At 40.8% G+C, this 72,089-nt stretch overlaps 2 protein-coding genes across 6 annotated transcripts; both read left to right on the forward strand.

Annotated features, from left to right (window-relative positions):
* The first annotated feature begins 2,452 nt into the window (after positions 1–2,452).
* LOC134857964 (serine/threonine-protein kinase H1-like) lies at positions 2,453–12,869 on the forward strand. The gene is made up of 3 exons (XM_063873760.1): positions 2,453–2,718; positions 3,503–4,202; positions 11,349–12,869. Exons 1-3 carry the CDS (start codon positions 2,453–2,455, stop codon positions 11,688–11,690), a joined length of 1,308 nt encoding a protein of 435 aa, XP_063729830.1. The 3' UTR covers positions 11,691–12,869.
* Positions 12,870–26,553: 13,684 nt separating this feature from the next.
* Positions 26,554–50,742, forward strand: LOC134884150 (enhancer of polycomb homolog 1-like). 5 transcript variants are annotated; one of them, XM_063912832.1, is made up of 15 exons: positions 26,554–26,835; positions 27,515–27,635; positions 36,987–37,146; positions 38,687–38,832; positions 39,278–39,484; positions 39,587–39,735; positions 40,871–41,024; positions 42,286–42,444; positions 42,834–42,923; positions 43,261–43,409; positions 44,703–45,106; positions 47,014–47,138; positions 47,626–47,767; positions 47,868–48,255; positions 49,253–50,742. In XM_063912832.1, the coding sequence occupies exons 3-15, from the start codon at positions 37,047–37,049 to the stop codon at positions 49,323–49,325; spliced, it is 2,286 nt and encodes a 761-aa protein (XP_063768902.1). In that variant the 5' UTR covers positions 26,554–26,835; positions 27,515–27,635; positions 36,987–37,046; the 3' UTR covers positions 49,326–50,742. The 5 variants fall into 5 exon arrangements, with proteins under 5 accessions (XP_063768902.1, XP_063768898.1, XP_063768899.1 ...); XM_063912828.1 differs by having other exon boundaries at positions 27,515–27,613; XM_063912829.1 differs by lacking the exons at positions 26,554–26,835; positions 27,515–27,635 and adding an exon at positions 29,112–29,605 and having other exon boundaries at positions 47,868–48,270.
* The last annotated feature ends 21,347 nt before the right edge of the window (positions 50,743–72,089 follow it).

A 72,089-nucleotide genomic window follows, 5' to 3' on the forward strand; every position in this document is an offset into this window, starting at 1 on the left:
TAATGGCTTTTACTCCCAAGACCCCGGCTTTTTCAACACCACACACATGTTGTGGGTTCATTTATAACCGAGGACAGCCTTTTAGTAATCAGATAGTGGTTCGATAAACGCTGAACTGCTGACTCCCTTGAGGAAGGCTTCTGAAGGGCGATTTACCACCTCAGTGCTGATGTGATGTCTATCCTCTGTTGGCTCTTTGTGTCTGTGTATGGAGGGGGCGTTGGGGCTTTATGTCTCTCTCTCTCCCTCTCTCTCTTTCACAGGCTATAAGTGTGTGTGCAGTCCTTTGAGAAGAGGTACGCATTGTGTGACAGCATAACAGACTGATAGGCCCAGTATCCCCTTTGGATAAAGCAAAAAATGCAGGAAGTCATGATGCAGCCTGTCTTTCTGTCCAATGACAACCCAATTTACACCTTTTAAAAAGACACAGCAGAGAATAATGGCATCTATGACATTTTTTCAATATAAATAAATATTTCCCTGCTCTTAACTGCCAATGAATAACACACAATAGCGATTAAACCTCCACTCATTTTGTGAAAGCTTTTCCATTTGCTGCCTCTAAACACTCGGCTTCTGGTAGGCCTTTAGTGGGAATAATCCTCCAGGCACACGGCAGCAAATGGAGCTTGTCTCTCATGCGGCAACAGCAGCATATATCTCTTAATGAGTACAAAGGAAGTGAAGACGAACGGCAATAGCTACAACGTAAAAGGCACCAGCAACAGGAAGTTAACTTAAACGACAGAACATTTGAACATAAATCAAGTGTTTTGCATGTCTCTCATGTAGCAACAGCAACAATTATCTCTTCATAAGTATAGAAGAAGAGACGATGTTCGCAAAAGTAGCAAAAGCTAGCACTTAAAACACAGAAAATGCAGAAAGAGGAAAAGCGACAAAACTTTAAATTAAAGGATGTGACTAAACTGAAATGTTGTCCAACCCATTAAAGTTTCAAAAAGTATATATGTATCAATGTTTTCAATATAAAATGCTTTGTTTTGGTAGAATGGCGTGCAAACATACAAACATGCTGCGAAATGTATTCATAAGCATGAACTCATTATACAAACCTCATATCACCACATTATTTCTGCCCTGCTCATGTGAAAGAGGATCATTCTAACTCGGAGCACAGCACACTACCGGTGGTAGAAGAAAAAGGTACTTCTTCCCACTTAGTGATCCCTTCCTTCCTCTGTGCAGTCATATGAATAAATATGTGCATGTATTCTTCAGTTTCTGTTCTAAACAATGTAGGCAGGCAGGCAGAGGAGGCTGTGTGTTATTTACATTTTCCCTTTCTGCTCCTCTATGCTCTGAAAATTATGGACTCATGATGACAGCAGCACAACAAAATTCAAGAAGCTTAGCACTAGTAACAGGCTTGAGAGGAATGCTGTGTGGCTTTCAGTGCTCAACAATACAAGGAACATATATACCAGATGCATTAGTTTCAAACACAATAGCACATACAGTTATCTGTGTGTCATATAGTGTGTTATGTTTTCCTTTTATAGGTAAATATATCCGCAGGGATGTCTAAAATAGTCCAAATGTGGTTGTGAGAATGAGTTTTTTATGCTGCCACTGACAGATTGACAGGAAGAGTTGTATGTTGGTTCTTTACCACTAGGTATAAAAGCAAAAACAAGGAATGCCACAGTTCCAAGGTGTTGCTCCAGGGAGTACATCACCTCAAATTTAACAGTAGCTGATTTGACTCGAAGATAAGTTGATTTATCTGAGCGTTACATGCTGCTATGTTGACAGTGCCAGAAGAATAATTTACCTAGTAGCGATATGCACACAATTTAAAAATACATCTGCAGCACTCCACACACCTTCCACACGAGGATAAGGGGCACAAATCTGCCTGAGAAACCAGATGGAGACATTATTCCATGGTTATGAAAGCAGCTTCATAGGTATATTTAAAAATAGATCATTAAAAACATAACCCTGATAATGTCATCATGGCGCCACTGAGTTGCATTATGGGAATCCAGTGAAGGATATGAACAAAAATCTGGATATTTGGGTCCTTTAAGCATTGTGATGCGCTAATGTTACGTATAACAGCTTAAAGAAGGCCATGAATATTTACTCTACTGTTACCTGGAGTGTGACTATAATCTTGGTTAAGCTGGTGTTCTTCCTTTCACAGTTTCTCCTTCATGTTGTGCTTGTTATGTTAATCTACTGTAAGAGGATTGACAATAGCTTCAAAACAATTTTGTTTACCTGACACATTTATCACATATGTGAGTGAGAGGGGGCGTTCACACACCTGCCGACCTCCCTGCTGCTGTGGGAGGAGCTTGTTGTTTGCACACCTCCCGCAACACCTGCATGAATGAACACCTGTGTAGACTCCTCTTGAGCTACATACCTTCAGCTTACAGGAGATGGTTTCTGTTCCCTGCATGGCTTGATCATCTGAGTGATGGGTTGTGGGAACAGTAAGGTGCTGCCTGAGGCATCCAAGAAGGGCTATGTAAGTGTGGTTCAATCGCTCGTGGCCTTTAGTAAAGCTCAGGGTGATGATGAGTCAAAGAAGCATGCAAAGAAGAAGAGAGCTCCATGGTTTTCCACCAGTGCTAAAAATCTCCAACCTGCATCAAACGGACAGCAGCAGATACTCAGAGAGGGACGACAGCAGGACAGAGTCGCAAAGTATAAGGACAAGTTTGATCCACGTGTGATGGCAAGGTGAGGGGAATTCCTTTTCGTCGTTTTTAATCCTTTAACCCAGCAATGCAATATTACACATTTTATTTCTGTAATGTCAGTCAATTATATTTTTTGCAAACATCAATTATGTGAAATTGCGCCTTATTCTGCCAAAAAGCTAATGAATAATACAAAAATGTTGAAGATCTTTTTAATCATACTTGACAATTGACCTGCTTTTGAGTTTCTTATTTCTCATTTGAAAGACATAAAAGCTACACTGTAAACAAGTACTACTATCTCAGCCCTGTGAGCAGCCGATTTTCATTAAAAAAATAGATCTTTCACAGCAGGACGCAAGGTGAAGTGACTTATTAAAAGCATTCACAGTGCTCATGAAAGACTGCTAATGTCACCGACTTCTTTCATTCAGTCAGCCTGCCAACACCAAGCTTCATGTCGCACAATTCATTAGCAGTAACAGTGTTCATTTGAGAGGCCTAGGCCTTATTATACCTGAAGACTGGCATCCTGTTGTCAGATGAGAGAGTAGAGACAATTAAAGCACGGAAACTGATGTCAGTGCACGTCTCCCTCTACATCTGATTAGTGGAGGCTTATATATTGCCTTGTTGTGGATTTAAATCATTGTGTATTCTTGCATGAATATCCCTCATGGACTTCACTATACAACATGCAGATATCTCCCCATACATCACAGCTGCAGCTGCAGTGAGGGACGTTCGGTGCTGTGCAACATGTATCATGAGATAATGCCGAGGTAATGCTGTAATGACTCATCTTTCCCCTCTTGTCCTGTCAGATACAACATCAAGGCTCTGATCGGTCGGGGGAGCTTCAGCCGCGTTGTGCGCGTTGAGCACAGGGCGACTCGCCAGCCATTCGCCATTAAAATGATGGAGGTGGAGGCCCCAGAGGGCCGCGAGGTGTGCGCCACGGAGCTGGCCGTGCTGCAACGAGTGAGCCACTCGCACGTGATCCAGCTGATGGAGGTGTTTCAGTTCCCTCAGCGGGTCTACATGGTGCTGGAACTGGCCACAGGGGGCGAGCTGTTGGACCGTGTGGTCAGCAGGGGCCACTTCACGGAGAGGGACGCCACCCAGGCGCTCAGGATGGTGCTGGCTGGGGTGGCATACCTGCACAATCTGGGCATCACCCACAGAGACTTGAAGCCTGAGAACCTCCTGTACTACCACCCAGGGGCCGACTCCAGGCTGCTTGTCACCGACTTTGGACTGGCCACTTTTGGCGGCGCAGGGTCAGAGGTCGTGAATGGAGATAACTCAGGAGCAGATTCTTGGTCCCTCAGAACCACCTGTGGGACCCCAGAGTACATGGCCCCTGAGGTGTTGCTAAGGAGACCATACTCCTGTGCTGTGGACATGTGGGCCCTGGGGGTGATCGCCTACATCGTGCTGAGTGGATCCATGCCGTTTGAGGACGACAGCCGCACACGCCTCTACAGATCCATAGTGAGAGGAAAATACAGCTTCCATGGAGACGTAAGTTTGAGTATTGTAGTTTATATATTATATACTGTAATTAAGGTATACTCACACACTACACAAGAATCAAGACCTTTTTTGTCCAGCTTACTTCCTGTCGGCTAAGCCCAGAATTTTGATGACAATAAAGATTATTTGGACAGATTTTTCTGTGGCGTAAACTGAACCAAGGAGCCATAGTACACTGAGCTGTGATTATCGACACCAATTCAGTTAACACCAGCATACATGTTCTGTTTGAAACTAAGCAAAATAAAATAGTTTAGAAACAACTGTATTTCTTTGGCTGGTTGGAATTATTCATGCTTATGGATAAGACTATTTCTGCATCTCAGCCTTTTAAGTAAATCATCCCTCCGGCATTTCCATTTTGACCTTTGACCATTTCCCCACAACACAATCCAACATAATTGCCTGCATTAGAACTACCAGAAAAAGCTCCATTAGTTTGTCCTTTGTGAGAGCAACATTTGCAATTTAGCATCGAGATGTGCAGGTCTCTTTCATTCCTTTACCTGCAACTTTGTAAAGACCAAAATTGGAAATGCAAACATTTCGGCTAGGGTTTGCTTTTGGAAATGGGAAAAATGCGGCCTGGCATGTTTTTTATTCCATCCTGTCCTTCATCATACAACTGAAGTGGGTATTTTTAACATCGTATTCTGTCGAGCTCGGTGGCGACTCCGAGCTTGTTTTCTTTCACGCTGATTACACCCAAGGCTGGATTATTCACTGGGCTTTAAGCCGGGCTCGATTCTCAGGGATGCAGCCTGACATTTTATTCTGGCATACAAGAGGCTCCCTTACATAGGCCCTGGACTATTATCCATGTGTTTACCGCTGCACTGACCACCCACCAAACAATAGTGCAAAATCCTTGAGTTTATGCAATGGATTATTTCACGTTTCTCATGGTGGCTTTCGACACGGCCCATGTGTGTCCTTGGGAGCAGAGCTTAAAAAACATATTTCTTTGGACTTCACATATAGCATCTTACAGTTCACTGAGATGCAGTAAAGACATCGATGTGTGAATTCATCTCATGATAATATGAAGAGATCATACATGGCTGACTAGAGGTACAGGGCTTGATGGGAGAGCCATCAATCACATTTCCAAATTGACAAGACACTTATTCTCCGTCATGTGCAGGTATCCATCCATTCTGACACACACACACATACACTGCCGTAATAATGGTGTAATGTGTGATGAAGGTTCACAAGTATGCACAAAATGTGGGCCTCCGTCATCAGAAGGGTTCTTCATGTCACTCAGAAGGGTGCTTCTCTTCGGGACGAGAACCGTTTCAACGACCTGAGCTATTCCCATCTCATATTAAACTTGACTTGAAGAGTTTTATCTGAAATGAGCTGTCCACCAAGCTCAACAAAGATAAATGTGACCCGCCTTTCATAGATGTGATGGTGTAATGTCTTTTTGGCTCAAGATGACACGTGTCCAACGTAATTGGATGTCAATACAATGGGCCTTTTTCACAGCAGACATTTTGACCTGCCATAGTAAGAAAAGAACAGATGGCACTTATGGTATTACCAATGGCTCCAATCTTATTCCCTTTTAAATCGTGGCAATGAGCACAATACCAGGACCCTGAAACCAAGGCAGCTAAATTGAGTTCAGCCATCATTAATTTGATTACCTACACCCGTGCTTTTCCTACTGTGACATGTCCAAATGGAGTCCTTGAAACAGGTCTACGGACCAGAATAGAGCTCACATGAGAAATGACCGTCATAGTGTCAAGGGAGCTTTTGAAGTGATCATGAAACATATAATAAAGCAGATCATGATTATGAGCCGCTGGAGCCAAACGTGCAATGCATAAGAAGCACGGTACATCTATCTATCTGTTTTCAAATGTATTATGTCAGTTTGCTGCTAATGTGAGCAGGTTAGGCTTAACGCTGACATGTTTAAATTCTTTAATGTTCAAAAAGCTCTTTATTTCTCTCATACTGCCTGTGCAGCAGCACCTCTTTTCACCCTCTGTCTGAAACCAGAGCTCAGTCTGCTCTGATTGGTTAGCTGGCCGGCTCTGTTGTGATTGGTCAACTACTTTAGAGATGTGTTGAAAATGTCCCACCCCTTTGAATATTGCATACAATGTGTTGGAGCACTAGCCAATAGAAACTTGAGATTGCATAGTGATGTCATTATGACAAGGAAGTCAACTAATCTTGGTTCAAAGTCTGTGTTCCTCTTTTATGTCTTTTTCTCTATGATTCAGACTTGAAGGTTGCAGTGCATGTGTGTAGGGGCTTATATTCATAGCCTGCAGTTATTTTAAGCATGTGTTTGTTATCCACAAATAACGGATTGCGGAATATTGTCATCAAAAGCTCATCCATAAATATGCAGCGAACGAAAGAAGTGTAAAAAAGGAATAACTCTAGGTATCACTTTTCCAGATGGACATATAAAGATTCTGGAAGTTACTATTCTTCTTTATTATGCAAATGAATACTCAGGGGCTGCAATTACAAACATAACATCTTACAAAAGTATCAGTAACCTTGATGTGTTTATCAAAACAGAATAGGGAGAAGCTGTGTGTGTGTGTGTGTGTGTGTGTGTGTGTGTGTGTGTGTGTGTGTGTGTGTGTGTGTGTGTGTGTGTGTGTGTGTGTGTGTGTGTGTGTGTGTGTGTGTGTGTGTGTGTGTGTGTGTGTGTGTGTGTGTGTGTGTGTGTGTGTGTGTGTGTGTGGGCTTGGGGTTTCAGCATTAAGAAGGGGGTAAGACTCACTAACAAATGCAAACGGCCCCAGCCCCTGCCCATGGAACAGGTCCCTTTATATCCCCAGCAGCCCCCACCCCTTCCCTGTACTATCAAGACACACACACACACTAACACACACACACACACACCTTGGGTACATTTCCCCCACTGGTGCAACAGCCCCTGAAGACTTGTAGAGCAGACTCACACTGATGTGTTTACTCAACAGCGGGAGGGTGGGGGAGTCAGGGATGGATTGCAGGGTGTGGAAAAGAGAAAGGAGAGGACAGAGGAAGAGCGCTTGTAGCCTTGGGGGCTTTTCGCACCTTATCACTCAATCCGCTCACCACACGTAGCACGAAGCGTTTCCCTCGCTCAGAATCAGGGCATCTCATGTGATGTGTGTGAGAGTGTAAGTGGGTTTCTGTGCATGTCGTGGCAGTAAAGCACGAATCTGTGCATTAGTTTAGGCCAGAAAGCAGCCAGGTAACCTCCTCTGCATTCAGCCGTGTGTTAAGACTCCAGGTCGAAACCAAACATGGGTAATGGTTAGCCCAGTCTGCCCCCTTCTGGGCGCCATTTGAACATATCCATCCTCTGCATGGTGTGTTAAGCAGGGTTTTGGAGGGTTCCTTTAAAAATGTATATCATAGCAAATAGTTTTCCCTTTGTATAACAATAAAAGAGTTATAACCTGATTACGTCCTGTTACATTTGGATTACCTCTCTATCAAATACATTGCAATTAAAGACAAGAGAAGTTATTTATACATAAGAAGATATTTAAAATAAAGTAGGCAAGTAGTCAAAGTTAGGATACAAAGCGTGTACCTGTTCAATGCTTCTTCAAATTACATGTTGACTGCTTGGATAATGACAGCATAGAATTAGCTGGAAGGCACAGCTGGTTCCAAACTGTAGTGTTTTTCCCCTTTTTCTCTTAAAGAATTATGGGGAAAAAACACAATTTTAGCTACAATCCATGAAGATGAACCGGAAATCAAGGATACAGTTATCTTTGTTTGTATCCTGATTTCCAAATCCCGTTATCGTTATTCCCCTTGCCTGGTTTTGAAAGGCTTTCACCTGAAGTAGCAACAGGACACTGTTTCCCATTTGGACCCATTGTGATGAGGCATATCTAAAGTTGGCTTTGTTTCTCAGGAAATCCTGCCAAGTGAATCAGATCTGAGTGAATTGTGAGGCGGGTGAAAGAGTTCACTTCTCAAACTCGTGATCACATTAGCTTAATTCAACCTTCTAGCGTTTTCTTCATTCGTTGCAATTACTGCTCTGTCAGGTAAAGATGTAGCACGGTGCAAACACAGTCAGCTTCTCGTTCATTCTAACAAGATGTTGCTAAGCCCAGTAGGTTTCCCCCTGCTTATGCCATATCTGCACTCCCCCGCCCCCTAGCTCCCTTCTCTTGGTCGAGCTCAACAGTGATGTATAACACCGGCTCTCACCCTCTGCTGCAAACACAATAAAGCCTTTGTGTATTTTGACGTGAGAAATGTTCGAAATAAGGCAGAGAGATAAACTTCCTGCAGGTGGCTACGTTCCAGTACACACAGTTATACCTTGTCTTCTTTAGGTGCACCATGTTGAAAGCAGGAGGGAAGAAGACTTGATTTCTGCATTATTCCAACTGAGTAAATCATTCACCATCATCCCGCAGAGGGGGAAGAAGTACTCAGTAGAAATACTATGGTCTTAAAATGTACTGAAACTAAATTTGACTAAAGGATACAAATATTAGCATCAAGGTATACTTAAAGTGTAAAAAGGAATTTCATATTACTTCCATTTCTGATTAAAGATGCCCTTGTATGCTTTATTTTCCATTCCCTGTATGTTATATAGGTTTGTATGTAAATGGAATGCAAATGCTAAAATCCCAGAGCAACCCTAACCCTAACCCTTAACATGAGTGGAGAAGTATTATCCGCTAAACTACTGCTTCAACCACTTGAAGTACCAGAAGTATAGTCATTATGCGAAATTGCTCTTTTTACAGTTTGATTTTGCTGTAGTTATTATATTGTCCTGATTTTTTCTCACCTGCAAATATATTGAAACGCATTTAAATGTTGTAGTTGTTTGGTTTTTTTTAGAGACTTACACAGCGGATTAATGCTGCACCATATCATTTAAGCATGTTATGTCTTATTATGTTTTAAAAAGTCACTAGTAACTGGTATGTTTGAATAGATTTAGTGGAGTAAAGAGAACCATATTTACCTCTCAAATGTAGTGGAGTAAAAGTATAAAGTAGCATAAGAATTACTCAAGTAAAGTACAAAAATGATGTGGTACTTGAATAATGCACTTGGTTACATTCCACCACCATCAACAAAAGGCACCTGTTAGCCACGGCTGCCATCACATGTGTTGTTCATGGCACAGCGACAAGAAGCGACATGAAATCACCAGCAGCACTCGATAAGGAGGGAAGTCTGACTTGTTATTCGTGGGAGCTCAATCAGACTCTTTCCCCTCCTTCCCAGGGAGCCGAGTGTCACTCTGCCTGCCTCTCAGGTGTGAAATAACAACACAATGAGAAGAAAGTTTGAGTGAGAAGCATTTCGGCTCCGCACTCTGAGCTGTGCTCGCACACACACTCCTCTCCAGTCAGTGCAGCGTGAGAATAAGCGAGTCCCTGCTTCTTTGAATTTCTCTCAGTCTTGCGATTGTCAATTTCATGCTTGATTAATTGTCATTACTCGGCAAGAGACAAAAAAAGGGGGGAGAAATGCATTTCAGGATTAAAATGGAGAGCGAGACCTCCCTAAAGAGAGAGATTTAGTCGGTGCCAGGTTGAGCGAAGAATGAGAGAATTCTGCACACGCAGGTTTTACTGTATTTAGCTTTTATTCTCCTCAGACAGACACAGTGGAGCATATCGCAGCTGATTGGTGGAAACATTTGTTCATGTTAAAGACAAGCGATACACGTGATAAGTGTCTGATAATTACCTGACATTTACACAAGTCAACATCATGTAGAGGAAGTCATCCATGCTTTTTGATAAAGGTTATTGTGTTGTGCATGGGTGGATTATGAGACAACAGGAAAGACGTGCTAAAGGCTCCGCCACCTCACCTTCATAGGCGCAAGACACACGTACTTTATAGTCGTTAAAGCTCTTTTGGTTGTTGTTTTTCATTCTGTTTTAGTGTCTTCTTTGGGTTTGGTGTCTCATTGTAGTTATTTCATTACTTTCTAAATATGCTGTGACTCTCTTGTAGTTATTGTGTGCTTCTTTGTGGTATATTTGCGTCTGTTACTAATCATCTTTCTCTCTTTTGTGGTAATTGTTGTCTCCCTGCAGTGTTTTTGTAGTTGCTTTGTGTCTGTTTGCTGCTGTTATGCCTCTGTTTATTGTCATTACAAGTCTTTTCGTACTTTGCGATTTTGTAATTATTATGGTCTTTTGTAATAATCGTCTGCCCATATTTGTATTTTGCCCATTTTTGTAAATAGTTTTGTTTGTTTTTTTTTATTGTTTTGTGTCTGTTTTTTGGGTTGTTTTTCACTTTTGTCAAATCATTGTGAATCTCTTTCTAATTGTTTTGGTCTTTCTCAGTCTCGTTGAAATCTTTAACCTTTTTTTATGTTACTTTGAGGTTATTTTGAGTGACATTCTGTGTTTTGGTGATGGCCAGGGTGCCACTGACACTTTGTGCCCCTGAGCCTTTTAGGCATGTGTACTAATCCATCCATGGTGTTGTGGCCCAATTTTCACCTGTTCTTCTTTTATTTAAAATAGGAGAAAGGCACAAAGGTCTACACTTGTGGCAGGCCTCCGCAATTTTGATTTCATGACAGTGAACCACAACCATGATGAATAATTAAAAAATTGTGATTTATGATAATAATCCTGATGCCTTGTGTCCCGCTGGAAAGATGGCATGGCAGATTTCAAAGCATTCTTGAATGTCAGCTCCCCTCATGACATGAGGAATGATTTGCTATTTTAGTAAACAAACAGCAAAAGGACCCAGCGAGGCTCATCTGTGGTGCCTTTATGAAGAAGCTTATGCAGGCTTAGAATAAACATGTGCCCAAATCCCACACATACAGCGGGGCTGTCCTTCGTCCCAGGCTTCAAATTCTTTCAGCCAACACTGCTGCTTCCCTTTGACCAGTGACATTTAGCTCTCCTTTGAGGTTAGTTCTGCTTGTTGGGCCTGCACGGCACAGGGATGATAGTTTTAATTTTTGTGTTGGAATGAAATCCTGTCTTTGAATGTGTGCAGGCGCCTCGTCTGGATACCCAGCGGGCACTTTTACAGGACAGCAGGTTCCTGAGAGTCTGTGCGTAGGTTGAATTGACATTTGGTGCAAGTGGTTTTATATACACACTGACGGAAATCACTCTTTCTGCTTCTTCTTTTCCACAGCCTTGGCCCTCAGTGTCCAACCTGGCCAAGGACTTTATCCATCGCCTGCTGCCATTGGACCCCGCAGCTCGACTGACCGCAGACCAAGCTCTCCATCACCCCTGGGTAGCCAGCATGGCAGCCAGTTCCTCCATGAAGAACCTCCATCGCTCTATTTCTCAGAACCTCCGGCAGCGGGCATCCCGCAGCTCCTCCCGGTGCCCGAGCAGCAACGAAAGCTCTGCGGACTCCACCAATGTTGGCTTGGGAAAGCTCATATTGCTGGAGGGAAACCAAGAGCAGCAGCAGGGCCGAGCATCTGGACGACTTCCAGCCAGAGGAGCATCAACACCAGCCAACTAAAGCATCAGATTTATAAGAAGGCTAATGGAAGGAACCAGCTGCCCCATGCTCAGTGTGTATACCAAACCTCAGAGCTGCAAACAGGAAGCCAAAGGGTCTGGGACAGGTGTTGTGACAAAAAAAACTTCAGTCAAGCTTCTCTAATAACCCCCTGGAGGCTTCTTCCTCCAGTAGCTTCTCGTGGTCGGGTTAAGCTGTAAGTGAACATCTTTCAGTTTGGAGGGTCCAGGTTTATATTGAGACAGAGCTGTCCACCTCCACAAGGCTCTAGCCTGCTTTTATTCACACAGCTCAGACTAATGGCTCTTATCTACATCATTATGAGTCACCACATCACCTGCCTGAGAGGAGGCTTATACCAGATATGAGAAATAGGAGCTAATCTTAGAAAGGATGACGTAAAAGAAGGAAAAACTTGCTTTTTCTTAGATCTTTTTCCTTTTCTAAACAGTTTAAAACAGCCCACCAGACAGCAGGATGATTTATCTTTTATAAAGAAAGAAGCAAATAAGGCACGCTGTAGCCTTTTCTTTTGTTGTCACTCCTCCTACATAGCATCCCCCACATCACTGTGAAACAACTGAAAGCACAATCCAGATATTTGGTGACAGGCCACTTTCGAGTTAAAATGAGGTTTAAAGAGCCCGCTCTCTCCTCCATGCATTATGCAGGCTGTTAACAGCAGCATTCTCAAAATAACCACATTTCCAGTGAGAAGTTTTAAATTAAAATGCTAATGTTAGTATGCGAAAGGAGTGCATTAAACAGCGAGTATATTATGCAAAACACAATTACAAGTGAAGTTCAATCATGTTTAGCAACATCACACGTCATGTATTATGGATTTATTTCTCTTTTTATGTTTTAATCACATTTGATGAATGCTTTTGGTTGCAAATGATAAATCATGTATTAGACTGAACCTGCAAGGATTAATGGATGCCATACAGATCAGAAAAAGGAGTTTCAACATATAAGAAAATAAAGTTAGGACTACCTGTATTTTATTTTTTTGTTTGTGTATAAACACAATAGTTTTCCTTTTTCTAAGTAATACTTCACCAACAGTCAGTCAAAAACTCAAAAATAATGGTAAAATCCCTGATGATTTTTTGTGTGTACATGTTCTTATTATTTAGATGATGGTCTAAAAAGTCAATCAATCAACCAGGTGTTTTGTTGTGCAGCTAAAATAAAACAAATAAATACAAATTCTACACTGGAAAAATCCATTCTTGACCTTTGAGTTGGTAAATTTATTCTAACTAAAAGGCAAATACAACTATTTTCCAAAGTCTAATGTTTTAGTCTGAACATATTTAATTTAACTCAAGTTCTACAAACTTGCTTTTGCTTCAGCTTGAGCAGAAAGCTGGAAAATCAATCAAAATACAAAAACATAGTCACGCTTGACCTCGGAAATAAAATATAGTCAATGATTTTTTTGTGCAAAACCAGAAAAAATGAAATAATGAGTTCAGTGCTGCTGTACTCACTCTCATTCTCACCGATTCTACAAGGCTCTGGTTAGTGTCGAACTAAACGGCGAACACGTGATGTGATGTCGTTTTGAGGAAGCTCATGCATTATTTCTCTGGCAAAGGGGCATTGGAGAGTTGTTAAAGTCTTTCAATGGCTGCCCATAATCACTGACCTGAGATCAATGTCCCTCTGGGCAGGGGATGAGCACTGACGGTGTATTTTGGAAGTAACGTTTCAGCAAGAAGAAACAAAGAAAGGGCACCGAGCGGAGAGTGGGACGTTCCCCTTAAACTGCGGCAGTAAACGGTGCGTGGTGAACTTCCTTTTGATGAGCGCTCCACATTGTGCTTCAGAAAGAGTCACAGTAACCTCAGATTTCCTTTATTCGTCCCACAGAGAGGCAATTCACATTGTTACAGCAAAGAAATGAAAAACAATAGAACTTTATAACATAAAGAGACATGCACATAGTATTTCAAATATAAATTATTACGATTTTGAGAACTTTTTAGCATGTTTCGTGGCAATGCCTCATGTGACTGTGAGAAAAACATTGAATTGTTTGAAATGCTTTGTGCAATTTTCCTCTATATCTTGCATTATCAAATGACTGCATAGTCGAGGAAGAGGCGATTCGTTATGCATGTTTATTTTCTGAAAACAAAATTCCCCTCACAGACTGATAAAGACAATTCAATTGGATTAAACCGAAAGAACTCAATGATGGAAATTGGTCTTTTCTTTTCTTTCTGTTATCGTTCCATTCTCAGTGCCATTATCTTTCAAAGGGGAATAACAAACCAACTGTCTGCAAACGGACTAACTCCATTGTTTCGTGCAGCTACGGTGGTTTATCAAGTGGGCAGGGAAAGCAGCTTGATCTCAAAGAAAGTCCACGCATATTTACTTAAAAGCTCTCACAGAGAACTGCTCATAATCCTTCTATTATTTTACCCTGATGCTGTGTAATCAATGGGGGGTTTTATTTCCCCAGAGCCCGAAGTGACTCCTCTCAGGGGATAAAATGCAATCCCACTAGATGGATGCAAATAAACCTGCCATTAACTGTGGATCAGCTTCCACATTAATGGATTAATCTACCTCTGACCACAGAGGTTTAAAGGCCAAAGCTTGGGCTCAGGTACAGTACGGTGGATTTTGAGTAGCATCCTCAAAACTAATTTAGCTTGTGTGCAGTTGGGTCAATATTCCCCGTATAGGCTTTGCTCTCCTGCTGTGGTCAGCAGCGGCAGACAATTGAGGAAGCAGAGTGTAGCCAAGATTATATCCGATATCTCTCCCCGTGCTACATGAGGAAAAATATGACAGAAGGTCCTTTCTTCAGCTCCTCTCGGCAAAAAACTGAAGGACTTATTTGCTTTATCTTTGGCCTTAGTTGGAGGGATCATGTGCTGCTCAGCATCCTGAAACATAAGCTGCAGATCCACTTGTGGCTAAAATAATAAGGATAGAAGAGGGATTGGTAGACAGTAGCATCTGACCCTCCACCACGCAGCTGAATCGTTGAAAGTAAGTGCCCTTTTTATTTCTTTTGTATAAACCAAACAGCCAGTAGATCAAATATTGGGCTCTTTTGTGAGCTGCTGGTGTACAGATTATTTTCCTTAAACAGCAATTACAACTGCACTTCACCTTAATGATTTGAGAGGAAAGAACAGTTCACATTTTCAGTCAGTAAATTGCTTTCCTTTTTTTCCCTCCAGGTGAACGTGCTATTTGGCACCGTCCTGTTATTGTGCTGCAGATACAACGCCACAGGAACACAAGGTGGGTCAATACTTTTCTCATTGAGGATGCAATAAAAGTAAACTGTCTCATTATTCTTCCCACTCAGAAATTCTCATTTAGATTGTAGCCTGGATCCCACCAGTTGTTTGCCACTTAAAATGTGCACTTGTCATCTCCTCAGGCTGAGGCTGTGCTTGAAAATGCAGTTTGGGTGGTGTGGCAGGGGCGGGGGGGGTGTTGATCAAATGAAACCAGTTGGATAAACTGAAAAAGAGGAGGAATGGCTCTAAGAATGTAGTTTAGGAAGTATTATGCTTTTAAGCTTTCTTGTCTACAGGTAGATAAGAAGTTTACGCTCTTGAAGAGAATTTATTATTTTGATTGAATAAAAAAAGCAACACGTATATCCCGTGATTCATCTGGGGTTGTCTGTTCCTGCTTTGAAAGGCTGTAATACAATCAATCCAAAAGATTTTCTTAACTTCCCAGACTTTTATATTATTTGCCATGATAATATCAACATTACTGATGATTATTTATGAAAGTCTCGTGTTATTATTTGTTAGTAATTGTTTTTGGAAAGCAACAATAGTCAACGCTACAATATTGCAGCAATATCAAAGTGTGTTCAGAAATATTGCGGTATTCGAATGTCTCCTTATTGCCTAGCCCTAGATTATTTTAGCATTAAGAATGGGAAACAAGGGGAAACAACTCGCTACCAAGCCCACTAACTAACACATACATACATCTTTCTTTTAAACTGTACAAACAAAAATGTGTTTTTGCAAGATGTCTGCCAGTTTTCTCTTGGCTGGCGAGCATTAACTTCCTGAAGTCTCCTCTGACTGTCTCGCAACTTGAGGATGAAGGCGAGACTCAGAAATCCAATAAAAATCACAGCTGTGCAGCCAAGAAATAGTTTGGCACATAATGTGTTATAATAACTTGGTGAGCCCACACCTTTTTACTTATTAAAAGTCTGAGTAAAAACATTCTATATATACATAAATACATACTGAAAATGAAGTATAAGAACCTCTAGGTATTGCATTTACTTCAATCGGAGTCGAGCATGTGAAAAAGGTGGTACAGATGTGTATACTGTAGATGTGTGTGGATGTGGTTACCCTGCAGCACTCTTCAGATCTCAGGCTGCCTTCAAATGGAATATTTGACATTGTATTTCTTTGGAAATTCAAGTAAAAGACACACATGATTTTTTAAATGGTAAATAGTGAGAACACTGTCGCTAGGCAACTGAAACCAAATTGATAATGAGGAATGATAGGGTTTTTTTGGGGGCATTTCAATCTTAAGCTACTTTTAGAGTTGAATATTATGGAGACAACTTACAAGTAGGATATGTTGCATTCCTGCAGTGAAAAAGTCCAACTTTCTGCTTCTTTCTTTTCCACCGACAGACCATTCAGGTCACGGATTCCAGGGTTCAGGGGTCAGAGGGTCATGAAGAGTGTCAGCTTCAGGGCCAGACTGACTTCGGGGGGGGGGGGAACACAGTCTGTGTTCTTCTGCACAGGGATCACTGTTAACACAACCCATTGAACTGTCGTAGACCAGGAAGAAACTTCTCCATGCACAGAGTCCTTTTCCAAAATGATTGTGAAATGCTTTGAATTAATTTGTGGTTTAAAAGCAAAATCAGTCTTTATTTATTTTCCATAGTCGTAGAATTTGACCTACAGATTTAAATATTCTAAGAGGTTGTCCAGTTTGTTTCCCATTATTGACTTATATTCTATTTCTTAGGCTTTTTTTCTACTAGGAGAGGATTACAAAAGGAAATACTAGAGAAAAATTGAGAATTGTTTATAACTGTTTAATATTCTTCGCAAGTGCATAGACTATAATTACTAGTATATAACCAATCACACAGCTGTAAAGTTTTGTTATAGTTAAAGGACGTGTGACCCAACACCCCCACTATGCAAGTAACATTTGTTAGGGATGATTCATATCTTAAACAATATTGTCTGTATTTATTAATTATTTGTTCACTGCAGTTATATACATTTCGGGAAACATTAAGACTTGTATTTTTTATATATATACTTTTACATCATACATTTTCCAAGAAGGATTTTAATTTCATTTAAATGTTATCCTTGTTTTATTTTTGTCTGTTTTATCTTCTTACATGTTGGTCCAAATGTTATTTCAAATCATTCTCTGAAAAGAAAGGACGATAAACGTTAGGCCAGTGCACATGTGCTACAATGCATACAAATACTGTATGTAAAAGGGATCTGTCTGCCTCAATTTCCATTAACTTCTCACTTAAAATGTAGGCCAACATCATTTTTATTCCTTTTTATGGCACACCCTTGTGTCACATTCACACTCACACACCTGGGAGCTGCCCTGTACAGTAATAATCTCACCGCCGGATTCTGAACTGCAGAGCTAGTGGCGCTTTGGGATTAAGTGCTTTGCTCAAGGACAAATGGTAGCTTTTGAGGGAATTGAGAGCATAAGTTATTCACTTTCCACCCTTCAGTCCCCAAAATCGCTTCCCAAAACTTCTTACTCCCCTCCATTCATTCCCCGTCTAAAAGAGGATTTGGCGGATTTTTGGATAGGACGTTGACGTGGCACTGCAAGGGAAATGCTCAAAATGCCTATTTAAATTGACTCAAGTTCGGAACTTTAGTGGGGGGGGCAGTGTGCTATACAGAGATTGTTGTGTTTGGTGGGCGATATGCGGAGGAAGTGTGAAAAATGCAAACAATAAACAAGAGGGTTTTTCAGAATAATGAGCCTTCTTTGAGAAAATGCACCAGTCAATGTGGGAGGATTCTAACCTTGTTAAGAATTTTTAAACATGAGTATTTCACTTCAAAAATGTTCCAATGACAGGTGGTAGATTTCAGCCCTACAGAGCATGAATGCATAACATATTGCTCATCTGCACTCATTTGATAACATGCAAAAGCAGAAAGGTAATTCTTTTTCCCCGAAGCCTGTCAGAAGCACTTCTATCAGACACGGTTCTCCATTTGCTGCCAATTGGATGCTCATTGACTCTGATGTCTTTCACTTGCAGGAACACCATCGTACTTCCCAATGAAGTGTCAAGTGTATAATATGTGGACACCAGAGGATGTTCACAGGTTTGGTATTAAGCTTAAATATGTGTATGTTTTAATAGCAAAGTCACATTTGTAAGGTAACACAGCAAAGTGAATGAGGTTCTTCTGTAGGAAAAACACAGTGACAATTCAAGCAGCAATTTAAAATGATATGTGATGGATTTTCTTAGTTCATATACAATTTGTGTGGAAACGTTTTCCTATCTATGGTAAATATCTAATAATATTGTCAGAAAAGTGTCATTTTAAAAAGTAACTAAGAATCATTTAAACTGGGGATGCTGGAGACATTTGATAAAAGGGCAGATTTTATCCCCACCACTTTTTGAAGAAGTGTAATGATAAACTCATTTGTTTTGCACAAGAGAACATGTACATCTGGAGAAAAGGTTTGTCTGTTCACACTTGGTGTGTGTATTTCTGGGGTCCCAAGATGTGCAATTTGGACATGTTGTAGTAAACTTTCATTAGAAAATGTAAAAACAAACTCCCACTTTGCAGCAGCACAGCGCAGGCACTGCAAGTTAAACTAAAAAGTATTGTAAACTAAAAATAATTATCCCCCTTACTCTACTGACTCTGAAACGACCCAAAAACGTACTTGTTGTTTGGCTTGTTTGCCTGAAGTACATGTTGTGTTTTTGCTTCATTTACATCTCAGAGATCAGGATGCGTAGTTAAAATAAAAAACAATCTTCTGAGGATGAATCCCCCCAGACCCAATCAGGTCACCTTTTTCACAGCATGTTTGCAGCTATGTGTGTCACCATGGAAAACAGACGTGTGCAAGTCTCCTTAAAAAAAGACAGATGTTTTTGGCTTCCTCAATCATTTTTGCTCCACACATATAACGGTTCCTACTAAATACTCTGTAACACTGTAAATCCTGTGTCTGCAGGTGTTGCTAACGAATAGTAGGGGAACTAGTTTTTCCTTCATTGGAAAAAAAAGGTCCCCACCACTTTTGAAAACAAAGTGTACTAGTTTATATATAATTCAACATTTTTAAATCTGTGGATGTCATGTTATCCCCTCATACATCTTCCTGGTTAACTCATAGTATTGTAAGTTAATCTTGATATCAGTTTTATGTTTTTTTAAACTTCCTTTTTTTATTTTTACCCCGCTAAAACTTCCCTGCAACAGAAAAACAATCCGCAGAAAATTTGGAGAAGAAGTCAACTGAAGAGAAGCTGAGAGAGGGAGAGGAACAATAAAGGAACTTCATATGAAAAATAATTGAAGTGTGAAATCACCCGAGGTGAGGCATTAATATTGTAAGACTTAACACTCACAGTTTAATTTGCAAGACATGCTGTGATTCCACTTTAAATATTTCATCTATAAGTATAGTTTCATTAATATTCCAAGACACATTTGATCATTTTCTAAGTCAACGTTATGAAAATGTAATTTGGGGAATTATGTGAGTTTGCTAATTCAATTATGCTTTTGTTTTTTTTATGAAAACAAAAGTTTTCTTTAATTCTGTTTAGAACAAAACTATGTGGTGCAAAAGTGTCAATAAAGAAAAAGCCATGCCAGGGTTTCTTTTTGTAATTAATTAATTAGTTAAGTTAATTTACATTATTTTAATTACATTAAATTAAATCCTGTTAGGTAATGAGGGATGAATTGATTCAATTTGGATTTAATGTCTGACATCGGTGTTGATTCAATTTCATATTTTGTTATTTAGGCTGCAATGCGCCAAAAAAAAGACAAAGAAAATGAGCTTTTTATTATCTAGATAATATTCCTGGGAGTTGAATGTTGTACTTCTTTGCATTAAGTGAACAGAAAGAAGACTTTAATGTCTTTAATAATAATGTGGCAGAGGACTGTTTGTTTACCAATTCTTCTCCTTTGTGGAAGAAAAAGAAAGATTGATGCAACGTTGTGATATATCATTCTTACGAAGACCAAAGCTTAAGCTCAGCAGAATATCCACCACAGCAGTGTGTGTGTTTGTGTGCTGTGTGTCTACTGTGTGTGTTTCAACTCTGTTTGTAGCATCCATCAGGTAGCTGTGGTCCCAAGGAGCATACAATGTTTATCCTATGGAGCAGGTTCTGCAGCGTGTGCTAAATTGATTCCCGTCAGCAATCCTAGCGACGAAATAGAGGTCCAGGATTGTGCCGACAGAAGTCAAAGACAGTGATTTAAAGGTCAGCATCAGCAGCACAGTTCTCTGGGTGAGGCAGACGCTGACAGGCACACCCATAATGGGAATCAGCTGGAGTGTTTGCAGAGTAATCCAAACCCATGGCTTTCATCTCGTCATCGCACTGTGTTTCTGTATTGATGGCGGTGTGTGTGTTGGGGTGTTTGACTGTGCCTGTCTTGTGAGTTCACTGTATGTCCCTGTTAAACATCCATTTAGCTCTGTCATAGCCCTGATGTGTATTTTTGTTAGCTTCTTTTTTTTATGATACATGAGGCTTCAGATATTCAGCAGTGGAGTCTTTACCTCATGTCGTAGAACAAATCATGCCAGTCTCTGGTACCCAAAGCAGTAAAATACTGACTCATTCTCGGGTTTTGGGACTCATTCCTAATCCATTTGGGAGTGTTTTGTTTCTTGACCTCATTGCAGTCCAGGCTGCTGACAGGTGGAGTGAATATAGATACATTATCCATTTTTTTCCGTCTGGATAAATGACCACCCAAGGCTGAAAAAGGATGTGTGTGATGCAGGCACCGTTTCTTTCTTGAATGGTACTTATTTATCTATTTGCAGGAAATGGAAAGTCTGTCAGAGAGAGTGAATGAAATGAGTGATAGAAAGAGTTGTTAGATGGGTAGAAAGGGGGAGGACAGGGAGAGAGGGAAGAGGGAGAGCAGGCCTAACTCCTGATTACAGTATATATATTCTTGTCTGAGTGTTATGCGTCGTGTTTTGCATCTTTCATGGCTCCTACTCTATCAGGATTATCATTTGGGGGCTCACTTCGCTGAATCATTGAGACAGAGGAACATCCAGATCGTCTTCACTGTCAGGAAAAAACTGTCGCACACTCATGAGGTACAGCAGGGACTATCTGTAGTCATTCACTATTCATCCATTTCTGTTCATAAATCCATACTATGGAACTGAAAAGAGGCTTTGAATAAGATAACATCATTTACAAGTCCAGTAAAGGGAAAAAAACAGTACAGCATGGGCACCAAAATCAACCAAATTAACAAAATGGTAATGTAAAATAAAATACAACCACAGGTGTAAACTCAAAAAAGCTTCCCCTCCACCCCTGCTGGATTTTAGATAGAATGCACAGACTTTGAATTGGCTTAATTTTTCAGATCCCTAGATTGCCGCTTGGTTACATCCAAGGCAAAGTCTGGTGATGTTCTGCAATTTGTAACTGTTGAATGCAAATCCTAAAAAAACATTAGTTTATAGTTATAGCGTTCTCTTTCAGTCTTTAAAGAGCAGTGCGCTGTAGCTTTTTAGCAAACAGGAAAGTGGTGGTGATTGTTGGGATTTGGTGCTAGTGAGTATTTACAGCCGGATCGACTGACAATAGTGCCCGGGTGCATTGTAATGAAGAAACATATCACCCAGTGCAACAATGAGGCTCATCGAGCTGTTTTTAATGGTTTTCCAACAACAGTGGCATCCTATGTCAGGGATAAGCTATACCAGGCTTTGATAACACAGAGAGTTTTTAGATGTATTTATTTTTTATTGGGAATTATGCTTTGATAATCATACATCCCGTGAAGGTCAAGCAACATTGGAAACATTTGCATTGTTCAGCCAGTTTTCCCCTGACTACCTCCATCTATCAGAGTGGGGGATTTCTGACTGTCACCAATTGAAGCATTCATGCTTTGACATTGCGTTTAGTCGTGGATGCGAGAAGGAGTAGCATAGTAAATCAGCTGGTAACTGTCAATGAGCTCACATTCACATTCATCCTGCAGATAATAATGGAAGCATATAATGTAAGTGAGGCAGAACGGTCATTAGAATCATGTGTATAGCATGCTGGCTCCTCCTCAAGAATAAGATGTTAACTGATCTTTTGAGTTTAAGCACTGACCTTTGCAGTTGGAATGGAAACGGGGTTATCAGATCGCCTATATCGTACTATAAGGACCACAAGCAGAGGCACCGCGATTAAAAGAAGAGGCTTCAACATCTCCAAGGTTCCAAGATGGGCATTCATGTGGCTCTCTTTCTGTGTGGTTAAGTGCTGCTGTTAGCATGTGGCCATTCAGCGCCGGGGCGACGGCAATGCTAATCATGATAACCTCATTAGTAGAGCATTGTAATTTTGCGCAAGGAAGTATCCCCTCAAGTTGTTCAGTAATGTAAGCAATACGGTTTCTCTGTGGTGTTATTAGGCCCCAAGGCTGCAGCAAGGAAGCCAAGGTCCTGCTGAGCCTCCATACAGTATGAGTGTACTCACGTCAAAAGGACATCATTCCTTATAGTTCTTCATGTAGCTATGGCAACGGTGCTCTGGAGTTTGGCACATGAAAGGAGGTGAAGTGGCTTTATGACACCAATTTTCCTAACAAGCTTAATTTCATGTTTTTGAGGAAAGAAACCAGGGAGAGGTATTTGTTTCTGTGTTACAGAAGCGGGAAAATGCGAACAAGGGTGAGTCCGGGGCCGGGCAGTGGTAGACAGTAAGTAAGTACCTTTACTCAAGTACTGTAGCTAAGTACAATTTAAGGAACATTAAATTATTTTTTCAGCTTTAAATAATTCAAACCGTTTTAGATGTTCGTACAGTAGCTTGAAATAAGCCAAACATTTTGAAGTGCCACATTCTTTTAAAACTATTTTTTCCTCCTCTTTTTAATTTTATTTGTATTGCCAAGGGGCAGCTGGAGAGAAACTAAACCTTTTCAAATACTACATACTTTTAATTTAATTTTTTAACTACTTTTAATTTTCCATGGTGAAACAGATGGGTTTTAAGCCTATAAAGGAAGAGTTCTGCTGTCCTGATTTGAAGCTCTTTTCACCACTTTTCTTTCCATTAACTGCTACCTTATACTTCTCCACTAGCTCATAGGGAAATACTCTACATTTATTTAATAACTTTAGTTACTGTGGGATTCAGATTTAATAATACAAAATATAATCAACAAATCTGAATCCTTCTCGAGCCCTGGCCCATGCTGTGTCTTCCTCGTCGCTTTTAGCAAAATGTCTCATAATATATAATTGGAAACTATGCATAGCCACTGGGTAGAGAAGGTAATGGTTCATACGAAGTTAGAAAAGCTCAGTGTCCTACCACTCAGGGCTTTGTGAATAAATTCCAATAAGTACAGAAACCATTTCTGGACTACTATAATAATGTCGACACTGCAAGAAATCTAACTTAATGCCTGTACTGTAACTAATAACCATAACTTCGTGGAATTGCAGTAGAATATTTCACTGTATTCGTTTATTGTATAGCAGTATGTTTTCTTTTTCTTGTTTGCTTCATTTATTTTACTATTTGCAATCATTTACTTAATAACATTTATTTCCATTATTATTATTATTACTATTATTATTTTGGAAACAGAAATGGAGGTGTGATGCTCAGTCTCCCAGGTGGTTGGGTAAGTTGTAGATGTTAACTTTGATGTGTAAATGTTTTTCTTGGTTGTATTGTATTGTATTACATTTTAGCATCCATATGTTAGCACAGAATGTAAAACAACTACATATTTGGATATACTATTATATAACCGTCACCCATTAATATTCCTGGACGTGGCATGGTGTGTGTTTGTCGCCCAGTTAATTGTGGTGGAGCATGTGAGTGCACGCTCAGCTTGGATTGGGTTGATGGGGACTGTTACTGTAACTCCTGCCATGGCAACTACTCCTAAAGGCCCAACATCTGAACTGTGCAAAGACACTGTGACCTTCTTATTTCTGGCAAATTGAGCAGAAATTCCAAAAGAGCCATTTTTACTGGATATTTAATGATGAAAGATGCAAAAGTACTCTCTTCGCTTGTATACCCTCTGGTTCTGTCTGTGATTACACTGTTTGTTTTCACAGAAAAAGCATCTTTTGTGGTATAATCCAAAGGATTGTGAGATGTGGTGTCCCCACCTGACCCTCACACACTGGTTTTCAGGCTGGTGTCTTAGCAACAGTGTCTCCAACTCCAGCCTCCTCAGGTGTATGGAGGTGGACACTGAGAGCTGCACAGTACAAATCCTGCTGACGACTGGACAATCATAAGACTCTCTCAATGTTCATAGACCTCTTGAAAGGGATAGTTATTATATTATTGCATCAATACATCCATAACAATGGAACAGTTCAATACATGTTGTCGGTAAGTGCAGCTTTAGGGGATTTCTTTTCTTAAAATGGCAATTGGCAAGTTTTTACCAACCATGCTGTTCTATGTGTTATTATTGTTGGCTTTCATTTTCCTCAGAGTTCAGCAAACATTTTATTGAACAATCTTACTTTAACTTTTCATTTCACATTACTATATTTTTCAATTTCCCACAGAGTAATAAGGTATTCTGATTATTTCTGGTATCCCAAAAGTCACTTAATGCTGCTTTCACTCACCCCCTACAAGATTTAAAAAGCATATCATTTTCATACAAAATACATTTTTGGAATGAATATCGACAATCTGTTTCCTATAAAGAGCTCTGGCTTCCCCCTCAGGAATGCCCATCCGGTCCAAATGTAATCCTGATCACTGCAGAGCTATGAGCTGCTGATGCTGGGTGTGGCATTGTTGCTGCTATGGAAACTACTCACCAGCATCCACAAGAGTTTGCCTTTTATCAACAAAAAAAAGCTTGGAAAAGAGATGCTGGAAAAGGTGAGCCTTGCCCAAACAAAGCCTTCTGTCAGTGCCGAAAGAAAATGTAGGATTTTTTACTGGTGAAATTAAGATAGTAGAACAAGAGCATGAAGTATAATAAGAGCTGAGGAAAAAGCATGAGACTTACTAAAAATGGCTGCAAACATGCAGGATTGGATGCATATATATCATAAAAACTCAAATTTACAATAGAAAAAAGACTTACTCTGTTGACACAACATCAATATGTAAGAATGATGTTTCTATTGTGTTGCAGAGCCCATCTTTGAAGTGCCATCATGACAACTGTCAACCCCTAATGTTAAGAAATCAGTTATAGCAGCCAAGGAAACAGATCTACTTTTCAATCAGGATCCCTGTTGTGAAGCACGATGAAGCAACAGCCTTCCTCTGAACTCTTGTCAGCAGTTGGTCCAACTTGTTAGGCTGAGAGGGGTTTGAAACGGATGTGGATATCTGACTTTTCCTCCTTTAATCTCAATATACAACCCCGACTGCCACCTTAGACACATCCCTGCATGATGCACTGCACGCACACATTCACACGGCATACCCACATGAACTGCTTGCAACAGAAGGTTAGTTGTCTGTGGGATGCATGCAAAGTCAAATTAATGTATTACTCACATTTAATCTACAAAAGTATATTGTTTGCCATATTTCCCAAGAAGAATCCCACATATGCTGACGTGTGGCTCATCTGTGGAACTTTGCTCTCAGAAGTGATATTGAGGTTAGCATTATGCAGTGCAATCCCAGTGGAGACACATTTCTTTACAAAGGTCTCCACTGCCCTCTAGATGAGAGCTGAAGAGATTGCCTCGCTGCTGCAAATGATGGAGCAGCTTCACTTCATTTACAGTTCACCAGTCAGAGAAGATGCTATTCTGGACACCGACATGCAACCTAGACTCTTGGAGCTTTAGTATTCTGGCAAACACCTTTTGAATAATCAAACAGTGCACTGCAGGCTTCACATGGTGATGTACAACTGTTAATAAAGCAGCCAGTATATGTGCATCTACTTTGCCAGTGCACTGGGCTACATCGTGTAAGCGCAGAGGAACAATAGGATGTTCAAATGTAAATGGGTATTAGGGTTTCTCCACTGCCTACAGATGGCTGCTGATGACCTTGCTTAGAGTGTTCAGCAAAGCTTTATTAATCATAGCTATGCCTCCTCCAATCTAAGAGTCACTGGGCAGGTGTGCATGCAGCTTTAGCAGCTAGTGGGAGGTGGTTCTGCTGTTGGTGGTGGAACATCAGACAAAATGACTCCATATGCTTCCACTATGCAGCAGTGTCATCATAAAAAAAATGTGGCGTGCAATATCAGAGGAGGCAGCCCTGCCCTGCATGTGAAGGGGGCAGAGATGTGGGGGAGAAGGGATTGGAGGGAGGTGACCAGCCCTGGAGACAGTTACATAACAAATACTGCAACCATGCTGAAAAATCACTGAAGCATCATCTGCTGATGGCCTAAATAAAGGAGTAATACTCAGTCAGAGGTTGCATGTTTTAATTTAAATTAAGGCTATATTGTTATGTGTTGCTTTTGTGCTTATTTCAACGCATTACTTAAACAAAAGCATTTAATAAAATACATTATTATTGTTATTATTAGTGGGTGGGCGGGGGGAACAGTGAGCTCTCCACAGGTGATTGGTGGCGTGCACCCTCCAATCACACTCCGCCTGCAAAGTGGCTTGGTGGTCAGTTTGGATGTTTTTTCTTTTTTTTGTTGTCGAAGTAACATTAGGAAACTATCAAAGTTTACGGTCAGCGACAGGATAACACTTCCTCCGTTGTGGCTTCTTATTCCAAGCGACCTCTCACGGTGTGTTAGCGCGACTTTTTTAAAGGATTAAACATTTTTTATTTCCTCTGAGGCGTCCTGAAGGGAGCTAACCAGCGTTAGCATTGGGCTAGCATGACAACCAGAAGAAGAACTGCCATCATCATCATCCTCCCTTGTGGCTTTGCTAGCAGCAGGTAAGTTAGAACTCTGGCTCAAGGTAGTTTTACCCCTCTTTTCCTCGAGGAAAATGAAAGTGGCCGTTTTTAATTGCGGACAAGTAAGTTACGAGTTGAAATAAAACTGTTGGCAGCCTGTTAGCAGACTGGTAAATGGCGCAGGGTCAGGGGAACTGTGCTAGGATAGCGTTAGCATCAGCTAGCCTCGGCTGTACAAACAGCTGTGTCTGATCTTTGTGCTCGAAGCGATTGCTAACCTGTTAAAAGCTGCCTTGTAATCGGCTTCGTATCGGTGCATGGTTGTCCTCTACATTTGCTAAGACGATTTCTCTTTTTCTGTCGTGTGCATTGTATTTTCCCCTCTACTCTTCCAAAAAAAGGGTTGCACTAATGTTATGTGGCAAAAAAAACTTGTTCTGCATTAATTATAAAGCGAATGCATTCAAGAATAAAATAATGCATTAAAAAATAGCAAGTGTCAACTAGTGTGGGTGTGTATTGTGGATCAAATGTTGCTCCATATTTTTTTCCCAGTGATGCCACATATTTCAGTTTCATTGTGATGCCCAACAGAGAAGAAAAATATAACATGAAAAAACTGTTCATCATATTAACAATGCATTTTGATCAGATAAGACACTGTTAATGATGTGTTTTTATATTCATTCTGTCTTTCTTGCAACTGTGTGCTTCACAGGTCTCCATCATGGGCTGCAGCTGTGAGCCTATTGCTCCCAAATGGATGATGATTATCATGTCAGCCTCCAACATCTGTATCAGTCACTCATTCCCACAGGTATTGCCAGCCATCCCTGCAGGTTATTGCATTTTGTATCTTTCTTTCTGTTGATATGACTATAACATTTGAATAACAAATCGTGTTAACCACAGTAGATAAGATCAGGGCACACATTCAAAAGTGTCTACATCTTTTTTTTCCCCTCAGCATTGAATATTTAGATTTTTGGTATTTAGATGGCTCATCTGTAGATGTCAAACTTTAACCACATAAGTGTATTCATGATGAATATGAATTTGTTTTAAGTAGTTGAGCTGTCTTGCATCATATGCATCAAACATTCTATGTCTGTATATGGTTTGTGATATAGTCTGAGAATGCAGAGATTGTACTATGAATCATCTTTAGTGAAAAGTGCAAGGAGGAAGTTGGTCTTTTTTAGGCTGAAGACTTTCACTGCGGTAACCATTCTTATGCAACCCACTCTTCTGGACCACATTTAAATCGAAAACATACCTACATTTAACCTTGTGCTAAGTTGTTCTGAAGCCCTTGATTAAAAAAAAAAAAATAGGCTGATCATTTGTGCTAAACACTTTCAACAATGCAGAAATGATCAGCCTGGGAGGTGGTTGAGCCCTGTGATTGGTGAAGTAACCGAGACATTGATTTGAGTTATCATCCAGTCAGTGGCATTCACACAGTGAAAATGCAACTTTGTGAAAAGCAACTAGCTGATAAAGAAATAGGCATGTCTCATTTAACGGGAAAAAATGTAAACAACATCACAGTACATCAGTTATGTGCAGAAGGACCTGTCGGGATGCACAGATTCTGCATTCTGGAAGCTTTCGGTTCCAGCAGCAGAAGACCGTGCATGTTTCCCCGCCTGACAGCTAGAAACAAGAAGAGGAAGTAACACTGTTGACAAATTAATCATGTTGCCTGTCTGAGTGTGTTTGGATTTCTATGGCTTGACGAGGCGTGAATCCATGCATCCAACATGCCCTTTTCTTTTAGAAACATTACATTGCAACAGCATATTTAGGTTTTTGTGCATTGTCAAAAATACTGAATAAGATCATTAAATTAATGCAAGCATAGATTAACTTTTCTTGTTCTGTTTAAAGGATCATTTAATTGCAATACTGAAATTCTGTGCACATTTAATGAGTGCAGGATAGTAGTATGGTCGTGTTTGTACCACAGGGTGGCACTGTTTGCAAAACAATTGTATCGAACATGCAGAACGGGTCCTACTTTTGTTTGCAAATTAATGTTAACACACGACATACATTATATGATATGTGTTTGTGGGAGATAAAACAGTGATATAATCGATGATGATTGAACCATCACCGATTTATTGTATTGCCATGGCGCGACAAATAAGTGTGTTTTTTATCTATTTTATTATTGGCACGTTTTTTTTTCATAGAGAATAAATGTGATCTAGTACGTCAGAACAGGATGAGCCTGGGAAGTTCACATCCTTCATCAGCATCCATCCAGCCCCCACCCTCACTACACCCCCCTCCACCGTACCCCAAGGGTCTCACGAACGCGCACGCGTGTAAAACTGCGTGGGAATGGCTGTTTGCGTGATCGAGGGGGTTGGGCCGCTTGCAGCGAGCGGAGAGCTGCATGAGTTTGTAATGTCCGCCATGTTGGCCATGGCGTATTGAACCGGGGAGGATCAGCGGAGCCTGCGAGAAAAGAGACCGACAGAGAGCGACCGAGACCCGGGCCTTCCCGGCTCTGTTCGCGTTGCTACGGAACCTAATCTCGCTCAATCGACTGGCTGACTCCCACAGATTCATCCATGAGAACTCGAGGCAGACCTGCTGTTATTCCGAGCAGATCCAATAGATTTATGCTGCATCTTTTAATATAAAAATGAGTAAATTGTCGTTTCGGGCTCGGGCGCTGGATGCTAGTAAGCCTCTGCCCGTTTTCCGCTGCGAGGATTTGCCAGACCTGCATGAATATGCCTCCATCAACCGGGCAGTTCCCCAGATGCCGACCGGGATGGAGAAAGAGGAGGAATCGGTATGTTTTTCTATTGCTGCCCGACTGGCGGTGGATCTGTTTGGCGGTATTTTCACATCGAGAGGCGCCACTATGCTGCCTGCGCAAGGCTGTGCAAAATGGCCGCCATGTCTGCTCTTTCGTGCACACGACGGATCTCGATGAATCCTCAATATTTTCCGCCAGTTCCACCACATATGTTATTATAAAGCTGCACAGATTTGATTTTGTATTCGTAAGCCGTGTTGTGTGCGTTTGTTTCACTTGAAATTGCACCCGAAAGCACAAAGAAGTCACGTGATCTGTCTCTGCTCCACCATTTTGTTGACTTTCTCCTCGGTAAAGGCAGGCGGGGATAGGCCTCGGTTATGGTGTGATTTCCGTGCACAAATGCCAGGGGGAGACACTGAGCCCCGGCCCGGTTTGACAGCTAAGTGTTGCGTGTTGACAGCTCCTGCTCCGCCATGTGTGCTGCACACTGCCTGCACATGCAGTCGCCGGTTTGGCAGAAAAACCTTGCAGATCCTGTCCTCTATTTAATCATAGCATACACCTGCAGGTTTGCATAGTGTCGTTGGAGCATGATGTGTTAAGACATGCAGGGAATGGCTATGATAGTGTTATGCTAGAGGCGGATGCATGATCTCTTTGCACACAATGATAGCAGTCTGAATGCTGTAGCCATATTTCAAGTCACGTGATGTGCAGTGTAGGATATGTGCAAATATGTGCGGCTTAAATTATACAATTGCTCACTTCACTTAAAATATAAACTTCCTAATTCGGGCTTTTTTAAAGGAATAAACCCTCATTGCAGTTGCTTAGCTCCTGTACACCAAGAACATTGTTTTGCTACTTAGATATGTGTTCTTATTGTTAAGGATAAGTAAGAATGGCCAGCAAATTGCGCCAATAGATTAAAGCTGGTTTCCTTCAGTTTTGTTCAAAGAGAGTTTTGAGTATTGGGGATTCATTTGTGACATATTTCTGTGAAAAGTTTAAAGACTTTCATGCAGAATAATCTGTATAACCCAGACTTTAAGTGGCCGCTCTGGAAGCCTTGATTAGCCCTGTAGTTTATAGTATTATACTATTTCATTTTCAGTGTGTTTGTTTTAGCTTGTGTACTACATCATGCTAGATAGTTCAGATAGTTCTCAGGCTGTATGTAACGTTCTTGATCCTTTGTCACTATGAACTAAAGCTTAATTTCAATTCAAGTGTTTTTGTGGTTATTCATAGCACTTGTCTTGTATATTTTATAAGCTTGTGGAGTCTGGCGTCTACTGCCTAGCCCTAGATTTGTTCCCGCTTTTGTGTAATAGGTTGGTAGTACACATTATTCACATTCAACTTGCGTTTAAATATAGAAATGATTTACATGTGGCTGTAGACAGATTATGCAAAGCCATAAAACTATGACCCATTGAAGCACAGCTTGTCAGATTGGAGTATAGCCCAGATTTAGCAATTCGAAATTCATGGTAAAGTCAAATGGGGTCACTCCATTCAATTCCCCTACTGCAGAAAAGCTAGCCCTCCACGTTTACATTTTTTACTTGAACTGCTTTAGATTGGTTAAATTATTCATGCGCGTATGTTGTGAGTTAATAGGTCGTTAATACCTCTGGTGGTAGATAAAGTATAACTTGGCAGTGTAATGGCTGGTGTTTGTTACTCCTCCTGGCACCTTATCATCAAGAGAACCCCTGTATGCCGCTGAGACAAACACTAGGAAAGCACATGCAGGGGCTTGCAAAGTCAGCAGAAATCCCCCCCACCTACTGTACACACACGCACAGCGGCATTACATAACAGTGTGACTGCAAAGATAAAGAGGACACTTTTACTACAAGGCTCTGCATGGCTCAGCTCCCTGACCCACATCCTGTCCAGCAACAATGTCTCGCTCTGCTGAGTGACCACACGCTACCCTCAGCTTTATGTCTATTTAAGAAGCATGCAGACGGAGCTTTGTTGAAGTACAAGCATTGACAAGCACATGGAAAGAAAATATATTTCTGGAATCTACTCGTCCTACTTGGGGATATAGTTTGCTGATAGACACGAGAGCTGCACACTTAGAAAAACCCATTGTGGTCATTTTGACTGATATTGCAATTGTATGATTCACAATATTGGAGGTCTGGATCATTTTTTGCATCAGTTCTCCCATTATCATGGATCTGATTTGTTCCAAATATATTGTTTTTAGTCAATAGTAAATGTAGGCCTGATTATCTCTGCAGCTTTACATTTCTACATTAAAACATATATATATTAACACATATCTGATACCTGTCAGGTGAAGATTGCCTTTTTTGATGACATTACGAATCATTGTGCTGCCTTAATAGCATTAATACATTGGAAGCCTGTGTATCTCTTCTTTTTTGTATGCCTCCCTCATCAGCATTCATGATGTCAAACCTGACCGAAATAATTAACCTCTAAAGATCAATTTGTGCGCCATCAGTAGTTGCAAATGAATTAGAAATATGGCGCTTCATTCTTGTAATCTGTGCATGCACAATGTCTTGCACAACATCAAATAATTCACTGTGGCTTTCAACATGTATCAGAGTGTATGTAAGGCTTTGTATTCCAGTGCTATATTGCCGTTTGTAGAAGCACAGTTAGTACATTATGAGACTGTGGCAAACTGGAACATTTTGTGCCAACGCCTAATCAGGGAGTCTGTGATTGTTACATTTGCACTGATGGTTGGATATGTAGTGATTCATTGAGTGCTGTCTGGAGGAGCAGATGTATCTAGTCAGGAATCGCAAGGGTCAGTAGGACAGTGGCAGTCTCAGTAAAGTCTGATGTGAATGTATGAACGAGTTTGGAAGATACAAAGTAGGGCTGCTCTACGGAATCACCAGATGAAAAGTTGTGAGGACCTGAGCCTTTTAAGAAACACACCCTTACTACAGTTGTATGTTTTGTTTGCTACTTGGATTACGTCATGTTGATGTTTCAGTTGTAGTTTATTAAGGGTAACGCTGAGTCTCCTTTGACCTTCAGAAGTCAATGATGTCTTCTAGTTTGTCTCAATGTGCAGGTTGGTAGTGATAGTGACGTTTTCTCGCTCCCCACTTGTTTCATTGCATGCATCGCTGTGCATTTTAGATATGCATTGACTCACTGAGCAAATTGCCTTCCTCAAGACTTCCTCGCCTTCCCTGGTCGGCGTGAGCTGAAAACACCTGCTGGAGGCCACACTTTTGTTTCCATGGCAACTTTTGTTGGAGTCATCTATTTTTCTTGGGAACATTTAATGGAAGTAGTGCTGAAGTGGTGCTGTGAAAAATAGATCTTCGTTTGTGTTTCTCTGCTATCTGCATCTGTGGCCCTAAAGGAAAGCAGCACCGCCGCTGTGAAGGCTCCACGTTCCCCGAAAATTTTGTGAGGGGAGGAAAGAAAAAGACTATCACAGGTTCGATATTAGGTTATTTCCGTGAGTAAGAGGCCGAGCGGTTGCAACTTCCCTATAAGGGGTTTTAGCATTATGCACACAGCGTCCATTAGCAGCCAGCATTGTCATTCTGTTGTGTTTTTTCTTTAGGTGTTCTTGTACTGTTGCGGGGTTCCTGTGGCTAGCCTAAAAAGCACTGAATTCATTTATAATAAAGCCTCAATTGGCAATACAATTCTTTCAAAAGTCTTTAAAATGCTAAGTAGGATTCTATGACTGGTTGTTTCCCCTGAGATGTATCTTTTTTTAAATGATTGTCCAAATGATCCTCTCATTAATGTCACTCAGTTAAGGATAGGAAACCTAGCAACTGTCTGCTAGGTACAGTTACAAAAGGATGTTTATCTTTTACATTCATTGAGTGGCATTACGTCTTTAGAAGTCTTAAATGCATCTTGCTTTAAACTGTAGGAACCCTTTCTTGCCTATTATTTTTGTTTGTGTGAATAACGAACATGATTGTTTCACTGTGAACAAACTTTAGAAATTGGTTCAGAAACAAGCATTCAGGAGTGACGTCTTCAATATGAAATGAGTGAAACAGACAGTTGCACGAGGTCTTAGGATATCGTAGTATACTCGTCCCCATGTGCCATTCTCAAAAGCCCTTTATCCCTTCTCACACAATTCCTCAACAGAGGAAATCCCAGGCTGTGAACCGCGGTCGTGAGGATCACAGCTGCCAAAGATCAGGATATCTTTATATCTGAGGCAGCTCAGTGTAGCTTACTGAAATGTGCCGAGCATATATCCTCTGCAGACGCTTGTAAAGGCCAGTCTGGGCCAGGCTCAGGTTTAATTGGTTCCTTGCGCTCACTCTTGTATGCATGTTCCTTAACTTAGCCATGCTCAGAGTTCATCGGCGTGTCAGACAGTGTGATGCACAGAGGGCGACTTTAGGAGGATGTTTTTGACAAGCAACAAGAGAGCAAACCCTGTGTCGTGTTGGTTAAGCAGCAAAGTTTACATAAGGTCATGTCATATCTGCCGACAGCCCTTTGATGAATCAGTAGTCTGTCCTTGTGTGCCAGATGGTGCATACAATATTTATGGGTGTTTAGAAGCAACATATTTCACATTTAGATGATAAAAATATGGTGAGTTGCCTCTGGATATCCTGGTTTCCTGTCTTGTCTTGAGGAAGTGTGAATCCCTACATGTATTCCACCTTTACCCACAATGAGATTAAGCTAAATCAGAGTTAATATTCTAATGCTTCCATTTTTCTAAATAATCAGTGATTCCATATCAACACTTATCATGACACACATGTCATTAAAGAGTGTCATTTAAATGTGTATCCGATTCAAAACCCTTTCACTGTAGATGTACTATAGCTTTAGCTTTGTAATAATGGGTTAGGGCTCGCCGTATTCTCCAAATGAAATTGATTTTCCCTGCTTTCAAACTGATTTTGAAGAAAGAGCTGAGGGAATTGTATGAATGCTGAGGAGATTTTTCCAATTACATTTTTTGGGGGTTATTGTTAAACCTTGCTGAGATCTGGTGATGAACCATGTGTAGACCAGCGGTTTTTAAATGAAGGATCACATGAAACTGTTGACTACTTGCATGTGGTTGTGTTTTTGTGTGCAGTGAACAAGAATGTCCAAAAAGTTCCAAGAAGCTTGGCTGGACTCTCTGCGCACACTGCAACAATCAAAGCCAAACACAGCGTTTCTTTTTATCCGAAACCTGTGATTTGGGTGTGTAAACGTGCCAAATTCAGTGGTAGCATGCCAGCTAACCATTGCGACGGGAATAACGAATGATTTGTGAATAGATTTTAATTTGTGGGTTGTATCATAAACTCATTTAGAGCCACTTACAAGTAGACAGTGGGTGATGGTTTACCCTTTAGTCCCGGGGTTACGCTAACAATAGTGTGGCTAACGCAATAAGCTGTTTTCTTTGTGTGTTGGTTGTAGAGAAAGTGTTGATAATCTTACCAGGGGCAGATGGTCGAGTTTGGACGCATGCTGTGTCCTTTCATGGCAGCTCTCGGCCCTGATATGGTTCTCCTCTTACTCCACACAGAGCTACTCATGGATTCGGATTACACTTAAGGCCTCGAACACTCAAAACTCCCACGCAAGTGTCTAAAATTTATGGCTAAGGGCAATTAGCCAGGCACAGACGTGGCCTCGTTGATGGTAGTATTTGCCAGCCTCACTTGGTATGTCATTGACCCATATCTCTGAATCCAACCAAGAAACTCTGGCTGTGAAAGTAGATCGGTAACGTGTAAAATGAGTAGGAGCCCTGTTAAAATACTTGTTAGAGCAAGAGGGATATTGGTTTGTTTGACTGGATCTGCCATCTGTTGCATTAGCTGATGAGAGAAGGCCTGTAAAGATTGAGCACTTCAGTAAGAATGAAAGCTGTTATAATTAAAGTAGGTCTACACTTAGATTCTAGTCATTCAATATTATAAAGAATGCCAATATTTATTTAATCAAAGCCAGTAAGGAAAGAAAAATACAATCATTTCCTTCCTAATCATACCAAGTCGTTAATAGATGACACGTCTTTCTGGACAGTTGAGGCGTTTTCCTGGATTCTGGGAAGAAAATAATCTGGAGATTTGTAATATATGGCTCATTTTCAATCTGTATCTGCTGCAAAAATGATGTGGGAATCTTTAATTCAGGCCTGTCAGTAATATGATATTCTGGCATATTTTGGTTGGTGCGGGTTTCTTTTCAGCCTCACATTTTAATTCAGTGACTCACATTCTGCGCCTGCTGGGTTCAAAAGTCAAACTGTGTGAGTCATGGTCGTGCTGCAGAGTTAGTTAAAGCAACAGATTGTTTGCTGGAAAAACTTGCACATATTTAATCTATGATCCCAATGTGCAACAGTGTCTGTGTAGACTTGGGACACAATTCTTTTCAGACTAACTTTGTGACTTCTGTGAGTTGCAGTGACTAAAAACAATGAGTCACTGTTGTAAAGCGAGGGTTACCTGTGCAGGTCTCGAGATTCTTTTTCTCCAGAGAGCACATACTTTGAAGTACAAATACACACACTGAATGTGTGTACTCGCAGTATATTGACACAGTAATGCTCTTGCTGATGCTCTGCAGATCCTACACCATGCTTCTACCGGTGACTCATTTCACTTGAGATGCAGCATTGGGATGTGTAATGGTGTGTGTATGTATATAAATAGCTGCATAAGCTTAACATACTATGACAAATAATATGCTCTGCCTGGTAGGATGTGCCGTGACAAATAAGAGATACGGTTGAAAAATAAGAGCTAAGAAATGCCAGGAAAATAAATTTGAAGGTAGGCAGTGAGAGGATTTGGGGAGATATGTGACAGTGGCAGCCGTATCCTGTTTTAAAATGCTTTGTTTTGGGATATTTGCCAGAACATTTTGCACTCGTTATATGTGCAGGCCTTAATTCCCATTACATGCCTCAGGACTAATACAGAGATGAAGGAAAAATGAATAAGGGGGCACCAATTTATAAATACTCTTCTGATACCCATGTTCTTTTATTGTTATTCTTTTCCTCCTCTGAGCCAGGGAGACAAATACATGTTCATTTAAAGTCACTCTCTGGGAGCACAGGGACGTGATGCTCCGCTTCAAAATAAATCCTGTACACTTGTTGTTCTGAAATATCCTGGGTTTCTGTTCAGTAAATCTAGAAACAAATAGTTAGGCATGTTTTATCACCAACTAAATCAATCCTGCTCATTCTTACTCCGATTACACACCAGTATTCTTATTTATAGATGCATTTCCATGTAAAGAAGTGATATTTATGAACCATAGTTATTGTCCACGAGTTGACAAATCAGATCATGTTTTTCCTAGCTTGTGTGAATATGTTTTTCTGGGAGGAAAAACTACTTCTGTAAGAAGTGTGCAGACAGTGTAAGTAAACACCTGTTTCCTCTCCCTCCCCCAGGAGCACCATCTCCAGCGGGCCATCTCGGCGCAGCAGGTATACGGCGAGAAGCGGGACAACATGGTTATCCCCGTCCCCGAGGCGGAGCGCAACATCACGCACTACGAGTCCCTCTACCCCGGGGAGTTCAAGATGCCAAAGCAGCTTATTCACATACAGCGTGAGTAGAGCAGGATTATTCCTTCAACTGTGTTTGTGGCCTGTGAGCACGTAGTGGTGTAGTTGCAGGATGTGTCTGATTTCACAGGCTGCTGATTGAGAGATTTGTCTTTTTTAAATTCAGCCCCAGTTTTGTAAGATCGCATGCTAAAATGTAATGGGTGTATGTATGTAGGGATGCATGGATTTCTAAGCCCATACTGGTGTTTAAAAACTATTTGGCTAGTGCTGCTTTTTTTGCTATTTTTTTCATCGCCTTATCTGCAAATCAGATGACATGGGGTGCTGAAAAGAATTTGTCAAAATAAAAAATGGGCTAGAATCTGCAAATGCATTTGGGGCATCACGCGTCTATGTGCGGATACGAAAACCCCCCACCATGTTGGGATAATCAAACGCAGCATTGTTGCAGATTTCATATGGGGACAGGACATCTTTATATCTGTCTCGTGTGGTACCGCGGGTTTGTCGTTGTCCCTGGAGGTTTGGAAAGCAGCTGTGATTTCAGAAAATGTTTGCGAAGTGTTGACACGGTTGGAGGAGGGAAGAGTTGCACCCGCAGCACGCTTTATTCTAAATTGAATTTGGCATGTTTGCAGAAGGTGAAATGATAGCTTTGCAACCAAAAGGAAGTGCAGCCTGTATCTGCCATCTATCATTTGTGTAACTGCCTTAAATTCCACACTTCCCTCAGTGATGTAGTATTTTGCAAGTTTGTTTTTGTGGTTGCAACAGTGATTTGTAGAAGTTCCCTCTTCTGGACAGAATCAAACAAAACAGACTGGAAGTCGCATGAAGAAGTGAAACCCAACATATAATTACATCATATTTCTTTGTTTTGCTATCGATTCCAGCCATTACAGGTGTTTGAGCAGCAGCATGTAGCGCTGAGGAGTCCCGTCTGTTATGTAACAGTTTAAATACAGGGTGCTGAAGAGGATCACTGCATACCTTTCACGAAGCCTCAGGTTTTGACACGTTAATGCGATGATTAGAGCATAGTGACAGGGATTTCTCTTTCGCTGTTCACAGTATGTAATGGATAATAACAGACACTGTTCACATTTGACCAGACTTCCATGTTGTCTGGAGGATGTCCAGGCCGTGGCTGTAGATTCTGGCCAGACAAGCGGTAGCCACAGGCAATATTTATGAGAAAATATCTGGTGAAGTTCCCAGCCTGGATTCTGGGGTTTGCCCTGCAGCTTCATTGAGTTGGAGAAGGCACATAAACAAACACAAGCTCAGAGCTTTGTCATGATAAAGAAACGTGACTTGTGTGTATTGCCTGAAATGCACAATGCATAAAAACATGACATGGAAATGTAACACTGTTTTATGAGAAGGATTTTGTATATTTTCTTTGATAGGGCGGCACAATGTGGAAATGTAACTAGTGCAATTATTATAATGACTTGATAAAGTGTCATGAAGTCAGTTTTAACAGAAGCAATGCTGTGTCTACTTTAGGCAGCCGTGCTCCTGGTGATGCCTTTAAATGAGTGTCTGTCTCCAGTAACCATGTCTTCTCCGTCCCACAGCTTTCAGTTTGGATGCGGAGCAGCCAGACTACGACCTGGATTCAGAGGACGAGACGTTTGTGAATAAGCTGAAGAAGAAAATGGAAATCACAGCACTGCAGTTTGAGGAAATGATAGACCGCCTGGAGAAAGGCAGCGGACAGCAGGTATTTATCAGTCTGTGTGGGAAGAATACACTCGTTTGCATGTTGTTCACGTAAATGCATCTCTGGCTTTACTTACAGACTGAAATACTGTTTGTCATCCTGTAATTTAGTCATTCCAAAGGTGGATCGTAGCCTTGGTTTTTGGTTTCATAAATAGTTTGGTTTCTAATACTTTTTTTCACTCCAAGGTATTGCATTCTCTGACTACTCAAAATCATACACCTGTCAAACTTAGAAGTGTAAGTTTATGGCTGATGCCCGAAGGCAACAAGACTTGCTTAAAAGCTTTGTTTTGTAGTGTTGTGGCTGTTAAATTAACTCCAACCTGCTTTAAACATCTGGTTTCTCTCTGTGGTGTTTGGTAATTCTTTATTCTCCATGCATCCCAAGAGTAGTTGTTACATTTTCATTCCTCTGACTCGGTCTCTCCCCTGTTGCCCCGCAGCTCGTCAGTCTCCAGGAGGCCAAACTGCTGCTGAAGGAGGACGATGAGCTGATCAAGGAGGTGTTCGACTACTGGAGCCGCAAGAGGAAAACCTGCAAGGGGGGATCCCTCATCCCCACCGTCAAGCAGGAGAAGAGGGACGGCTCGAGCACCAGCGACCCCTATGTGGCCTTCCGCCGACGGACGGAGAAGATGCAGACCAGGAAGGTAGGAATCCGTAGGGTACCAGTTGTACCTGTAGCCTCAAAATTGGGTCTTGTCTTTGTCCTGAGACGTCTCCTTTCTGAAATCTCCCCGTTCTGTTTTCAGAATCGCAAGAATGACGAGGCATCATATGAGAAAATGCTGAAGCTGCGCAGGGACCTGAGCCGAGCGGTCACCATCCTGGAGATGATCAAGAGGAGGGAGAAGAGCAAGAGGGAACTGCTGCACCTCACACTGGAGATTGTGGAGAAGAGGTAAGAAAGCAAGAGTTGTTTGATTGAGTTGTCTGCAAGAAGCTGATATTGGGAGTTCTTTTCACTTCCATGTATGATGCATGAGTGTGATAAAGGCATGCTTCACTTCTTTGATTGGACAGAGGTTCATAAAAGATACATTATTATATAAGGTCCTGTCATGCAGCTGTCCTTTCATTCTTTGGCAGTGTCTTCCGATGAAGTTTAAATTGTTTCTCTCCTGATGAGACCTGTGGTGGTTTGGATGACCCGTGTGGTTAACCTTCATGTTAGTTGACGCTTTTGTTTACCCGTTAAGCTGAAATCCCAAGTAGAGGTCATTAGGAAATGTGTCCGCCAAGATTGATGCTGTAAAGAAGCCAACAGCCGTTTTCCTGTATCGTCAGGCTTCGCTGCGTGTGTTAATTGGGGGCACAGTTATGTACACAGTTTTGCACGCATTATCAATTTAAAGCTCATGTTATTTATTCAGCAGTGTCAGGAGCAGATTAGCTTATTGACTTCTCTTTGTGGATCTTTTTTCGGAAGTACGCTAGACTGTATGTTAGTATTATTTTGTGTTTCCATTCATTCTTTTCTTACCCAAGCTCCACTTTGAGTTGTTGTTTGTTTCCCCTGTGGAGCATTTGTGATCCATCTTAACATGACATGCGAACGGAATGAATTTGCTCTGAGAGTAGCTGTCAGTGTGAGCTTAAATTGGACCCTTCTCCTTGAAGTGTTTTTGATTTGTAGTGACATTTCAATTTCCTCTTGTTATCACGGGCTGGTTTCTGCCTGTGCATCACTGCCAGCGTTCACTCCCAGATTGGACCACTCCACTCTCAATAGATCGCTTCCCCGGCCCACTTCATGATATTATGCCAGCATAGAGAGTGACCCAGGTGTCCTGCAGAGTGTGTAGTCTGACAGGGAGTAGTGGTTTCAGGCTACTCCTGTGCACTGAAGTTAAGGTGGTTTTTTTTTGTGCTGGTCATTGCTATAGTATGTGTCCCTTTTACTACAGGGACTTGATACTCTGGATTCATAAATGAAGTGCTCAAGTTAAACAATAAGCTAATCCCTAAATCTGTCCTGCAGTTTGATTTGTAAACATCAGCTACAAACTCCTCTACCTTTTCTGTCTTTTCTTCAGGAATGTAATGCCAGACTTTGGCAGTGAAGTGATGGCGGAGGCTCTTGCACAGCGAGCTCTGGTGAAGCCCGTCTACACCATCCCCATCATTCCCCCGTCCAACAGCAACCAGTACAGACACCAGGACCACTTGGACATGAAGGACTACAAGAAGGTAAAACGATCAACATCCACAACACAAAGAGATGGATCAAAAACCTATCGTTTCCTCCTCGATTAGTGAGAAAGTGTTCACTAATAAAGTGGCAACTATGTATGAATTATTTAATATTATCACCACACTGCGTCCGAAACTGAATTTGTAATACCGTTAACAGAACCATTTTCCATGCAAGTATTCTCCCAGGAATGCGTCTTTGTCAGAAAATCCCCTTGAAGTGGTTTGACTTTTATGATGAAAAAAGAATGCACATTTATGGACAATGGATATTTAAGGAGAATAAGTAATAGTGTGGTTGTTTTTAAAGACTCTTGAGGGTAGACAAAAAGACTGCCTCTTTCACACATCATCCAAAGAGCTGTATGTGTGAATGCAAATGTCCAGCATTAAACAGAGTTTAGCCTCCCAGCTAACTAGTTCAAAGTCAGCAGTAGGTCTGATATTTGCATTCACACGTAAAGCTCTTTGGATTATGTCTAAAAAAATGAAGGGTTAAGAGCCACTTGTTGTTCCAAGGGCTCATTTTAAAACAATAAGTATTTATCTTTGTCAGACAAATTAAGAAACATGTCCTGACCCTCTTCTCTGGACATTGTTCAGAGGTCATGCGGGAACACTACTGAGTGCATCGAGGCTGCATGGTACATGTTTTAATAAGCTGACTCCTTCAAATCATTGAATGCAAAGCCAAGCTGCCATGTCTCTGCAGAGTAGCTCTTCATTAGACAGCAGTATGGTGAACTCTGACTCACCTCTTGTCATTAATGACTTCATTAGCTCCAGTGTCCAACAACCCCCTCCCCTCCTCCTATTTCCCCTTTTCCTCAAGCTGGTTGACTTCTCCCTATTGTTTACCCCCCCCCCCCCCTCACTCCCTCCCTATTGCGTTAAACCTCACATCTTGTGTTGATTTCATGCAGAGTCCCTGCCTCTCTGTTTGCTTTGTCTAAGGCCTGAATGGGATCTGACTTATCCTAGTAGAGTTGGAGCCTGTTCAGTCAGGGAGGGGTCGTCCCAATGGGGAAGTCGGGGTGAACGGTGGCACGGGTGGATTGGGGAAGTGGGGGGCCGCCATCTGGCTTGGCAGCGGCATCTGGCACATGCTGCCATCTGCATATCAATGCCTCTTTTACTCGTGGTTGACGCTACACACACTAGCCTGCCACCGACAGTATGCATTGCATCTTGAAATGCCTTTCTGATTACGCACTGTGCAGTTATAACATTATCACACCGCCCCCCCCCCTCCCCACAGCCGGAGAAGACAGAGGCAGTAAGAACCAAGAGGAAATACGAAAAGAAACCCAAGATCCCGCCTCTGTCAGCGCCTCAACATTCAGGACCCTCCGTGTTCAATCCCAAGGACCTCAACCAGTACGATTTCCCCAGCTCAGACGAAGAACCCTTCTCACAGGTAATTTCCTCATGGGGAAATAAACAATTTTAGAATCAAATCTATATTTTTTTAGATAAATAGAAGTTAAAGTAACATACTGCAATAGAAAAAATCTATATTTTGCAGAAGCACCAAAGGTAAACCCTTCAATGTGACACCCATATTGGTATCAAGGAAATAAGATATAAAAAATATTGGGATATTTGATTTCTCATGATCCCACATCCTTAAATCAACTGGTATTTGTTTACTTAATATTTCAATCAACATTATAAGCAACAATCTTATGAATTTTTCATCAAATCTTACAGTAATGCTTTGGCAGTGAAACGCTCACCTGTGTCTATAAATGTGTGGTTTCAATTCCTAAAATCTTTATTAACGTACGTTTTTAATTTATTGTGTAGATCCATTCAGGTTCCTCGGAGGCAGAGGAGGAGAATGACCCAGATGGCTGCTATGCGTTCAGGAGGAAGGCTGGCTGTCAGTACTACGCTGTGAGTGCCCTCCTGTGACTCCTGTTTCTATTTTTAGGGCCAACAACAGTAGCAGGCTGGCCAGACTGGCTGCTAGTCTTCCTCACTCTGCTGGACCAAACAATGCAATAACAAACACGCTCTGTTTGCTTGCCAGTATTTATTTCTGTTGTGCTCTATATTTTAATATGTGACGTCTCGCAGTGTTTACATATATTACATTTAGCTGGCCGTTTCATCCAAAGCGTCTTAGAAGAAGTGCAGTGCTTACATAACCTATTTTCATTACCTATTGAATGGACTTTTGAGATGTTTTCAATCAATTCTGTTTCTAATTTTGCTCTCCTCCTTCCTCCAGTCTCGTCCGGACCAGAGTGGCAGCTGGCCCTGGGTGAGCCAGTCTGAAGGTGGCCTCGGAGACCCCCGCTTCCGCTACTGTCTGACTTCGCTGAACGTGCCGCGGCGATGCATAGGTTTGGCTCGGCGCCGGGTGGGCAGAGGAGGCCGGTGAGTTCAGTCACGCTGTTTGGTTTCCGCATAATGCCGAGGTTTGATCAGGGATGCTTGGTTACCTCCGAAGGTACACACTCGAAATGGAAGTGGATTGCTTCCAAGTAAATTTAAATAAATCTGAAGAAATATGCATAACTTGTAATCCAGCATTGCTTCTGTCATTTCTGATGTGTAGCCTAGGGCTGCACAATTAATTGGAATTTTATCAAATTTGCATTGTTGAATGGTGCAATATCCAAGTGGAAGTATTTATTTGCAGTATAATGAGTATAATATTTGCAGTGATATCCCGGCCTGTACTCTGCATTTACATCAGTGATTCAAACTTGAAAACTGCTATTAAGTGAAGTCTGAGAAAATGTTTAAAATTCTAATTGAAGAGTCTGTAGGAATGCTGCCAGTGCCAATAATGAGCTGGGGGGGGGAATGGAGCAAAGTGTTGGCAGTAGCTGCTGGGTTTGTTTACCATGCCGGCTCTTTGGCAGGTTACCAGGCTTCATTCGGTGGGCTCATTTTATTATGAATATCAAGCCGGCTGTTAAAACGATAAACGTGAGAGTCCCTTTTTGGGGATTCACCCGCCGCTGTGGCCTGTCGACAAATCAGGAATCTAAGCGTCGGGTTCAAACTGCAGCATGTCCTGCAGCTCTCTCCTATCTCCTGAGTAATTACACACACGATTGAATTAAACACTGACTGGAGGAGTTGGCCAGGCGATGTGTCTGTTACAAGACTCGCATGAGATTAGCATGTTCCGTTTCTGCCTTATCTCCTTCCCCTGAAGAGGAATGAAGAAGTGTCTTGTGCAAATGCCTTACCGTGTTATGTAATAGACTCATCGTACAATAAAGGTATACGTTTGATTAGTAAAAGTGAAAAGCTGCACTTTCCTTTAATGCTAATAAATGAGTGTATTAGGAAATAAAGGGGGTCTTGAAGTGTAAATAATAGTGTTTATCTATTTTAGTTTTCGTAACAGACCGCAAGCATTATTACATTGTTTTTTTTACCCCACTAGCGTGAATGCTCTACAAAAGCAATGCTGGAGTTTCATTATTATACCCCTGCGTCTGTTAACCTTCCTGTGTTTATGCAGTACCCAGCTGTATTCAGTACTGACCCAGAGCACATTGTAATTACAGGAACAGCTTGCAAGGAATGTCCACTCGTGTGCAATACCTCAGTCAAAATAACCAGAGCATGTTGATGTTGTAATGAACTGTTAATGACTGCGGCATGATCCCTCTTGAACAGCTCTCTGATGTGGACCTTTTGCTTCTGTTTCAGGGTCTTGTTGGACCGAGCGCACACAGAACTAGACGGCATCTGTCAGAGTTTGGACTCTGACCCGGAGCCCGAGCCGCTCTCCTCTCCACTTCCACGTACTCCGCTCCGAAACTCCAACGCCAGTACCTCAGAAACCAATACCTCGCGCCCCCCCAGCTCCTCCCACCCCCCCTCCTCTTCATCGCCAGCCCCTATGGACCTCAGCCAGATTCTTTTGAACATTAAGTCCAGCCGCTGGAGGCACTTCAGACCACGGACACTATCCCATCACCCCTCGGGTGGAGGAGACTTGTCACGCAGAGGATTTAGGGATTTTAGCCGCACAGTGTCAGGACTAACCCGGACTCTGTCAGGAGGAACCAACCCCAGGGCTCGCACCGGACCACCCCCCACCCCCATCAACGGTGAGTCACATGTTTCCTTTGCACTCTTCTGGCATTATACATCTTAAACGTTGTTGAACATTTCATTTATTGAGTGAAATACAGCCTTCGTGTTGTGAGTATTTTGTTGTTTCTATAACGTTGAAAGTAAAAGTGTCTTGGCATCAGAATGAGCCCATTCAAGGTAGTTTTGATAAGCTGAAATTCCTCGTGCACTGTTATTAAAGTAGTTGTATTCAGTCTGAGAATCTATCCGTGTGATTAAGCTCTTTTTACAACTGCTGTTATCAAAGGTCAGCCATCTGTTGAAGCTCTTTCTCCTAATGTGTGTGATCCAACACACTTTAGGCAATTTAGTGTGACTTGCTTTTTTGTTTATTTATTGCATGAAAGTTTAGGCTTTTTCGTGTCTAAATCTGCTGCCAGGTTATCTTTCAGGGTGTGATCTTAATTTCTACCATTGCATTTTGATGTTGTGCACTGTCATCATTCTTTTGTCACCATTTATGAGCTAACATCACTCTAAAGGCTCACAGCTTCTCTTATGTTGCACACTTAGTCAAAGATAGATTACTCTGCGGTAAATCAGACGGTTTCTGCTTTCAACCCCCGCTCCATATCATCAGACATTAGTTCCTGCTCCCATGTCGTAGTGGAGTCAATTAGAACAGTTATTTTATGGATTGATTGAGAGGTGTAGGTCACTGGGTGAATATTTCAGACAGGATCAATAAGTCTTGATTTCAGTGTAGTTGGTAGAGTTGGATCGATCCAGATGTGCCGGTTCGGTGTACACGCTTAAACAGGTCACACTGTTGCATGTCATGGCACTCAAGCCAACTTGAATTGCATTAATATAAGCAATAGGAAACTGTGGCTTTAAACTAGTGTCATGCCGCCATCTTGGATCATCATAATTACATATAGGCTAAATTTCAAACCCTTTCCCTGGTACGTTTGTGTGTCTTGAGATATTCTGCTCGATCACTGCTTGATAATGAACTTTGTTGTACACCTCTTCACATTAGTTCTATTCTACACTGCAGCCTGCAAAAGAAGGGACCTTTATTTTGGGTTTTCTTGTTGATTAATGCCTGTATTTATATACACAATCAATAGTGCTGCATTGAGGGTTATTCCAGTCATTAAAGTGGGTTGAGTTTGAAGACATTGATTGTTTGTTGAGGTTTAAGCCCGCAGCATGGAGGTATGAGTGGGCGTTGCTTTCTTTTTCATTCATCTCAGGATTAAGCTCACTGATTTGGGAATGTATTCTCCCTTTCCTCCCTTAATAGCAGTAGGTGTTATTCTCTGAAGAGTTCTGTGGCATGGGGTTTTGTTCAGTGCTTTTTTTTTGTTTTGTCAACAATAGCTGTTGATGATAAAATGAATGCTGTGCTATTTCTGTTCCAGGATTCTGAAATGTAAAAATGTGTTTTGATTTTACGTATTTGTAAAATACTATCTTTGTCCAAACATCATTTTACTTGATTGGTTATGTTTTTATTTTTCGTGACACATCAAATATGTTTTATAGCAACCCACAGATAACACAGCAGATAGAAGAACCTGTAGCGTCTAGCATTACGCAAATTCAGAACAAGCGGTACAGTCTGGCCTCAGGAGGAGAAGCTGTTTGTGTGTGATAAGCCTCAAAGTGGACTTTCAAGCTTGTGATCTTTTTGTTTAACTTGAACCCTGGAGCATCCCACCTACACCACCAGACACTTGTGTTGTTGTGTTCTTTCTGTGAAAGCATTCCTTCATTACGTACATTTGTCAGGTTCTCCCTATCTGTTATATCTGCTGTCTGTGTGCCTCCTGCTCTGGATGAATCTCTGCTAAATGTGAAGTAAACTGAAAGACCCACTGGGTAAGAAATGTCAAAATTGTGGTTGTGACCGGTGTATTTTGTCCCTCCTGTTCAGTGTTCACGGCGGAGCAGTACCAGCAGCACCAGGAACAGCTGGCCCTCATGCAGAAACAGCAGCTGGAGCAGAGCCAACAGCAGCAGCAAGCCAACAACCCTGCAATCCCGACACACAACACACAGGTCAGTGAGGGCATACACACACCTGGGAGCACAAGAGCGCGCCTCTGCATGCCCTAAGTTGAACTTTTCAAACACTCAAATTCAGATCAATATCAGCTGAGGGTTTATCTTAGACAGCTGTTTGCCATTGTGTGCACTTCTTACATGCTTTTACAGCCCACTGCCAGGGTTCTTTATGGGTTGTTTGAATGAGTTAGACTCCCACAGAGGTTATTTTCTGCAATATTCTGAAATCAAACGGAAAAATCCCATTTGCTTTTGGCGGCCTACGTCATCACCACAGCACTCTATATGGAAATATTTTCCAGGTGTAGGTCAGATCAGCCATCCAAAGGAAAAGGGACACATCCTCATTCCCATGAGCATTGTCAATACCATTGGCTTACTTCCTGTCTGGCAGCAGAAGTGCTGACTCCGCTGTTTTCCTACAGTTGAACAGAGGGGTAAACTTTGGCACACACTCACATGTTCTCTCTCTGGTCTCCAGGCTCTCACGTCCAAAACGTTAGACCAGGCTAGCGCCCAGTTTGCTGCGTCGGCGCTCATCACCACGGACCAGCTGCTCACCTTCAAGTCCAAAGAGGAGCTGGTGCTGGCGGGCGGGGTCAACGGGGTCATGGCAGGGGCAGGTAGGAGTCTGATTTAACCTGTTCTTAGTCCAGTCGAACAAAGATGTTATAGAAACATGCGGATCATTAATTTATATTCCATATTTTCTCTCTGTTTCAGGTGTTTTCAAAGGCTTACATCTCTCCGGACCCCCCTCCGCCCTCCTCCAGACCAACCAGTCTCCCCGCACACCCCCCTCCATGGCCCCCGCTTTCCTGCAGCCCTCCTCCAACTCGGCGTCCCCTGCCAACGCCGTCCCCACCTCCCTCACCTCCACGTCCACCCCAGGCGCCCACGCAGCAGCAGCACTGGGGATTCTGGGATGCGGCGCCGCTAACGCCACCCCCGCCACCACTCAGGTCCTCATCGGGAACAACATCTGTCTGACCGGACGCCACATTCCCCGGACCCTCGGCCCCGTGCCATCCTCTGCCTTAAAGCTGTCGGCCTCCACCAACCTGACCATGCCCAAAGTCTCCGGGGCGGCGGCCATGGAGCTGGGCTCGAGGTGAGGTGAAGTCAGGTAGCATTTCTTTCAGTTTAACAATAATTGGTATAAAATATCTTTCATGGGTCTTTAAAATACTTGGGAGATGTGGGGGAAAATATATGAATTTATTAAACTACATTTTTAAATCACTTGACGAAGCGTTAAAGTCTTGAATCTGACGGCCTTTAAGCCCAGTGTATCACTGCTAATAAATGACAGAAGCAGAGATATTTGTTCCGCATTAGTCCATACTGATGCAGAACAAACAGACGTTTGGCCACAGGCGCTAATAATCTAACAGCAGAACCAAAGCTGCAGACTGGAAGCCGCCACACTAAGTGGGCGCTCAGACGATTGTTCCAGAAACACAGCCATCCATATATAATAAATAAAAAGCAGGAATGTATTAAATATGCAAACGAAGATAACTTTATTGTAAGTTTGTCACTCTTGTAGCAGTGTTGGATTACTTGTGTAATGTTTGTTTCTGGATAAGTGAGTTAAGCCTCTGCATCAGCATGCAATCCCTGGTTTCAGTGACCGCAGTCTGCCAAGGAAAAATGTGTATCCACACAAATCCGTCTGAAATAAGGAAATCATTTTCCTTTAGAGATCACTGACTGAGATCTAGGACAGTTAAAGATACCCTGTTGGTAAAGTTACTCAGGGGATGAAACAGAAAGCATTAAACTCTGCTTACTTCTCTAAATGAATATCTTATTCATGCTATTACACCATTTAATATTGTAATAACACATGTTGTGTATATATATTAACATCATTTTAAACCTTTTTATTGGACATTGACTTTAATTTCTTATGTTTCTGTACATATCTTTAATTTCTACTTTTTTAACCTTTATTTAAATAGATATATATTTTGTAATGATCTTTTATTAAACATTTTACTTTAACTTATGTTTGTATAATTATCTTAGTTTTATTAAATATATTTTGAATGACTGAAATGTTTTAAAAGAACATCAGCGTTAACCTGGCTCTTCCTCCTCCTCAGGGATAATCACGACGAAGAGAAGCCAGCACTGAACAGTATAGCAGACAACACAGTGGCCATGGAGGTGACGTAGTAGCGGGGGGGCGGAGGGTCCCCTCTTTAGGTGCTGTGCATCGTAGCATCGGGAATGCAAAGGGACAGCAGGACTCTGATGCAGACTGACAGAATGATTCTCATCTCTCATACTTTTTAAACTTTTGTTTTTTGTTAAAAGTAAAAAGATCAACTTGTAAATTATGAGTATGGCAAAATTAGTATCTGTACAGTAACTACATATTTGTAATATCCCCCTTGTATATATTACTTGAATACAGAACTGTCCATTTGTGATGTTTTGCACTTGGGAAAAAAAGAAAGCCAAGTAACCTGTGGCAGTGAGAGGAGTGTATAGAGTCTATCACATCATGTGCATGGTGCGGAGCCTGCTGTTTTATCTATTTATTGTGCTGTGTTTACAGTTTCTTTGTTTTGCTTTGTTTCTGTTTTTTATTTGTACACTGTACCTTTGTTGGTTCCTGTGCTGTAGTAAATGTTAGGTAGCTACGGACTCCTGGGTATTTTTGTATATTGTGAACACAAAGCAGGTTCCCCCCACCCCCACCTCCACATTTATTTCGGGTCCCTGTGCTTCTCTCTGTGGATCATGTGAAAATAAATGGTGACATACATACGGACAGGAGTCCAGGAGAAAGAGGAGGAAGAGGAGGAGGAAGATAGGGCGCCCCTCTTCCTGGAGCTTCCATTAACATCGTCCCAAACACAAGTAACAAAACAGGGATGAAGTCTCTTCCCAGAAGCCTCTGCTGCTTCTGATTAAAGCACTATTTTTTGTGATGTTTTCGTTCATGGTTTTGATAAATATTAATGCTGCTTTTGTATTTTTGTTTTTTAAAGGGGTTGTTCTTCAATTTCATGCAACCTTTTATATTTGTTTTATCCCACAGACATTTTTTTGTAAAACAAAAATCCAGTTATTTTTGTATATTTTTTTTCTTGTGGTAAACTTGATTGTAAGCTTTTCGTTAATTGAAAGACTTCATTCTTTTGTTCATTTGTTACTTGTTCATGCATAGGTGATAAGGGAGGTGAATGGGCAGTAATCGCTGTACGTGTTTCATCATTCCAGTTTTTAATAACAAAAAATGCTAATGAGGGGGCGGAGGGGGGGGGACGGCAGTTTCCTCCTCTCTTCTCCTTTTTTCTTTATTTTCTTTGAAAAAATAATCTCCAGACGGCTGCAAGGCCAAAAACCACAAGTATTGGGTGCCTTCCTTTGGGGAATTTAATGTAGTCTCTTCTGTGAAGAGTTAGGCACAAAGGCAGCATTACTTAGTAGTGCTTCTCGTCTTTGTCACAATCTGAATGCCCAGTCCAATGGCAGGATTTATCCTTGAGGTTTACTTGTCCCACCTGGAGGCTGAAAAACAAAAAAAAATGTGACAGAATTCTCACTAAAATAAGACAATAAAGCCCAGGGCATTAAATGTGAAGCGCTTGGACTCTGTGTCATTTGTGTGTGTGTGTGTTTGTTTGTCTTCACTAGGATCTAATAATACATGTACACTACAGAACCCATTCCTGAGGTTTCTCCAATTAAACCAATGCAATTCGGTTTGTGGAGCTCACAGCATTTGAGAAAGAAGAAAATGTAATAAAAATAAATCTGACATTTTTATGAAATACTGAATTGTATAATATTTCTGATACATGAGAAAATACTTGCCTCCTTGCTACGAATAGGAAGCTAGTGCCAGCTGTTGGTTAGCTTAGCTTAGCATAAAGTCTACGGAGGAAATTGCTAGCTGGCTATTGCTAGCCTGTCCAACTTGCCTTGTTTTTTTTATGTGTTAATGATACCCTTTATTCAAACCAAAATAAGCTCATATATGCAGGTTTTAAACATGAAAAAGACAGTTGAAGATATGGAACAGACCCTTTGCCAGTATGTTTTTCATTGCAGAAGGCATCGTGCCGGAAAGGGGATTAAAATGATATATATTTGCATCAGTCGATAAATGTCTACTGTAACGTCTTCCATTAGGGACAATAAAGGGGGGGGGCTTCACTGACCTTTGTGGCAGCACTGGTCCTACTGTACACCTCCCTCATTTTACACTTTTTTTCTGGCATCAGTTTCTCAGGAAAAGGAATCAACAGTCACTAATTCCCTGCAGCAGATATCACTTTCCCATCTCGAGCCAACTCACTCCAATCTTTTCCAATATGTCCGTGCTGGAGCGCTGCCAGCTGCAGATCATTTATGTTACAGAGGAGAAATCAGTCAGCAGTGAGACAACTGGCCCTTCAAACTATCTTGGGGGGGGGGGGGACTCTGCCTTCTCATTACTACAGAGAGAGGTTTTGGTGGAAAAAACAACTTTTTCTCATCAGCTTTTCTGGGTGTTAACAGAAGCTATGTGGCGGAAATAAATCACTGATGTCCTCTGGAGAAGATAGCTGCAACTATAACTTATATCTTGGTGTTTTTCCATTAAATCCATTCCCATTTTTATCCTGGAATGACTTATGTGCCTGAAAGGGTCTGCATCTTCTTGCAGCTGTTATTTAGTCTGTAAAGTAGACTTAAGCAAATGTTTGGGGGTCCAGGAATGTCAATGTTTTTGAATGTGTTGTAAAATCAGTAGCAGAATTCACAATATTTGTCATACTTTAGGGATATCACTTATTTCTTAAAGCTTAAATACCGGAATTCCCAACCCAAGTCACTAAGGACTTACTCTTCTCAGGCAGTTCTTTCTCTTCCTTATTTGGATTCACATTGTATTTATATTACTGCTTGTCAAAACGTCTTATTTGAGACAGAAGGTAAAGCAGAGATTATACAAAATCATATTCAAGCAAAGGAAGGGGAAATATATCCCTCACTTTTCCATGCTTCTGCAAATTCATTCTCCTGAAGCCGCATGGAGAAAGAAATATGTGTCTTCAGGCAGGAGAGTTTATTAAAACTTGCAAGTTTACTTCCAGAAAAACAACTATTTTGGCTTATGCAAACAGTTTCCTCTGCGTCCATGACGCGTTTCAGGGCAGACAGATATCTGAAGGAGCTGCAGTGCCAGAAAAAAGTTGCAGCTGTTGGCCACCTCTGGATCAGATGTCGAGATCAAGGCTGTGATTGGTCGAGCTGTTAACGGGGCTCAGTGTGTCCTGCGGTGTCAGACAGCAGGTGTGAGGCCGGAGGCGGTAGTGCAGGCGGTGGTGACAAACACCACGGTTCTGTGAAAACGGACTCCACTCTCCAAGTAATCACGCAATGACGTGCACTGAATAAAGTTAGATCAGGGGTTGCTTTGATGAATTAGATTTCTGTTCTTTGAGGCTGTGGAAACACTGGAGTCAGTCGGTTGTGGCCACGCTTCTCTCTGCAGAGGAAGTGAGTCAAACATTGTGGACGGTGAGGTGAGAAGCAGAAAATGCAAAGCGTCTAACAGCAGTTCTGAGAAACCCAAAGGTGTAGAGCTGCTCTAACCACAGTGAGGGAAGGTATTCACCCTGAATGCAGTGACCTCAGAGATGTTTCAAATGACTGTAGCACATCGTGAAAAGCCTTAAAGCCTTAAAAACAGTAATAAAAACTATTAATTGTATGGCACTTTTTGGAACAAGGGATTATCATTCAAATAAAAGCAAAGATCCAACAGTGAAAAGGTAATACAGGAGCAAAACAGGTACAAAAATAAGATTTAAAAATGTGTAGGTGACCATAATGGAAAAAAGATCTTACTCCTCACTTGTTTTAACAACACCGTAAATCTTTCCTAATTGAGTGTCTCTTAATTTAAAGGCAATAGAGTGCCGCAGGAACGAGTCCTAAGACCCGGAAGTGAGTTAGCATTTTACAACTTCCGGTTCCCTCGTCTCAGGGTCAATGCGATTTCTCCATAGGATTTTGGAAAATAGCTCGAAATAAGAGACGGATCACGTTTTGTTCTACGACATTAAAGACATCAGCAGTGTTTTAAAGTCAAATTACAATGTTAACCCTTTCACATAGTGTTTTCAGTTCATGAAAGTTAATTTGAACATTTTGGATGCCTCAAATGTCTCTGTTTTACACTCGTGACACGTCCAGCAAAACTCTAAACATTGGTCTCCACTTTGTTGCCCTATTGTGTCAAGTTCTTTTTCACATTGACACGTGGAAAAACCCTTCAGTTTATTCATTCATACATTTTGAAAACGACCAATGGGAAACATTTGATTGGACTACTATGGAGGCAAACAATGGAAGGAAAGTACAAAGCGGTGAACACTAGAGGAAGAGGAGGAAAAGGTGAGGTTCTTTACTTTAAATCAGTGATTCAGAGGGGCCTGCTGCACTGTTGTGAAACATTTATTATCACATTGGCTCACCTCTGTCACTCTTTCAAAGCAACATATCAAACAAGTGCATGCTCAGGCTTGCTTATAGTAGTATATCTTCTGAAGCAAAGTGTTGTTAGCAGCTGGATGCTTAATGTGTTTGTCTGCTGTCTGGTGCAGGTTGCATGGAAAGCTTTGGCAGGGCATGTTTTGCCAAAATCGGATGCAGTCACATGATGTTCTTGCCCTCTGGCTGTCTAACCGGTTGGTCTCTGCAGCTCCTGCAGGCAAACTGAACTATTTCAGAAATAGAGAAGATTTTTTAATGTCTGTAAATGTTTTCCTTAGTTATGTTGCCTAATGGTGTTCAGCCTACAGCGAGGCCTTGTTACACATACCTGCTCTTCCAACTGATGTTTGAAAATGTGTGCACAGGCCAGCAATGTTGGGACTTTTTGTTACTTATTTCCTGGATTTGTTTGAAAGAAAACATTCCGTATTAAGGGGAAAGCGCTTGTTATTTTCCTTCCTGTAGTCTGTTAGCTCAGCTATCCAGACTCAGAGAGCAGACTGGGCTCTGGTTTCAGACAGAGGGTGAAAAGAGGTGCTGCAGCACAGGCAGTATGAGATAAATAAAGAGCTTTTTGAACATTAAAGCATGGAAGCATGTCCCACTAGGCTCAAGGAACAACATACAATGATAAAACCTGGAAATGAGAATAATAGACCCCCTTAAATTCCCTATTTATTTGTTTTGAAGGCAGTGGCTGTAAGGGAATTGATAGGATTTTATTGTATGTGCATCTTCCTTCATTCTTTCATTCAATTTCATTGTTAATACTGCAGTGTCTGTAGGTTTAGGGTTTCTGTTTCTGTAGATGATTTTGAAGTGCATTTGTTAAATTTAAAAATCAATTTCTCCTAAAAGAATATTGATCTCCTCACCTCACTCTGACATGTTTACCAAAATGTTGAGTTTGCTGCTTCTAAATGAGTTTTCCATCACTGCTGTTTCTTGGTTGCTCTGAGGAACACATGCTTGATTAACTGTGGTGTGTTCAAACAGATTGAGGATTTAGGAGACTTATCGCAGTGCTCTGCTTCAATCGGAGACGGCAGCAAAGGTTCCACAATGCCTGCACCATACAATCAGGTGTTATCAGGATTGCTTCTGGTATGACACAGAGAGGCAGTAGGTAAATAACACCTCTCCACTGGTTTCAGTGTTTGAGTCGAGCTTAATGTTTCTCTACGAGCTCTCTCTTTGATGACGCATAAATATTCTGACATGATAACGGAGACACTTGCAGAAAGCAGGTGTTTTGTTGAAGTGACTGTGGGGAATGTTAATGAGAGACGGCCTCTTGTGTCCTCCCCCCTTAAACATCCTGGACTCTAGCTGTGTGTGTTCTTCCTTTGATTATTAAGTTGACCTTTATTGATCTGGTCAGGGATCTATCGATAAAAGGGGGACGCTGAGAGAAGTATTTTTCATAATGCAGATATTTCAACATCCTTTATACTAACACATTTTGAATGGCAATGCAGAGTCCAAAGTTTTGATGTTATACAACTGACATATTTACTGGTGCAATGGAATCCTGTGTGTATTAAATAATAGTGCAATTAAAGGACAATTTGCATATAATAAATATCATATAGTTCCCCGTCAAAATGACCAAAAACACATTTTGGCATGGACAATATGGGGTATGTAAACAATTACAATGTTTTTGACCAAACGGCTCAATATGGATGGTGTCTGTTTGACTATTGGTTGAATATTTACACAGTGATATTTTGATAATGATCATCACTAATGTCGATTTAGTAAGTAATTGGCTAACGACAGCACAAGACAGCCTTTAAAATCAGTAAAAGACAATACTTTTGCCAAATTTAGATATCCTAAATCAAAAGGCACTATCTGCTCTGCACTGTAAAGCTGTACTGTAAAGTCAGAATCCAGTTTCTTTCAATACCACCGCTCTACCAGAGGGAATGAGTCCTGAAACATGGAAATGAGTTCTGAATCCCTCGTCTTTAAGAAAATGTATAATCGGGTTTTGGGTTGGACGCCTGAAATACAGTCCATTGTTAACACAAGCTAAACATAACATTTCCAATCCTGAACCACTGAGGCCACATCAGTGTGTGATGAGGATGGTGTGGCATTATCGATCCCATGGCAGACCCCTCCTTCTCCGCCTCCACCCACTCCTCACTGAGAGTTTTCTACCCACAGTGAACCCCCACTCCTCTTCAACACACTCTCAGTGTTTTCAGAAAAGACAATGTGTGTGCTGTCAGACAGGAAGTGAGGTGACCTTTCAATCATTCCTCTGGGACGGAGAGGGCGGAGCGTCACTCTGACAGGAGATTGGAAAAACGTCTGCATGGATTTTGTTGCTAGGCAGCAAGGCTTTGCAATGACAGCGTGTCAACAATGGGACGAGAATGAGAAATAGATTGCAGCCTGAGAGAGGGCGAGTGATTCAAGGCCGGATTCAGGGTTGTTAGGGGAGGGATTCTGTATGCCATGCCTTTAGCTGTCCCGTCAATGGAACAAAACCTTTAAAATGACTTTAGAGTGAGTCATGTGGAAATACAAATTCAGCGAAATGTAATAAATACCCATTAGCTGTTTTTTTATTCCATGTTCTTCTTTGAATTGACATGGATCTGACAGCGATTTCACCACAATCTGTCTTCTTTATGATATTCAAGACTTATGTATTTCTGTGTTAGCAACTTTTAAAGTGCTAGCAGTCCGTCATTATAGTAGTAGCAACTTTAAGCCCCACTACTGTTGATGCTTAAAGCTTATATTAATACATATTATTCAGTGACATTCAGTTTTCTTCATAATTGAACAGGTAGATGATATTTAACAGTCCCTCAACACACTGCTAATATATTTCCAAACACTGTACTGATCATTTCTCAGGTGTAGCAGAGGCTAAATATGCAATATAATGTACCTTTATTGTTTGACATTTAGAGAAAATGCATTGCATTATTTATGCATATGCAATTATGTCCTAGGATAGGTCATTGTTACTGGGCCTTTTGTGTTTACAGTGACTAAATGAAGGTCGGTAATTAAATCTCAATTATTTTCAGAGGCTTGCTACACATACTGGATATTGATTTGATGGTAAAATGTCAAACAGCAGCATTGGAGAGTAAAGTAAGAGTGTAAAATGTGAGCTTTCCATGTTTTGTCAGAGCTATCCGTCTGTGGAGAGATGGAGAGAGAGATGAGCACTAAATGAGAGTTTGATCACTTCTTGATAGTTCATCGCCTCTCAGAGCACATTACCCTAGATAGAAATGTCACGCTGCTGAAAGACTCATCTGCAGAGCAGGTGTAGTTCACGTCGACGGATAGAGAACACAATGCAAGCTAAAACGTCAATTTAAAGACTCGGGTTCAAAGTCATGTTCTTTGAGGGTGACTAACTTTGACTTGCAGCCATTTAACAAAAACAAAAATGTTGGCTTTATGTTCCTTGTTGTTAATCTTCCAGGCTGCAGCGGGCATGGAAATATGGCTCGCTGGATAAAATACGCAACTGGCATTAAATATATATAACTGCACACAGGTTGAATAGGATTCAGAAAATACGATTTTTCCCAGGGGGGAAAGAAAGGTCTGGTATCAGTTTTTCCATTTATAAAAAAAATGAGAACAGGACAAACTAAATTCATAATAACATAACATTTGATTTAGTTTGAAAGTTAATTAAATGCAACCACATTAAGTTTTAAATATTACTTTAAAATGTGCAAAAAGAAGATGAACTATAATATTATTAAAAGGTAAATATGTATGCTCTCTACTGCAATGTATCAAAAATAAATATGTCAAGTGATGTATATTACAGTATGAAACACGTCACGCCTCACTGAGTGATTTCAATGCTCACACAGTGACATATGTAGATGAACCAATCAGAATTCAGTTAACCCATAGATAGACTGTGTAGGTAGAGAGGTTAAAAGATGATCAAAATGATGAGGATGGGGGGAGGCCTCACACCTGTTTGTGATGATGGTGGGGGTGAACAGTGTGAGATGATGTGAATGTAGAGGGTGGGGGGGAGATGCTGAGAGATGGACTAGTGTGGAGAGACACTCAAAAGAGCCACAAGTGGTCCACTGTTCCCCTGCTGCAGCACCTGCCTCCTCACCCCCGCCTCCTCACCCCCCCGCCAACAGGACTCCTCTTAAAGCCGGTGCATTTAAAGGGAGTGTTGGGGGTGGGGGGGTGGGGTTGATGCATGCATACAACTGAGTGCGTGTGTTACATCACAAAGAAGGTTTCTTTTCCAGGTACTTCCTGCCCCCCCCTTCATCCTTTAGGAGGAGAGGAAGATCTCATTCACAAAATATCAGATTTAATGTAATCTGTTCTGACAGATGTGCACATATGCAGTTCACAATCAAAAAGTGGTATATTTACTATCTTTACAGATACAAATCTCAAATGAATGGTCCAGGAATTAAGAAAGAAGAAAAGTGTTGCTCTTGTTTTGCAGTACATATATCCAGTGTGCACTGGTACAATGTAAGAGCTGTCTGTTTGATATCACTGGTATCTTGTTTTGTCTCAGGCTTTTCAATTTCAACGTTTGACTCATTCACCCAAAACTGAGAAAAAGGGTATTTTCTGATGTGTCATACAGCAGTGGATGCATGTGTTTGTGTGTCTACGGTTTTTCCCTGTTGTACTTGAATGCACCACTGTCCATCATGTTTGAACATTAAAATCTGCAGAGTATCTTAGTGTGTATTTCCTTGCCGCAGTTGCTTTCACTGAAGCATCTAAATCAACAAGCCAATTATCTGTGCTGTAATTATCTTCAACAGGCAGCACGCAGACTCTCAGCTCGGCATTGATTGACCATTGACTTGCAAGATTCGCCCTTGTGGCAAATTGCTTTTCAAAATGTGTCTCCTGCCTCCTTGCATTTATTTCCAGCGGACAATGGGGAAGTCAATAACAGATCCAAGGTTTTGCTTCAGCTGATTTAAAGTGAGAAACATAAAGAAGTGTTTCACTGCCGTGCTGAAGGTCAGTTTTTGTTACAGAGTGTTAGACTGGAGAACATCTGCAGTGCATCGATCGAGGCTGGCAGCTGAATGCAGAACAATCAGCAGAACACTGTGCACACAGGTGTGTTCAAATTAAGAAGCAAATGCCGGGTTAGGTTTATCAAAAGGGATTTGTTTAAATGTGTGTTTGCTCTTGGCTTGTGGGCCATTTTTAAAGCAGTGAGCCAATTATTATAAACATGTAAAAACATAATGCTGGAAATCTATTCACAAAGCCCCTCCCCAAAGTATTGACCAATCAAGGCCCTAGCAACAGTAACCAGGCACAGCAGGCCTGTCAATTTGTAAAAGAGCATGGGGCTGAATGAGACATTCTCTGCAGCATTTAAAGAGTTTGGAGAGATGTTTCTTATCTAAAACAATGTAAGGCTTTATGTCTGTAATGAACTGGGGAAGTTGCATGATCAATTCTATGTGTTCTTTTTTTTAACTATATATCTTTCATGTCCAATCAATCTAACAAATAAAATCATATTAGCTATTAAAGGAAAGAAAATGTTAGGAAAAACTGTACTTTTTTAATATGCATATATAAATGCTCAGATGTCTGGGTCACTAACTATGGATTAAGTTCTGAAACATGTTTAGGGATCCTCACAAAAGGAGTTATGCGCGGTTACGACCTCACACACTTCTCCTCAGTTAATGGGAAGGAGGACTCAGCCAGCTGGTGTAGCACACACACACACACACACACACACACACACACACACACACACACACACACACACACACACACACACACACCTAATCCCCCCTTCAATTTGTCACCCCCCCCCCCCCCCAAATCCTATTCACCAACTTCCTCTTCAGAGCTGTAGGGCTCAGGAGGAGGCTCATCAGCCCCGGCTCTGTTCTGCGTCTCCACACTTTGAGCCACACACTCAGAGAGACGTCACTACAGCTCAACGCATTTCATCCATTCTGTGTGGCAAATGTTAGGTCACTTGACAGATATTGTTTTCCTTAAATTAGTGAATAAATTAGTGAACTTAAACATCAACTATTGTTATTTTATAAGTTCCTCATTCTGTTACTGATGAATTCACGTGAAAAAATTAGAGCCAATAGAACTCTAAACATACATTTGAGTTGCACTAAGATGGCCTCTGTGATCATTTTTGTTTTGGACATTTTGTTTGTGTGCAGGTATAATGTCTTCTGAGTGGAGACGTTTTTGCTAAGGACAAATTCTGAAAGTTTTGTCAGATAAAAAGGCCAACTAACAAACTGACGTAGCTAACTGCTACAGGCTAGGTAGCTTCCCATAGCATGGCCTGTCTTTAGGGGTAGCCTACTTTGAGGAGTTTTTATTAGAGTAACTTCTTTATTTAGATATGTATTTGTGCAGACTCACGAGGATGTGAGTGATAGGCTTCACCATTGTGGTGTTATGCTATACCCATCATTATCCAGTTAGAAAATGTATGAACGTGCCAACAAAGTCAAGAAAGATGATGGCTGCAAGGATGGGAACACCGCATAATTGAAGTATTCAAGAACTGCTTAACATGTTTTTCAGAAATCCTTATTCCCACAGAGGGTACATGTTGTTACAGCGAAGGAACAGAACAGATCAAATTACACACCATTACTTAACCTTTTTCATTTTTTTAAAGAAGGCCCTTATCCGTTTGACTAGGAATCCGCCTCATTAAGCCCCACCTCCTGAAATTTAAATCAGCCAATGGGATTCATTTTGCAGGAACAAAAGCTTTACTTCTTAGAAAACTTAAACTCCAATCTGTTCCCATCTGAAGACCGTCTCCACAAACTACTTAACACTAATCTCTGGCCACCTTATGCCCGCTGCGCTAAGACAAATCACACGCTGGCACAATCTGACCAATGGCAGCACTGCAAACACCTTTAATACCATGGTGATCTGTTAATATCATACCAGGTTACCCCATTAATTACTTATTACTATTATTATTACAGGCCAGGGCTTAACACAACCTGATGACACGTGTTTGTGAGGCAATAACAAGCGTTTACACTTCAATTAAGCAATTTAAAAATGATGTAATTGTCTTTAAAAAACATTTAAGGTTGGAACAAAATGTATTTTAATCCATAAATACATATGTTCCAGTTTAATAGACAAAAATAAATCAAGACAACAATGATTTGGGTATTTTTAACACAATCTCATCCCTTGGTGTTCATTTCCGTTCACCATGTATCAGCCTGGGATATCACGGATGTTTTGCGCCATCTTGTGGAGAAAGGTGGCATTACAATGTGAAAAGCAGAATAGGTCCCACACAGTTTCACATTATACATTATTAATATTAGTAAACAGTTCGATTAAAATGAGCTCTTTTCAAAGCCTTTAAAGTTAGCTGCAGCTTCAAAACCTTAATAAATTGACTTACAACCAGAGGAGGGTAGAATTCGACAGCAGCGTGCTCTTTACTGCATACATTTCTTCTAATATGCAATATTGTTTTTTGGTTTGCATTTTACTATTTTTACTTTTGTGGAGCTTGAGTTTCTTACTTGAGCTGATCACTTATCGTTTAGAGAAAGTGTGTTTGCAGCCAATAGAGGAAGGAAATGCTTCACATTTTATAAATCTGAGCAACATGTTTGATTGAATTATTGGTATTCTCCATCACTGTCCGCTGACATGATAAAGTCTGTATTTGAAGTTCTATTGAAGTTGAGGATAAGTTCCTTCTTGGCAAAGTCATCTTCTCTAAAGCTGAACATCTGCAGTGGGACAGATGTTTCTGTTCTTCATCTCTCCTACGCGCTGTTCAGCCCTTCCCTCCTAACATTTTAATGAGATCATATTCTCATGTTACAGCACACAAAGAAGCTGCATGTAAAGCTCCCAGATGCTCTGCTGTCTTCTAAACTTCTTTTGAATCGTGCCACAACACCTTCTTTTTTAGCAAAGCCTATTGTGAATATCTGTCTGCACCATTTTCTACTTTTCCCTTTCTTTCTCCTTTTATTCCTCTTTTCTGCCTTATTCCCTTTTTAACTCTTGACCTTTTTCTCCCCATCTCCAGTTCTCTGACTCATCTCCCTCATTCCTCCTTTCCTCTCCTCCTTCCTTCTCTATCAGTTAATGAATCCGACTCATCTCAAGTGCTCTCCATCAAGCGCCCTCTCTTTCCTCCCTTTATCCCTCTGTGTTTTTATGCTTCTTCCAAATGCTTCTGAAGCTATTCCTCTCTCCTCATTCAGCCTCTGACTCAACCTTTTGTTATTTTCCCGGGAAATGTATTAGCACTTGTGCAGGAATGTGTGGGAATAAATGTTTTATCCCTCTGCCATGTGAACAGAGGTGACCAGAATATCACGACGTGTAAAGATGTGTGATATTTAATGTCAGAGCAGAGCCAGTACACTGCAAAATGGTTAATGCATTATTGGCAACCATTTTTTAAACAGAGGCATGGCAGATTGTATGAAGCTACAGTAAATATTAAGGCAAAATGGAACCTTACCTTAAGTTATTAATGGCATGTTTTCCTTTCCATTTTGGTTGTTGTATAGTTTTTTGTTTTTTTAATACAATTCTGTTAGCATTTTTTAAAGTCTTACAAGGCTGTTTAAAGACCATACCCCAACCTACAATTCTACAAGAAAAACACATTTTTGGGTGCAGGTGATCTTTGATTAAGAAGCAGTTATCCTTGATTATGGCGCACCCTCTAGTGGTACAAATAAGGTACTCCCACATCTGAGTTACACTATGGTACATTTAACGTGCAGCAATTAAGTGTATTATAGGACAGCTTAAGTTTACACGGCATTTGGACAATATATATGTTAATGCTAGGAGAAATTATTATATTGTATAAATAAGGCCTGAGTGAGGTGGGTAATGTGTAACCCTGAGTTTAGCTTATCAGGCAGCACTGTACTTTCAAGCTCCTAGAAGACAATGCACAAATAGCTGCAAAAATGTTGGAAGAGCATGGAATGCCACCAAAGAACACAGTCTGATTCAGACTGCCAGCTTCAATTGTTTTCTAGCTATTGTATATACTTTTTAATGCAATAATCCACCTTAAAGTCAAATAAATTAAAGTATGATTTGCATCTCCAACCAGAGCTTTAATTGAATAAAGATGCAGCCCAACCCAACCCACTGGGATTAATCCCAGTTCCTGAAAGCTCATGAACTTGATGTTGTAACATGTTAAATAGATACTAATCCAGGTTTAAATAATAAATGTGGGAAGAACCCAGTTAGCCCAACATAGACTTAAAACCCGCTGTTTCGACTGCTTTACATTATATTTTAAATAAAACAATTATGTGGTAGGCCCTAATTAATATGGTTGGCTAATTTAAAGCTAATGCACCTGCAGGTTTCTTGCTGTTCTGAATCTTCCTGGTTGATTGCACTTGTGTTTGTTGCTTTGGATAAAATAATTAGCTGCATATAATGTAATTTAATGATAGATGATGTGTATGCTCTGCACCACACATTATGGCCAGCTGTGAAGATGAGCTAAGCTCCCCGCTCGTTCCCCTGAATGACGCTCTTATCATGTGGTTTGGCTCACAGTTTCCACAAATGCATGATCCAGGCGATTTTGGTATTGCCTCATACGTTTGCATCATGCATTTCTCGCCCAGCATATGCTCAGCATGCTTCAGCTGGAAGTAATGTTCTCTTGCGTAGCTTCTAAAACATTTGCCAATCTCTTGCTAACCACGACACACAGGGCCTCGATTTTAAAGTGGATCTTTATGGACTCTGCTTCAATAAAAGCTTTAGCCCCAGATAGAAAGGACAAGAAACAAGCAGTTGTAAAGACGAATAGAAGTCTAATATTTTAGTTTCTTGTCCTGTAGCTTTTTACCTTTTTTGTTTTTTTAGCCACACAAGCGACCTGGTGGCTCACATTGGCTCCATGCTCAAATATACTAATGGTTCGATCGCCAGGAAATACTGTAAATACATTCATGGTCTCCAGAGGATTCATTCTTATGATTTTGGAGATCTCTTGATCTTTCACCTTGCTCTACAACACTTGAGTTTTAAAGTGAAATGTCTGACCAATTATTGAATGAATTATCTTTCCAGTATCTCCAGTATCTAAGTCAAAATGTTTCCCTTTTCCTGGGAAACATCACGACATGTACTGAATGAATGGATTCCAGATACTCTTCCTCTAGCGCCATCATGAGATTAGCATTTGTGGTTTGAGTGAAATACAAGTTGCATGTTTGTGTCATCGCACATTTGATATCCTGTTAAAATGTCTTTGTCTTTCAAAACGGTTTCCCACAACCTGTTTTGGTCTTTAGAAACACTGCCTTCATCTCCACTAAATGCTGTTTCTCTTTTATAGAACAGTCTGCTTGCGTGTAAAACTTCCCATGTTCCCATGACGTTTTAATGATCAAATCTTTAACATGTAATTGACAATAAAAAAAGATCTGAAAGGGTTTTGATTGTGTGTTCTTGTTGGTTGGTCATCCTGAACACTCATTAACTGTTTCTCTGAGGAACAGGGATGACAAAAAACTCCTTCACACGGGCAAACCCCCAAAACTGTTGCTTCACTCCCTCACAATCAGTGGATAAAACACTCCCAACAGGGTGGGGTAGACAAAAGCTTAGCATGCAACACACACAAACACACACACACACGCACACACACACACACACACACACACACACACACACACACACACACACACACACACACACACACACACACACACACACACACACACACACACACACACACACACACACACACACACACACACACACACACACACACACACACACACACAATAGAAACTGAGGGCCAAAACGTTGTATTGTAATCCCAAAGATATTCTTCAGCATGTTGGACACCACTCATGTTTAATGAGTGGTGTCCTCCATCACACACACACACACACACACACACACACACACACACACACACACACACACACACACACACACACACACACACACACACACACACACACACACACACACACACACACTCACTCCTCTGGGGTCCAAGTGTATTCGTGGTCATAGTGTCATGGCAACAGTGGAAAGCCCCTGTGCAACAGTGTGTGTGTATTTCCTGCTCTGGTTCACTCCCCCCTCACCGGCAAACTGTACGAGATTTTCCAAACACCGTTATCTTCCACTGACTTTATCTGACTACTAATAAGCCGATCTGTTGGTTTTCATGCTGCTGCTTAACACGCCGCCCTTTGAAAACAAACAAAGAGTACAACATTTCTCAGTTAGCGGCCAGATAATAATGCAATAAAATCCTCAACTATAAAGGGAAACTTCATAACTGCTTTTAGAACATATGCTGTTTTTTGCAGATACAATGGGGCATTACTGCAATCATCAAAATAATAAAACAAATGATACGTTTGAACAGAAATAGTCCATTAGATTATTAAATTGCCACTTTGATGAACTATAAAACTTCTCTCCCTCGCTTTCCTGTGTCCTTGAGTTTGCTTTCGACTAATAAGATAAGCATGTGGGTTTGGCTGCTAACCTTCTCTATATTACTGGGCCATTAAATGACTAGTCCAATAAATGATTTAGTTCACAAATAAAACAGCGGACTGATAAGAGCCTCCTGCCAGCTATGAGCTAGTTTCTGGAAAATACACAGAATTTAACATGCATATACACAGTCCCATTTACTTCATAGACGTATTGAAGTGTTCAGAAAACACTTTTAACATTGTTGAATCACAGTTTGGATCATAAGACACACATTTTCATTGCTTAGATAAAGCCCTGTTCAAAAATCTTGACATAGAGTCTTTCAGAAGGAGTTGTGAATGTCTCTTTTTATCTCTCCAAAAATCCCAACAGTTTTGCAAAATGGAGAACGGGTAAACAAACCAAACACCTCCACTCCTGCGTGGGAGTATTAGGAGAAAAGCACACACAAATCAACATGCAATTTAGCTTGTAATGTGTTGGTTCCAAAGCAATCTTGAAGAACATAGGTGATTATCACATTGTACAAGCTCCTCTAAAGGCAATAAGATTAGAATTTTTTCAGATAGTTCAAGTAATAAACTGTAAGTAAGGAAACGAGATGTCTTTTACAAGCAGGAATTTCCAGAGTTGGCTTTGATCCTGTATCTGATGGTGACTTCACAAAATAGTTAATCTGGAATGCTAAATATTTGAGGCTGGTGTGTTTGACCTTGAAACAGCTGAGCTTCAAGGCTGCAGGGAGGTGTGGGGAACACAGTGGAGGACCCTCTCCCCAAATTCATCAGCCAGCGTCTCTTTGAACTGTTTCATATGAACACTTGGACCACCTTTGTGAGATGTTGTTGAATAGCATTATACTAAGGTGTTATACGTGTGGTACGTATTTCAACCCAAATTAGCCCATGCATGTGGAGTTTTAAAACGTGAGAAACCCCCTCCTAAATAAGACGAAACACTCCTTCCACATGCACTGCATAAAAAACATCCCATGGCGAATAGCATCAATTAGTTTTATTGAGTTTTTTCTGTGGACATTTTAATTGTCACATGGCTCCAGATGCTGTGACAGAGGCCTTCCTGACTCGCAGGCAGCCTGATCCAGAGGAAGCATTACAGGATAATATCCTGCAGGGCAGAGAGGACGTTCCTCCGCCGGCCTCTCTGCAGATTCTCACGCTTTAAATGAGACGTGTGTCAGCTCCTGTGTTTCTGCAGAGCCTCTGCACGGAAGCAGCTGTCACATTTCCACAGTGTCAGGCTGCTGCAATACAACATACACATACATATATGGTTCATGATCTGCAGAGAAGATTCGTTCATAGATCAGTGTAAAAATTCAGTTTGCAATTCAATTCAAATGCAGTTTGCATGAAATATATAAGAAGCTCAAAGACTTTCTTTACAGATTTGTCAACATTTATTGCAGACTAGAAAGAAACTGAATGTGTTCATCATTGTTGTATTATTATTTACAGTGTCAACATTCAAATTGAGACCAATCATGGTTTGCATGCTCTTAAAAACCCAAGATTTTGTCTGCAGGTTTGACCTTTTTAATACCCCACCTGGAAAATACCTTTTTTCAATCAAACATTGAAATCGCTGTGATGTAACAGGAGTTTAATAACAGCAGCGGGCGACTCCTAAGGGTGTCCGCTTGCGTCTGATGAAGTGTGAGCGCCTACGCTACTGTAACTGGAGAACATCCGAACCCGGAGAGAACCCCTGGCCAACTGACACTTTTCATTTCGATTTAAAATGTGATGTGTGTGTGAGAGTGTGTGTCGACGTTTCTTTGGATCATGGTGAGGCTGTGCTCTCTTAGTGTGGTTGCTTGATGTCCTTCACAGAGTCATATTGTGTATGTGTGTGTTTTGAATTTCCAGTATTAATCTGAATGAAAAAACATATGAGAAGATCAAAGAGAGGTTGTCGCTGTGCACCTTCAGAAGATGCGTTAGAACTGTATCTCAATACAGAGCTATAGTAAAAAATATATCCACCTCACATCTGTAAGCAAAATAGCTTGGCTTAGCAAAAAGACTGAGAACAGGAAACTGCTAACGTGGCTCTTTTTAAATATCATGTTGTAACTTGCTTTTTTGTAAACTCTACAATAACATATGTTAAAAATAAACATTTGTTTACCTTGCATTTATTTTTCAAGCCACCGTGGGAATCAAACACATTCCTAAACACCACTATCTTGCAACCTACCTGCTATGTACCAGATTTGAAGTCAGCTGTTCTGTATCACACAATGCTAATTGCATTTAGCATGTTATTATATTAGAAGCCCTAAGACTTTCTTTACAGGTTTATTTCTAACAGATCAGAAAAAAAGACCAGGCTTTAGTTTAACGTGGGGTGGATATGTGTTACCCTTTTCTTTCACCTGAAAACAAAGTATAGGAAACATTATTTGTAGTGTTGACTGACATGTGAGGCCAGAACTCATCTCTATAAACAGATTTCTGCAAATTCATGTACAATCTGAGGGCAACGTGACAAGATTCCAGCAATGAAAGCCATGCACAGACACACACTGACACAGTAATCCCTGTGGGAAAAGGGCAGCGGTTTATGAGGAGGTTATGGAAGATAGGGGGAGCATTCATTACCTGTAAGCGATACCCGGAGAACCTGAGCAGCAGAAACACTCAGGTCAAAGTGCTTCAAAAAGTCTGAAAGCTAACATCCCCTCAGTCAGAAGACGGATATAAGTCAGGAAGGATTTAAAGCTAAACCTAATTGTCTACAAAATATCGTAAAAGTTTTGAAGTTAGCAGTCTTTCAGAAGAGGCTGTTCGTTAACATTAAACGTGGTGATAAGAGAAAGCATGACAACTCAGCATCACCTCCTCTTCTTTCCTAAAGCTTTAATGGGCATCTGGATCACAGCCAGTTATTTCATTAGACTCTCTGCCAACTGTGGAAAGGCTAGCGCTCTTTGCATGCTTTTAACTTTATTCATTTCAAGGGAAGCTCTGTGAGTAATAGGGTAGCCTGTCCCGATGATTATAATATCAACAATGAAAAAGGAAGAAATAAAGTCTGCAACAGCCGTCTTTGTTGTTATATTCTGCGGGGGTTTTTAGCAGGAAAGATCCAATGGTTATTTGATGATTAGATTATACACAGTGGTGGAAGAAGTATTACGATCCTTTACTTAACCAAAAGTGCTTTTACTACACTCTAAAAGAACTAAATTGAGAGTGGTTCTTAAGTAAATGTATTTGAGTATGACATGGAGAAGTTCTTCACAAGTTTCCTGTGTTTTAAATCACACAAAAATACCAAATACTCTTCAAGTTTTTATAAAAGTAAAGTATTTTCTTACCCTATTTATTTTTAATTTTTTTAATGATGTGTTAGCAAAAGGAAGCAGGTCAACTGATATGGAATCCCATCAGGTTGTAGGTGGCTCCAAAACTCTTTAGAAACTCCTCAACATTTTCTTATCTGTCACTGTCTGCGTAAAACAAACAGTCCTTTAATTAGAGGTCAGAGTAGTGTGATTGCTTTACCCTCCAGATGCAGTCTCTGCTATCTTAATGGCCAAAGGACGTTTTGCTTGCAGGCTTTTAGAAAATGCGGCATTGCTCTAGTTCTGCATTTTTGCATTGGTTCTAGTCTACTACTGTGGTTTCATGGGTCCAGTTGGAAATCTAAAATATGTTTGCTATGAATTAAAAAAGGTTAACAGGGATGGATTTGCAGAGTTCATACTGGATCTTGGAAAGAGCAGATGACAAAAAAATAAAATGAAAGCAGTGCTGCTTCCTTATATGGGATCAGAGCTATGATGCATATTAGAAACCAGATATGTTTGCAATAGAAAATAATGCTTTTCTTTGCTTTTCATTTTGCTTAGGAAGAAGCAGGTTTTATCTGTTTTCCTGACTACTGTAATGGTGTTAGTTAGTCCAAATTCCTGCCTTTAATGGTCTGCGCTTTGGTGCCGCAGAGAATAAACAGGAACAAACAAAATGAGTGGAAGAAAGGCAGAGGCTTAGTCACAGCTAAACAAACTTTAAAACACAGACACACATATTTACTCCCACCCTATTCAAGCACACACACCAAGTCCAGCTTTTTTATATTCTATAAAACTATTTTATTATTTTACATAAAATATGTCTATCTTAATTGTATATCTCATACTTTTATGCATGCCCTTTATATGTTTTTCTTTCCTGTACTATTTTTTAAGTAATTGTTTCTACTTATTGATTGTTTTTTATGCACATTTTGCTTCTTGTCATTATTTTCTGTTACATTTTTCTAAATGATGCTGTTTCTGTGTTTTGATGTGAGGTCCTTTAATAAGACTTTTATTTCCTGCCATTTCCTAACTTATTTCTTATTTCTTTCTGGATTTTGTGCAGTCTTATGTGTGCAAATATATTTGATAAAAATAGATTCGACCACATACCTTTCATTTAAAGGAGTGAAACAGCGCCCCTCTGGTTGGCAATTGGTATTACACGCTAGTCTGTGTGGGAGAAAAGGGGTGCAACTAATATCCTTTAATTAACACTAAATGATCAGCAAAGCAAGTGATGACCCTTTGCGGAACTGTGGGGTCAGTAACACTCATGCAAAACAAATAATTGCTGGATTGTGAAATCATTTAAATTAGATTATTTCGAGAAGTAGCCAGTTTTGAAAAGCTGCTTATGTGTTTAGCTCCTGTTTACAAAGTATACGCTAGCAGTGGAGGACCTCATGAAGATAGAGAAGATGGGTGTGATAATCTTTATTTGGAATTTGTCCTTAAGTGACGGCATAGAGTTTGATAATCATATTCAATTTCATATAAGTCATTTTTTAAGGGCATATTCCAAATACTAACAGTTTGAGACAGATCAGATCATTTGTTTTATTTGTTATATTTTATATCAGTGCAGTTTAATATCTTTTGGTTTTCGGATTGTTGGTCATACAAAAGGAAGTGCAAGACAAGTTTCTTGTGTATATGTCAAATGATTCAATAATGCACATTAATTGATGATATAGTTTGTTTATAAAATGTTGTTTAAATTTTTTTCTGAAGTTGACTTTTTAAACGTTGTGCTTTGTTGGGTAGCATGTGGTTTAAATGGGCTAGAACAGCCACTGCTATCCTCTGTTTTATATTACAAGCGGTATAATTGTACTGCGTTTTTGTAGAGCATGTATGCAGTTGATTACAAGTTCAAATTCTCTCAATAGTAATAAGATTTGACCTAAGTGTATAATAAAGATAAGGTTAAGGCTAGGTCAAAGGTCCAGAAGCTAACCAGTGCAGATTATTTTCTCTGAGTCTTTTCTTTATCAGACAAAAGCAGTTACTCTCCATGTGTTAGACACTGAAAGATGTATTTTCTGTCATTATTGCATGAAAGATTTACCTAAATTAATGATTAATCAGTTATCAAGATAGTAGCAGACTATCTTTCTGTGGCAGTCAACTATAATATACACTGCATGTGCTTTTGTTCATTATTTGTCCACGTAGCCAAATGAAAACACCACCTGTGGCGTCCCACTCGCCTCTATCAGCTGCAGCTTCACTTTCCCCGTTTCCTGTCAGGGGTGGACTGGAAAAATCCTGCAGAAAAACAAAGTCAGGCAGGTAGATAACAGAGTACACTTTACTAAAGAGGAGATAACTCTCCTCTCTTAAAGTAAGCTAGCAGTAGAGTATTTCTGTTTAGTACTCATGGCTGTTAGTCAGGTCATAGTTTTGAAATAAGACCCCAAAATGGGTTATTGTGGTCAAAGTTGTGCTCAAATTTGACCCAGAAACTGTGAGGCCAGTATGTGGCTTTATCTCATTGTTAGAAGATGGGCATAATCCAGCCAAATGGAATAAGTGACACTGTTTTGACACAGTATTAATCATTTCTTTATTATTGCTGCCAACCAATTTATTTGCATCTTCTTCAAGTGAGACAAAGGCTCCTCTCCCAGACCTCAAGAATGTTTCTCTGTTTAACAAGTTCCCTCTGAGAACATCAGCTGGCACTCAATATTTCCACTTTTTTCTTTTCAATTCTTGGATGTGACACTAATGTCAAGATCTTCTGGTTCAGTTTCAATGTAATTATTCTGAGACAGAAATAGGAGAGTAGCTGGTATCAATTATGATAACCATTTCATCAAGTCCACATAGAAGGTTTAGGAAAGTGTGACTGGGCACGAAAAATAAAGTGGGTAATTTACTTTAACAAAGAGAATCCACTAGCTTGTCATAGCTAGTTTACCAAAACAATAACCTGATCAGTCAAAAATAATACATAAGCTAATCACTACTGCAAAAACAATGACCTTTTGAGGTCTGCAACCTCTGAGTGTCCTTCTTGTCCCCTCTTTTCCTTTCCTCATCAACATGCAACATCAAAGCAGAGTAAAACACACAAACACACAGACACACACACTCCAGTTTCTGCCTGTCCCTCCCCCTTCCACCCAGCTGAGGTCTGGTTTACATCTGTGTGCCACTACCATTGCAGGCGTTACACAAAGGCATCTGTGTGTGTATACGTGTGTGTGTTTGTGTGTGCAGAATCCCTGGTGTTCTCAGCAGTGGGGAGCGTGTTTGTTCATGGTAGCAGCTTCCTAAAATCTTTAACACCCCCACTGGGGAGACCCAGGCCACTCGGATCTATTGATAGTGGGGATTCTCACACACTAACACACACAGAGCTAAAGATGCTGAGATGCTATTCATTGCAGATATCTCAAGTTCCTGGATAGTCTTTAGTCCAGAGGAATGCTTCCAATGTGGAAAAAGATTTAGATGCGTCCTACATGTGATTTCACGAGCAGGAATCCATTATACTGTAAAGATTGCAGTCTGCTGTGACAGTGGTGTGTGTTTGCCAGCGTGTGTGTGTGTGTGTGTGTATGCAAAAGAGAAAAAAATGAGGATAGAGAGAGAGGTTACTGACAGCAAGTTCA

Source organism: Eleginops maclovinus, chromosome 21 (genome assembly GCF_036324505.1).
Source record: "Eleginops maclovinus isolate JMC-PN-2008 ecotype Puerto Natales chromosome 21, JC_Emac_rtc_rv5, whole genome shotgun sequence".
NCBI classification, from domain to species: Eukaryota; Metazoa; Chordata; class Actinopteri; order Perciformes; family Eleginopidae; genus Eleginops; species Eleginops maclovinus.

Bases quoted from the DNA above. Each gene is read 5' to 3' on its own strand.
- LOC134884150 (XM_063912827.1), top strand. From the start codon at position 29,453: ATGAGTAAATTGTCGTTTCGGGCTCGGGCGCTGGATGCTAGTAAGCCT. The intron at 37,147-38,686 runs GTGAGTAGAGCA...TCCGTCCCACAG, and splicing joins GCAGCTTATTCACATACAGC to CTTTCAGTTTGGATGCGGAG. The intron at 43,410-44,702 runs GTGAGTTCAGTC...CTTCTGTTTCAG, and splicing joins CGGGTGGGCAGAGGAGGCCG to GGTCTTGTTGGACCGAGCGC.
- LOC134857964 (XM_063873760.1), top strand. From the start codon at position 2,453: ATGGGTTGTGGGAACAGTAAGGTGCTGCCTGAGGCATCCAAGAAGGGC. The intron at 2,719-3,502 runs GTGAGGGGAATT...TTGTCCTGTCAG, and splicing joins GATCCACGTGTGATGGCAAG to ATACAACATCAAGGCTCTGA. The intron at 4,203-11,348 runs GTAAGTTTGAGT...TCTTTTCCACAG, and splicing joins AATACAGCTTCCATGGAGAC to CCTTGGCCCTCAGTGTCCAA.